This window comes from Heterocephalus glaber, unplaced genomic scaffold, assembly GCF_053883595.1.
Source record: "Heterocephalus glaber isolate CG9 unplaced genomic scaffold, H.glaber_assembly_v1.0 deba00000122, whole genome shotgun sequence".
Lineage (NCBI taxonomy): Eukaryota > Metazoa > Chordata > Mammalia > Rodentia > Bathyergidae > Heterocephalus > Heterocephalus glaber.
The window spans coordinates 88,180,595-88,251,547 of NW_028258138.1; the positions used below are offsets into that span (position 1 = coordinate 88,180,595).

Consider the following 70,953-nt stretch of genomic DNA (forward strand, 5'->3'; position numbering starts at 1 on the left):
CAAACTCGGGTCCTTGCACTTGCGGGGCAGGTGGTGGAACCACTGAGCTAAATCCCTGGCTCCTGGTGAGCCTTGTTCTAAGTCCTAGGGTCTATGTGCTCATTGGGCCTGGCATAAATGACACAAGACATCTCCTCCCCCACTAATAGGACCCACCATTATCGGGTCTTATGGATTGAAAGCCGCAAGTAATATTGCAACACAGGCTGCACCTGCTGGGGAGCCCAGTCCTGCTCCAGGAAGCCTTCCGGTGACTCAGTACATGGGTTGCAGTTCTGCCTGAACTACCCAGAGATGTCTACCAGGTATTGTGCTTCCTTCCCCATGGAAGGCACTAGTTCTTTGGAAGTTAACTTGTCCTTTGTTTCAGAGAGGATGCCCTGGCCACTAGCGCTCAAAAAACTTCACTGATGTTGTGAGACACTAAGTATTCATAGGGTTTGTCTTCCACCCTCTGGAGCTTGGACATTTTTCCAAGGCCACCAGCATACAAGGGACTTCTCGATAACCAGGCTAACAAAGTCATAATTACAATAAACTGCCTGCCATACTCTTTATCTTCAGGTAGTTCAAGTCCCCTGCTACTGAACTATGTGGGGGAGTGAAAAGGTAACACAGCCTTGGGCAGGAACTATGTCCACACTCTCACGTGCGTGTATACTGGTCCTTCCTCTTCCTCTTCATAAGGGTGGAAAAGACTGTTCATCACTGTACCCAAGACCAAGCTAATCTCTGATAGGGGTACATCTAGCCCAGGACATTTCACCCAACTGGCTCTAGATCCGAAAACTGAGTCAAATACAGACACCAGGAGAGGACTTTTTCTTTGGGCAGCTGCCCTCTGACTGTTGATCATTAATGATAATTCCCCTTCTCCTTCTCCTCTTTCTTCTCCTCCCTCCCCCTTCCTCCTCCTCCTCCCTCTTATTTTGATTTTTTTAATTGTGCAATTGTCAAAACCTTCATTAGTTGTCCCTCCGTCTTAAACCTAGACCTATGATGTCTTGACCATCCTGAAGCTCTCTGTGTGTCAGACTCCTCTGGAAGAGAGTCTGTCCTTGCTGCTCATTAAGAAAACGCCACCACTTAGGGCTGCTACCTGAGTTCCCTTACTTCAGGATCCGATCATCTCCAGCAGCATCATGGCATAGCTGAGTTCTGTGACCCTGGCCTACATCAGGTATCACCACTGAGTTTCTCGGTGATTTGGGCACCCTTGCTACCAGCACATTCCTCATCTGGCTTCTCCCACACAGTGTCCTCAGCAGGTGCATTTTGCAGACTTTGTAACATCCACTCCAGAAAGCACACATATCTGAGCCTTCTAACCATTTACTATCTTAGCCATCTGAATTTCCATCCCACTTTTTCAATGCTTCCCCCAAACCATCCCTACAGCGAGTTAACACTGTTTGCCAGAGTGTCGACTCCTGTGTTATAGGAGAACACTCCCTTACTCATAAACTCCTCTTTATTCAACCTTATTATTTCTCTCTCATCAACCCAGCATCTTTAGGCTCCACTATTAAATATATTCTCCAAGCTTCTGCCCATACGTATTGGCCAGATCCTGCAGCTCCTTTAACATGGGGCCCATTTCCTCCCTTCACAGGTAAAGGAAGTGCCAGATTGTACTGCTTCCAGGTTGTATTGATCCTAGCCAGGTGGAGAAGTGAGGGTTGGCTCTGGGGGGTGGTCCATGTGGTCTTAGATCAACATCAAGTGAAGTGGGATCTTTGGCCTCTCACAGGAAGGACTTAGATCCTCCCTCCAGCTCAGGGGGTCCAGGGGAACCTGAGGAGTCAAGACTTCCACATTTATCAATCAGATTTCCCCTTCTAGAGTTTCAGAGTCCCACTTTGCCCCAGTCACGACGCTGATCTCCATGGAACAAGCAGACCTGGGCTGAGAATCCACTATCCTATGGAACTTTTCTGCCATTATAATCTTGAGCCTGATTTTCCACTTTTGTTACCATCTGGCTGAAGGATTTGTTTGTATTTATTTTTTTTATCTGTACATGTTGGCAGTAAATATTGTTTACATGCATCTTAGGGAATGGGTGCATGTATGTCACGTATCTTAACTTTTTTTTGCTTAAATTCTTTTATGAGTACATTTTAGGTGTACAATATGTTTGCATTTATCATTGGGTGCTTGTACCTGTACATGATGTATCATACTAAATGGTCAAAAACTGAAAACTTTCATGCTAAAATCAGGAACAAGACAAGGATGCCCACTATCACCACTCCTGTTCAATATAGTTCTAGAAACATTAGCCACAGCAATTAGAAAAGAGAAAGAAATAAAAGGAATAAAGATAAGAAAGGAAGAAGTTAAACTGTCATTATTTGCTGATGATATGATAATTTACCTAGAAGACCCAAAAAACTCTGTCAAAAGACTTCAAGACTTAATTGACAGATTCAGTAGAGTAGCTGGATACAAGATCAACACTCAAAAATCAGTAGCCTTCTCATACACAAATAACAGACTCACTGAAAGAGAAATTAGAGAAACAATCCCTTTCACAATAGCATCCAAAAAAATGAAATATTTAGGAATCAGTCTAACAAAGGAAGCAAAAGACCTCTACACTGAAAACTACAGCACTCTGAAAAAAGAGATCGAAGAGGATATAAGAAAATGGAAAGACATCCCTTGCTCCTGCGTAGGAAGAACCAATATAGTGAAAATGGCCATACTTCCAAAACTGCTATATAGATTCAATGCAATGCTGATTGAAATTCCAACAATATATTTCACAAAACTAGAGAAAACAATCCAAAAATTCATTTGGGAGCCAGAAGAGACCTAGAATAGCAAAAGCATTTCTAGGCAACAGAGACATGGCAGGGGGTATCACAGTCTCCAACTTGAAACTATACTACAAAGCTACTGTAATAAAAACAGCATGGTACTGGCAAAGAAACAGACGTGAGGATCAGTGGAATAGATTAGAAGATGCAGAAACAACTCCAGACCTACTCAGCCACCTCATCTTTGACAAATGAGCTAACCACCCTCATTGGAGGAAAGACAGCCTATTTAATAAATAGTGTTGGAAAAACTGGATTTCAACCTCCCAAAGATTAAAATTAGACCCATACCTATCACTATGCACTAAACTAAGATTGAAGTGGATTAAAGATCTAAATATTAAAACAGAAACACTAAGGGCCGGGGATTTAGCTCAGTGGTTCTGGTGCCTGCCTTGCAAGCGCAAGGTCCCAAGTTCAATCCCTGGTACCAAAAAAAAAAAACCAGAAACACTAAACTTGCTGGAAGATAAGTTAGGTAGAACTCTTGAAGACACTGGCATAGGAAAAGACTTTATGAACAAAAAACCTCAGTAGCATGGGAACTAGCAGAAAGAATCAACAACTGGGATTTCATCTTATTAAAAAGCTCCTATACTACAAGAGAAACCACCAACAGAGCTAACAGACAGCCTACAATGTGGGAAAAAATTTTAGCAGCTGTACCTCAGACAAAGGACTACTATCTAGAATATATAAAGAACTGAAAAAAATCAGACCCCCCCCCAAATTCAAAGACCCAATTCAAAAATGGGCATCTGAGATGAACATATTTTAGCTTTTTATTCCCCTTCCCTCCCTCTGTCTCTAGATCCCCTTCCTGCATTTTCATTTATTTTTCAGCACGTTTGTGACGCATAATGATTACGTTCATTATGGGGAGTTGTTACGGGTACATAGCACACCTCAATTCTCCCCTCTCCCCCAATCTCCCGGTCTCCTTCTTGTGGCTGCAGGATTTGAGAGTTTACTTATGCATCCCAAAGAGGCACTCTGACTTTCACATTTCATCTTGAGTTGGAGGCTACTAACCTTCTGCCTTTCATTATTTTTTTTTCCAGTGCTTCAACAACATACAGCAACAGCCATGCAACTCCGTAGCCCTAACAGTTACTACTTCCACCAGACATTTTGAGAACACAGGTTATCATACCGCTCCCTTCCCTTGGTGCTCTACCCCCTTTCACTGCCAGAGAGCGTTTCCACACCTGCTCGGCTGCTCCCAGGGAGGGGACCCCATCGCTGCCAGCCACAGCAAGGGACCAACTGCGCTGGATGGGATTCCCCCAGGAGACAGATTCTGAGGCAGAGATTTACCCACAGAAGGATCCTGAAGGGTCATTTCAGGAACAATACCTGTCAGGAAGTGGAGGAAGAAGGACAGGGAGTGAAGAGTTGAGCTGCCTGGGCATTGCTTTGGAGACCCTGGCTGACCCACGGAGAGTCCTGGAGCTGCAGGGACCATGGAGTTATCTCCCATAGAGCAAGGGGCCAGCTGCGTCCCACCTTTGCGTCACCAGAGGGTGGCACCTGCCACGCTGGGTTTCTACCCACACCCTGCAGATTCTAGCTCCTACTCAACCAGACTGGCAAGCCAAGAGGAAAGGAGGCCACTGAAGTGCTCCAAACAAGACTGCATCACTGATGTATTTCAGATACTGCTTCTAAAATGGGAGATGGTAGGCCAGTTTTGAAAGAATCATTTTTACACTCAAGGAAGCAAATGGAGGCCAGTGAGGACTTTTTTACTTTCCTGACCACCACTTTCGCCGAGCCACCTCCTGCCTGGTCACTTCCTGGCTCCCTTGGGACCCCTCTTCTGCTGTCTGCCCCTTCCCTCACCCCGAGGGGTGGCCTCTGCTTCCTCCTCGGCTGTCTCATGATGCACTTTTTTCCTCATGTTTCCCATCTTCCCTGTCCTTCCCTGAAGGACACACAGAGCTATGTCCCCAGCTTCTGAGCTCGGAATGTGACTTCTGGCACCTGCTGATGACCCTTCCCATGAGCACTTGGAGTTGGCTCACCTTAGACCAACTTCCGGACAGGACTGGCAGGGCCGGCCCAGCTGGTCCCTCCTGACCTCACCAGGCTGCTTCTGCTCTGCAGACAGTGGCACACTGCTTCCTCTGCTGCTCTCCCTGACATGCCGTGCACTCCTGTGTCTGTGTCTTGCACGCGTGCTGCTCCTTCTGCCTGCAATCCCTATTTATCTTCTCCTGCTGATGAGAACTCAATTCACTGTCCAAATCCCAGTGAGACAGCACCTGATTTAGGAAGTCTCTCCTAATATCATAATCGCATTTAATGCTTACCAAAAAAAATTCTCTTTCTCCAGGTTTTGTTTGTATCTCAAATACAGCCATTACCACAGTCCATCCTATACTATAGCTACCATATTTCCCCAGAATTAAGACTTAACCAGAAAATAAGCCCTAGCATGACTTTTCAGTATTCTCATCATATAAGCCGTACCCCAAGAGGAGCCCCAGGTGAGATCATCAGCCAGACAGACAAATTCAGTATGTCCTTTGCCACACATGATGGATGTATTGACTTATAAAATAACAGTATTCATCTATAATTAAATGTAAATGAATAATCTTATTGACATTCATACTTAAGGTAATACAAATTATAATTGAATATTTGTAAATACCCAAGCAGATGCCTTTGGAGGAGAGGTGAACCCCTATGTGAACAGATGAACCTGACACTTACTGCCAAATGACCAATCAGAGCGTGGACACGATGCACACTTGATAAGGAACAGACGTGGCTGAGTCTAAGGTGAATCTTCAGAAACCAATATGATGAGTGTTGTAATGGATGTTCTTAATGCACTCTCGTGAAATAAAGAAATGTTTTCGGAATTTTGGTGCCTGCAATTTCTCATCACAGTTGTGTGGCCCATCATTCTTAGCTGTCATCATTTCTGCTGCCACTCTTGTCTCGGAAGTCTTCAGTTAACACTTGATTGAATGGAAACTTTGTGAAACCCAGATTGCAAGAGGTCATGCCCTGGGTGAAGAACTCATGGGATAAAATCACTGACAGCTATGTCACCAATGTGCTACCCGCAGGCTACATGGACAAGAGTCCTCATTTAAGGGGAGCTCTATTGCTGGAACCAACAGATTGGGGGCCAATGGTTCTACAGGAAATGGAGTCCCAAGAAATGCGGGCGGGAATTTGGTGTTTGGAGAGTTATGACGATGTTCCAAAAGAAGATGACATGACTGTATTTGAATAAATGTAGATTTTTGTCCGTGAATAAATGTAGATTTTTGTATATGAATGAATGTAGATCATTGTACATGAAAAAATAAGACATCCCCTGAAAACATTCCCTGAAAATGAGCCCTATTGCATCTTTTGGAGCAAAAATTAATAGAAGACCAGTCTTTTTTTTTTTTTTGTCAGTACCAGGGATCAAACTCGGGACCTTGTGCTTGTGAGGTAGGCACCAGAACCACTGAGCTAAATTCCCCGACCCAAGACCAGTCTTATTTTGGGAGAAATATGGTATTGTATCTGTATCAGTCTCAGGACTTGTACTATCAAGTTGCTTCACTTTTTTTTGAGACAGTACTGGGGGCTGATCGGCCCCTCGATTGCCTGCTGAGGAAAGAAAAGACAACTTTGAAAGGGAGCCAGGAGGTCAGTGCCTCAGACTGGACAGAGATAAGGCCTCTTGGCTGTCCCATGTTTATTGGCAAGTGTGTGCGAGTAGGTGGGGTGGTGACGATGTCATGGAAACAGCCGTGATGGAAGCAGACTAGTCAACAGAGGAGCAGAGCATACCCAAAGAATAGGGCATTTCCTCCAAGCAGGATGTTCAAGTCAACTGCATTGTTTCAAGGACTCTCAGCTCCTCAACAGATGTCATCTCTCCCTGTGGGCGGGCGAGCAACATTGTGGCTCTGTGGGTCTTCCTCCCCGGCCGTGACGGGAAGCAGTCCTCCACGGACCTTAGCTGCGATCACAGGTGAGCGCCACCCTCCCGGGCCTGTTCCGCTCACCCTCGGACCTTTATAGCCTCACTCATATCTTTCCCAGGATAGCACTGCTATTAGGTAGGTGTATTTTTGCTGTTTTGGCAAAAACTAAGGTTTAGTGGATCAAACAAAACAGCCTCTCCACAGAGACACGGGTCTTTGTAGGGTACGGTTCTGTCGCCCTCTGGGTGGTGGCCTTGTGTGTGGGTCCCAGAGGGCCCCAGCAGGTCTCATGGCCCCCAGTGGGATGGTGGGAAGGCTTGGAGAGAAAGGACCCCCTTCGTGCCAGGACCTGGAATTGTGCACACTATTTTCACACTGGAACTGGGTCACACGCCACCCTTAGCAGTGGAGGAGGAGGAGGAGGAGGAGGAGGAGGAGGAGGAGGAGGAGGAGGAGGAGGAGGAGGCTGGGAAAGGCAGGCTTTCTCTGACAGCCATGTGCGTGGTGAACCTGAGGGAGAAGGGAGAGTGGGTGTTAGAAAGCAGCTAGCAGCCTTGCGACAGAACAGTTACAGAAATGAACTTTAAACAGTTGCACTTGAAAACAAGAGCCTTCTCTCCCCTCACAGAAGAATGCCAGCATATTGAGAAAGGGAAACGTAACGAAGAAAACAATAGGCATGGTTGAAAGAAAATACAGCTCCTGGGGCTGGTACCAAAAAAAAAAAAAGCTGCTGCGTGGGGAAGGAGAGAGAGGATGAGAGGTGAAAAGAATGGGGTGCCCTCGCCTGGGCACCATCCCCAGCGGCCCTGGCGGTGTGGGGTCCCATCCCCTCCCTACACAATAACCTTGCCTTTCCTTCCTCAGCCAGGATTCCTACAAAGTCACGTGGGCTGCCAGGCACCCCTGTGATCCCAGCACTCAGGAGGCTGAGGCAAGAGGATCGCCGAAAATTTGAGGCCTGCCTAGACTACATAATGAGTTCAAGGCCATCCTGAACTATATAGAGAGACACGGTCTCAAAAAAAAAAAAAAAAGTCACTTGGGCCTCACAATGGGATTCACACTCCTGACTTGTGTCAGGATGGTTACAGCCTATAATTGTTCCAAGTACCTAGGGTTCTCTCTCACTTGTTCAGAATTCCTTCTCTCCCAAGGCCTTCTAGAACAGCTGTTTCTGCCTCTCTTTAAAGGAGGGAGAAGGCAGGGAAGAAGATGGACCCATGGGAAGAATTGAAGGCGACATCAGCAGTCTCCCAGCTCATACTCTATTATCCGCATTAAGCAAACTTTAAGGCTGGCTCTATGGGCCACACTAGGCGGTCTCCAATGTCTCCTTTATAATTTATTCTCTCTGTCCTCCCTCCATCTCTGCTCCACTACCTAAATGTTGTAAAAGTCAGACATGTTCCCTAAAAGGAACCATACTTCAAATCCACCCAACCCAAATTTCCACGAAGAAGAGAACAAATAGACAAACTACAGTCCATTCACACAGTGGAATACTGCGCCATATAAAAGGACCAGTCACTGGCACGCAGAACGCGGGGAGTTTTCAGATTCATTATGCTTAGCAGAAGACAGGTACGAAAGAGCATGTGCTGCATGATTCCATTTGCAAGAAGCTGATGACCTGGTAAAACTAATCTACAGGGATAGGAACCAAACCAGTACTTGCCAGGGCTAGGTGGAAAGACACTGACTAATCAGAGGCACAAGGAAACTTTTGAGCTTCTATTTATTTTTTATTGTGGTAAAATACACATAGCATGCCATGTGCCATCTTTGCCAAGTGCCATTTTTGTGGCATTGAGTACCACCCTTCTCCAGAACTTTCCATCTTTCCTAACCAGAAACTGGACCCCTAGATGCTAACTTCTCATTGCCTCTCCCCTCAGACCCCGGTAACTACCATTGTTTTCTGCCTCTATGAATTTGACTATGGTGTATGTGGCCCATATACATGGAAGTAGAACCATACAGTAGTTGTGTTTGTTATGAACTTGCTTCACTTAGCATATGTCTCGAGGTTCACTCATGTTGTTGCAGATGTTAGAATTTCCCTTCTTTTTAAGGCTGAATAATATTCCACTGTGTGTACATCCTACCTGTTGTTTATCCTTCTATCCACTGATGAACACTGGGTTGTCTCCTCCTTTGGGCTACTGTGGATAATGCTCTCTGAACAGAGATACATAAATATCTGTTCAAGTCGCCACCTTCACTTTGCTAATCTGAAGCAGTACAGCTGGATCGCATGGTAATTTTATATTTAATCTTTTGAGAAATTGCCAAACCATTTTCCACAACAGTTACACTGTTCTACATTCCCATCAGCAATGCACAAGTGTTCCAACTTCTCCATGTCTTTGCCAATACTTTGTGTGCACGGTTTTTTAGGAAAGGCTTCTTAATGTCAGTGAAGTGATACCTCCTGTTGGTTTTGATCTGCATTTCCCTGATCACAGTTCTGTTGAGCTCTTTTCATGTGCTTATTGGACATTTGTACATCTTCTTTGGAGGAATAGCTATTTGAGTCCTTTGCCCACATTTTAATTGGGTAGTTACTGTTGTTGAATTGTAGTTCTTTATATATCCTGGGTATAAATCCCTTCTCAGAGATGTGATTTGCAAATATTTTTATCCACCCTCCAGCCTGCCTTTTCACTCAGTTGATAGCATCCCTGATACATAAAACTTTGTCATTTTGGTAAAATCTAGTTTATCTATGTTTTTCTTCCTTTGCTCATGTTTTTGTTTTTTTTTTTTGGTACCGGGGATCGAACTCGGGTCCTTGCGCTTGATTTTTTGAGTTGTCTAAGAAATCATTGCTAAATCTAAGGTCGTGACTCCTTTCTCCAGCGTCTTTATCTTTGAGCTTTATAGTTTTAAGTCTTTTTGTTGTTGTTTTTGTTTTGTTTTTGTTTTTATTGTTGTTGTTGTTTTGCAACAAGGTCTCACTGTGTAGTTCAGCCTGCCCTTGACTCACTATATAGCCCGTGTTGGCCTTGAACTTGCCCTGATCCCCCTGCCTCAGCCTCCTGAGTACGGGGATTACAGGCCTGGGCCACCACACCCCGCTGGGTAGTGTTAACACCTTTAGGAAATTTTTAACAATGGATGAGTTCTATATCTTGTGATAATATTTACATGATTGCATGCAATTGTCCAAAATTCATTGTATGTACACATGAAATGAGTATGTGCTATTGCTTATAAATTACACCTCAATAAATTGAATTAAAACTTTAAAAGAAGATACCCTCAACTATGTGCTAGAGAAAGCCAGGGGTCACAAGCCAAAAAGAACCACACACACACACACACACACACACACACACACACACACACACGAAAACCTGCCTGGTGTAATCCCAGCTACTTGGGAGGCTGAAACAGGAGGATCATGAGTTCAGTGCCAGACTGGGCCACTTAGCAATACCCTGTTCCAAGAGAAGTAGAAAGGGCTAGGAATGTAGCTCGGTGGTAGAGCATTTGCCTAGCATGTATGAGCCCCTGGGCTTGGTCCCAGCATCTTCCCTCCGGCCAAAGGACTTGAAAAAGGGTTAGCCAAGCCATGGGGCACACTCTAGTGGGCCTCAAGGAACTAACATCATCCTTCCTTGGCCATTGGGTATTGTTTTCTGACTTTATTTTTCTCAGGGGGTGGTTACCAGGGGTCAAACTCGGGACCTTGCGCTTTCGAGGCAGGCATCGGCACCACTGAGCTAAATCCCCAGCCCAAGACTTTCTTTTTTTATATCATTTTATTAGGAATAATTCCAAATGGGTATGAGGAAAAATTGAGTCTGATAAATTTTCCCAAAACTCTTAATGAAGATACGTTCATCAATAAACAACAAAACATCAGCAGGATCATTATAGACTGGGCAAAGTCAGGCTGATACCAAAAGCAACATGCAGCACAAAGGGAGATGAGCTGCTGAGCAGTGAAAACCACCTCCATATGAGCTCTCTGCAAACAGCACAGAGTCAGCTGTCAAATCCAAACCACACCAAGGTGCATCTGGCTGATGGAAGCCAAGAGCTGACAATGTGGGGAAGAAGCAGTGATAAAGGGGGAAGAGATGCAACTCCCAAACCTGCTAGATATCTGAAGCTCGAGTTCATGTTCTCTAAAATTGAAGAATGAATTCTAGGGACAATGGAGGTTAAACGTAGGAAAACTTTATTGAGAGAAAGGTAGCTTCTGTCTAAGAGAGACAGAAGGGGGACCGGAAAGTGGGTTGGCCGCCCATCCTGCTTTTCAAAGGTGTTTTATGGGACAAAGCCACAAGGTGAGGTGGGTTCAAGGTGGAACAAAACTGTAGTCAACTAGTAAGATTGCAAGTACAGTCGCTTAGGTAATATTAATCCAATGAGGAATCACACGGTGGACAAAACTGTGCTCAGCCAATAAGAAAGACTATGGCAAGAACAGTCACTTAGGTAATTTTGATTAGATGGGGATCCAATGGGGAAGCAAGTCACATAGTGAGTGTACAAGGATTTTCAGTCAGGGAATCTTTACTAGCAGGATGGGTGAGATCGTGGTCCCCCACACAGTTGATTGATACCTATTTAAAATACTAATTCATCCTTCGGGGAAGCATTAGGTGTGGTAGTTTCTCTTCTACAATGCTGGCCTTTAGTGAATGTGTCTCCTCTGACCTCCATGTTAGCTTCTCAAGGGCCAGCCCTGTCTAACTGCCTGCGAGATATCTAATTAACTTACCTATCTATAATAATAGGTTCCTCAGTGCAAGGGAGCTGAACAGTGTTTTGGAGCATGTCCCTGCTGATACAAGCAGTATTAGAAAATCTTTCTGGCAAGGAATAGAAATAAATATAAATGAAATGCTATATATTTTTTTCAGTACTGGGGATTGAACTCAGGACCTTGCACTTGCAAGGCAGGCACAGCACCACTGAGCTAAATCCCTGAAATGCTACATTTTTAAATCTGCAGACTGTCCCAGGAATGATAAAGGAATCAGTAAAATAGCAAGGGAATAACTTTAAAATTTTATTTGTTGTAGGCTCAAAAAACATTCAAAATGATTTAAAGATGATACAGCAGCTATGTCCAGGCATTTAGGCTTAAAAGAAGTAAAATTTTTAAAAGATACTCCCCTGCAAGGAAAATTTCTTTAAAACCAAGCATATCGCTAAACGGCAACACTGTACTTGGTAAAAAAAAAAATTGGCAACAAAGTAAGTTTAAGTGGCTGGGTGTGGTGGCACACACCTGTAGTCCACTGAGGAGGCTGAGGCAGGAGGATCACTGCAAGTTCAAGGCCAGCCTGGGTTATATAGTGAGACCCTGTTTCAAAAACCAAAATAATAATAATTATAAGTTTAAACACGGCAATATTCTGCCCTAATCAATTCGATACTGTTTAATAACCAAAATGCAAACTACGTTGTAACAAGCCTAGGTTCTACCAAATGTGTCTGTGACTAGAAAACCAGTTTCGTTTAACGTTCTGAAAGCTCACTGGACAGCCAGTCCGGTCCTCCACTGGCACTCTTTCCTTGTGTAGCCCACGTGGCTTGAACATGCCGTGTTCTGCTGCCCAGGGACCAAGGGCCTAATTTCTGTGCTGTCCCGGGCCCTCACCATTCACACTCCCGGTAAACAGCGGAAGGGAAGAGCCGAGGGGAACGAGGGTGGCCGGACCGCTCTGTGTCCTACCCTCTCCTCCCTCCACCCCGAGAAGTCACAGTCTTTAGGAATCCAACCTGTTCATTATTTTATGCGCCACCTGCCGATCTGCTAGGTGAATAGTAGATGTACAACGTGAATCATTTGATCTTCTTAAAGAGCTTTACAGAAGGCAGATTAAACAGGGGAGGAAAATGTGGTCTGTAAACAGAGGGCAGGGCTGCAGGGCGTGGGGCTGGGGGGACAGCCCAGAGGGCACTGGTGAAAGGGAGCCCGGCTGGTGGGGTGGAGGTCGGGAATGGTCCATAGCCAGGATTTACAGGACAATGAGGAGCAACCACGCCTGTTCTAGTCCCGGGCTTTCGAATGAGCAGGAGGTTTCGACCCCACCCTGCCCCACTGTGACTCATCTGAGCCTTCACTGTTTATAGTTCATTCCTGTTTCAGGGTTTCATCCATTTTCATGTTTTATAATTAAAATTTACATTCAGTGTGGGGGGTTCCCCCCTTTTTAGACTCAGTGTAAGGTGGATATTTGTGTCGCTTTACATGGTTTGTTACTGAGATACTATCCATACATTATAAAATGCCCCCCCAATAAAAGTGGAAATTACTTCCACTCTTATGGGGCAAGCCTGGAAGTGGTGCTTTATCACATCCCTTGTGTTTTAGTGCCCAGAACTCAGCCGGAAGACCTTACCTGACAGCAGGAAGAGGCCTGGAGGAAGACAAGGTGGAGAGTACCGACCAGGAGGAGCAGCCCTGAGGAAACGCCCAGACTAGGGATCAAGGGTTAAAAATCCAACCAAAGAGGGACACTAACCCTGCTATGAAAGCTAGAATACGACATAGCTGTTAAAAGCAGACTGCAGAACTACTGGTGGAATGAACATACCAAATACAATTAAATTATAAAGGAGGAGAACTGTGGGACTGTATGATTCAAAATTCATTTATTCCCCTAGCCTCTGTTATGTTTAAAATTTAATGGTTAGAATGTGCTTGTTAGTCTTGAAATAGTAGATAAAATCTGTAACAAAGCAAAGTTCCTGAGTAAATCATTCAACCCCTTGTTTGTCCAGAGAACGAAAATTCCCGGACCCACTATCGGTAGAACAATCCATCACTGAGTCTGCTGATCATCAGTACGTGACAGTCGTGACCATATGGTCGTGACCATTACTGTGTGTCTGCTGACCGTTAGTACGTGACAGTCGACCACCAACCTTTGTTCCTTTTTTTCCGTAAATCTACATGTTAACCTCCCCCTCAACCCCCTATAAAAACAGCCTCGGACTCTGAGCCAGTTGCCTCTCTTAGCTACTTTGCTTTGGGAGTGCCGTCTGGCCAGACTAATAAAGGTCTGTTTTACTTTCCAACTTGTCCGGTGTGTTCCTTCCCGGGTGATCGTCGCTGCAGTCAGCTCCTCGGAGCGTTTGGTAAGGCCCTCGGTCTTACAGAACCAGAAACAGAATGAGGTAAAAATGCGCGCGCGCGTGTGTGTGTGTGTGTGTGTGTGTGTGTGTGTCTGTGTGTGTGTGTGTGTGTGTATGCAGCCATAATTAAGAATAAGAATTCTTTCTTAGGTCTAAATTCCAATGCAAAGAATACAAGAAGGTAAACTGATCCTAAAATTATGCTTAATGTCCCAAAACTTGAGCTGAATGGGATCTGTGGTCAGTGACCTGGTTTCCGATTGTTGAGTGACAAATCAGCCCACATTCGGCGGGTCGTGAACTGAAGCAGGGCTGGGCATCCTGTCCATGAGGTGCTGGTGGGGGCCTGGCCTTCATCAGCGGTGGGGATGGGGTCTGGAGGGTCCAAGCTGGCTTCCCTCATGTTCCTGGAGTCATGGCTGGAACCCTGTGCCACGTGGGGATGCCAAGCAGACGTCTCCTCCAGGCAGCTGCAGCAGGGCCGGCCCAGTGGGTCCTCTTGCATGGCAGTGGGGTACCACAAGCAAAGGTCCCAGGAGACAGGGCAGAGGCTTCAGGGTCTTCTACAACTCAGCCTTGAAATCCACACGGCAACACTTCCACCCTGCTGTACCGGTGTTGTAGATAGGTGAGTTATTTAGATATCTTGTAGGCAGTTAGACAGGGCCAGCCCTTGAAGAGCCAACATGGAGGACAGAGGAGACACATTCACTAAAGGCCAGCATTGTAAAAGGAGAAACTACCATACTCATGTGCTTCCCCTAGGGATGAATAGCAGTGATTGAAATTTTACCTAGGTATCCATCACCTGTGTGGGGGACTAAGACCTTCCTGAAAAGATCGCTGACCCATCCCTTACCAAAAATCCTTACTTGTTCCCTGTATGCTGGCTGTGTGACTTGCTTCCCCATTGGATCCCCATCTAATCAATATTACCTAAGCGACTATTCTTGTCATAGTCTTATTGTTGATCATAGTCTTATTGGTTGATCATAGTTTTGTCCCACCTCATGTCCACCTTGTGATTTCTCACTGGATCAGTATTACCTAAGTGACTGACTGTATTTTCGATCTTACTAGTTGACCACAGTTTTGTCCCACCTTGAACCCACCTCACCTCGTGACTTTGCCCCATAAAAAACCTTTGAGAAGCAGAATGGGCAGGCAACCCATTTTCCGCTCTCCCTTCTGTCTCTCTTAGGCAGAAGCTTTCTTTCTCTCAATATATTTTTCCTACTCTTAACCTCCGCTGTTCCTAGAATTCATTCTTCGATTGCAGAGAACACGAACTCGTGCTTCGGATATCTACCAGGTTTGGGAGTTGCATCTCTTCCCCCTATGTCACTGGTAAGAGGATCATAAAGAACAGGAATAGAGACCCCACTGTCGCGGACCAAGTGTCACCAACTGTGAATACCTCTGAAACCCACTACAGTTGGGAAACCCTTTAGTAAACGCTGTACAGGCCGCGGGCCCCAGCTCTCCAAGGAGCCAAATTTAAAAGGAAAAAAGGGTACAAAAGACTTGATCTCGATAGGGACCAATCCGGGCTTGAGGCTGAAGAAGGAAGTGTTTTCCTCCAAGTTCCTGGACTTGCCTGTGAATCCTGGCATGTCTCTCTGAAAACACTAAACAATTGAAGTGGGCCTGCCAAGAAAACCTTTTCTGGGGGAGAGAGGCCATGGTTTGCGAGGGAGGGACAGGGGAATAAGGCAGAGAAGCTGTGTTCCTAAGCCTGTAGTCAGTGGGCGGCAAGTGTCTTGTTCCTGGAAAACAATCTTTCATATTCTTTTGTATGGTGTCTGTAGTTTCCAAAAGCTTTCTTGTGGGCTCTCATTTGATTTTGATAATAACCCTGCAGGATAATTATAAGTGTCCCTGCCACATAGCCAAGGATGCTGAGTTTCAGAGTCAGTAAGTTAATTGCCGAGGTCACACAAGGATTCTAAGGGTCAGGGCTCCTCGGGACCCGAAGCCCTGGACTGCAGCGCGCAGGAGAGACACCGTGGAGAAACACCAGGTCTGCACACCCTTGGTGACAGACACTCAGAGCCAAGCTGAAAAAGGAAATCGACAATGTACAAAGGAACATGAATCAGGCTTTGACACTCGTGGTGACGTTGGGCACAGGAGTGATGACTCAGCTCACGCACTTCCCTTTTACAACAATACGGAGCAGCAGAGAGCCAGGGAAAGACTAGGAGTAAGAGCCCGACTCTCCCTGGAGGCACAGTCACGTGCGATATAATCACACTTGGGCTCTTTCACAGCCCAAAGAAACAAACAGGAAGCCCTCAGACTCACTTAGCTTTGAACCTGCAGGATGTTCCTTATACAATTGCATTTGGTGCATGCCCATTTGAAGATCAAATAATACATGAACAGCTGTAGAGTTTAGTCCAATACTCTTTCTCCAACTAGTGACAGGATCATATGGCTTTCTCCTTTCCTCTGTTAAAATGATGACTTTTGGGGGTGGATCTTCCAATGCTGAACCAACACTGCCATCCCTATAACAAAACCACTTTCTACATACTGCCAGATCTGACTTCCAATAGTTTGTTTTGTTAAACAAATTTCTATCTATGTTCATACTTTTTTCTTCTATTATCTTTATCCAGTTTTAGGATTAGGACAATGTTGATTTCCTAAAATGAGGGGAGACGTGTTCCTTCTTTTTTCTGCTTTAAATGTTTGATATAATTTATCAGTTAAAATGTTTATGAGCCTGCTGTTGTCATATAGGTAGGTTTTCAAGCTAGGAATATACTTTCTTTAATAGGTGCTATTCAAATTTTATATTTCCTCCAGAGTTAGTTTCATTAATTTGTCTTCTAAGTTACTTCTTAGAAGTTGTCAAATTTATTTCAAAGAAGATTTTTGTAATATGCTTTCTATATCCTTTTAAATTCTGTAAAATCTGTGGTAATGTCTCCTAGATCTTAACATTGTAATTTAAAAAATGTATAACTGATATTGTGCAACAGGAAGAAAAGGTCTAAAAGAGCAGGGGAATTGGGAGGGGTAGGGGAAGAGAAAAAAGAGAAAGGAAAAAATATCAGAAAAGGAAAAAAATGGAAACAAGGTCTTTGCAAATAGGGAAGGGTGGAGGGGGTGAAGGGAGGGCAAGGGAAGTGAAAAAAAAAAAAGAACCAAGAGACTCACGTAATGGTACAAGATCCCAATGATGAATGTAACTGTATTGTATACCTAAAATGTAACAATAAAGTTAATGGGGAAAAAAATTAAAAAATGAAAGATTGAAGAAAAAAAAAGATCAAATAATACACAGAGATGTAGAAAATAAAGTCTTTCTCTCCTCTCCGCCTCTCATTGCTACACTGGTGCATGTGTCCTTCTAGTCTGGCCTGCAAGTGCGTGTACACACACACACACGCACACTCACGTGCACACAACATTCTTTGAAATAAATAGTATTAACCTAACCATATCATTCTTTCTTTTCCTTTTTTTTTAGTACCGGGGATTGAACTTGGGACCTTATGTTTGTGAGGCAGGCGCTGGAACCACTGAGCTAAATCCCTGGCCCAATATCATTCTTTTGTTGTTTGTTTCTTTTGTTTTGAGATAAGATATTGCTACGTAGTTTAGGCTGACCTTGAACTCACACAAAGTGACTGCTAAAAATACTTTAATGGCACCAGTGGAGCGTTTTAGTAATAACTCGGGTTTAGATCCAGAAGGGACCGCCCCCCTGCAGGTGGGGCACCTCAGTCCATACCAGGCCCTTCTGCCAAGAGCTCTGTGCCCCTGGGAGCATTACCAGACCTCTCTGTGCTGGGCTTATCATCTCTCTTCTCCAAGCCATCTGCTGCATCCCAGGGGTCAGGGTGGAGGCCGAGCCAAGTCTCCGACTCTTTCACATATCCCAAGAACAAGCATTCCTAAAGTAGGCGTGGTGGCACACACCTGTGATCCCAGCACTCAGGAGGCTGAAGCAGGAGGATCACCCTGAGTTCGAGGACAGCCTGGGCTACATAGTGAATTCAAGATCTGGCTGAAATATGTAGTGAGATTTTGTCTCACCAAAACAAAACAGTAACAACAAGAACTAAAGAAGAAAATGAAGTCACTCTTTTGTACAATAAAATAGGGGGTTTTTTTTTTAATTGTAATTTAGTGTTGTTTTTGTTTGTTTGCTTGCTTTTTGTTTTGTTTTTTGAGACAGGTCTTGCTATGTAGTTCAAGCTGGCATTGATCTCACTGTGTAACCCAGGCTGTCCTTGAATTCATGGTAAACTCATGGTGATCCTCCTGCCTCAGCCTCCCTGGTGCTGGGACGACAGGCATGCACCACCATGCCCAGCACAATTCTGGTGGACTATTGAGCTGAGTGTTTGCTACCTACACAAAGAACGTAAAATTCAAAGGGTAGGGCCGGGGATTTAGCTCAGTGGTTTCGTCGCCTGTTGCGCAAGCGCAAGGACCGGAGTTCGATTCCCGGTACCAAAAAAAAAAAAAAAAAAAAGGGGGACATCTCTGCTTGCTGGGAATTTTCTAAAATTGACTTTGATGTGTAAATGAGAAATCAGAGAACTAGGAAAGCACCAGCTTGTTGTGAAGGCAACTGAAAATCCCAGTGTACCACAAGGAGAGGTGATGTTTCACGCCAGGGCAAAAGTGCACTGGATGCACTTAAATGTCCTATGTTGGCATGGGAGAACTCAGTACGCTCCCACCATGCCCACAGCCATGAGGAGCCTGCTCTATGACTTTTTTCATAGTAGCCTGCCAGCTTTCTCCAGGGTGTATTTTTATTACTTTTCCTCCTTTTATTTGGCCCAAGCTCACGCTGCAGATCCAGTTTCTCCTCCACTCTTCACTTTTACTTTCTTGAAAAGACTTGGACACTGCTTTTTGCTCATTTTGTTCAATTCTTTGTTTCAGATGAGAAGAATCTGGAATCTAACTCCAGAAGGAGAGGCAAGCAATGTAGAGCCCGATAACGTTTTGCTGGCGATCTACTTTTAGAAGGAGCTACCCGATAAGAGTAGGTGGATTACAGGCCCGGCTACATCCCACGTGAGTGAAGACAGTCTCAGCACTGCTGCCTTAATACCTTGTGGAGGGGTGAGGATTGAGGGAACCAAGCAGAGCCTGAATCCCTGATATCTGTCCCGGAAAGGCTCTCACTAACACAGGTGTAAAAGACCCAGAGATGCATCAGCAACTGACAGCCCTGAGGCCAAACCCAGCCTCTCCTTGTGTGTGTCCATCCTATAACCAAAGATAGTTTTCAGAGCTTTTAATGATTGGAAAAAACTGGAAAGGAAACACAGGGTACGGTGGCACATGCCTGTGACCCCAGCACTCAAGAGGCTGAGGCAGGAGGATCACCAAGAGTTTGAGGCCAGCCTGCACTACATACCAAGACCCTATCTCAAAAAAAAAAAAAAAAAAAAAAGGAAAGATATTGAGGTAGGATAGAAGAAATAAGAAGGCAGAAGGAAACAATGAAAATTAGATTTTAAAAATTGCACTTCAAAGATGGCAACTTTAGAACACAAAGTTACCCAAGGTTTTCCATATCTGTTTCCCCTGGGTCTGTTTATAATTCTTCTAGGCCCATCACATCTAATGTCCCTTAAAGATGTTGTTTTGTTTTGTGAAACAGGGTTTCACTACATAGCCAAGGCTGGCCTCGAACTCACAGCAATCTCACTGCCTCAGCCTCTCTAGTGCTGGAATTATAGCCATGCAGCACCACACCTGGCCCCCTTTGTTTAGGCTGACCTTAAGCTCAGTATGTAGCCCAGGCTGGCCTTGAACTCATGGTGATCCTCCTGCCTCAGGCTCCTGAGCACAGGAATTATAGGCCTGCGCCACCATTCCCAACCACTTCAAAGTAACAAGAGTCATTCCAGTTTCCCAAGTACACCCAGCCCTTTCTGCTTAAAGGCCCCAAAAGAACAATAGGTGACATTGTCTCTCACCTGGCAGAGACTCCGCCAATATCAGGGTTCCAGAACCTCTCCCAAGTGAACTCATCCCAGGAAAGGGAAAGCCCTGAGTCCCGGGAAACCTGTCAGGTACCTGCAGACCAGGCCAGCACCTGCCAGACAGGTTGCATCCTAAACACAATGGACCTCTTATCCTCCAGCGCTGCCCAGAGCATTCAGCGCTGGCAGGGTCAGCAGAGAATAGTGGGTAAGGAGAAGGACTTCCCAACTAGGCCCCACTGTGGGATCCCAGTTGTAGGCTCTACGCTTCCCACCTGTTGTGTCCAAGTGTTTCTGTGCCTACAGCAGGGAATCACCAGCACCCGGTCCCAAAACGTCACCATTTCCAGCTGCCATAAACCTTATTTGTAAGAGAGAAGAGTGTAAACCCTTAGCCACAAAGAGGCGAGTAAAACTTTGTCAGTCAGTATAAAATAGCTGTAATAATTACAGTAATTTATGTCTAATTACTACCTGGCATGGTGATTTCAAGGCATGATCGCGTAGTGTAAATCACACACCGAGATCTTTGTTAGTAACAAATTAAATTCTGCCCGGTCGTGTGTGCTCTTGCACCAGGTCTAAAACCATTAAAGGAAACTTCGGTTTGGTTTGTCCTGGGGTAGTTTGCTGGGCTGCTTTCTTGATCCAATTTGTTTTATTTTGCTCTGTTCCAGGGTTAAACAGCAGGTGAACTGGTTACATTGGATTCTGGGAGGACCAACATAGATACTTTACTGAAAAAAAAACTTTAATGCCATCTTTATTTATAAAAGAATTCTGGGAAAAGCTGGAAGCATTTTGCAGATTTTAATCTCATTAATCCTCACAGTAACCTTGAGTGAGTTTATACAATTATACAATAGCCTTCTTTGTTTAGAGGATCAGCTCTTAGAGTCCTCAAAGGAGTCACTTTGTTTGCAGTTGTTTCTTTGTCTTGGCTTAATTCATAAATGTTATAATGTTCTTTGAAATAGATCTAGGATAATCCTAAACTATTAGTAAGTTAATAATCACTGTTCATTTTGGACATACTAACCTCACCACTAAAAATATCTTAGAAATGACCTTACATACCAGCTATACAAAGAAAGAAAGGAACTTTCTCCTCCTTAATTGTAGCCAGGCATGGTTAGAGAAATCTACAGGCATGCTTACTTTAAAATCTAAGGGATAACCAGGCTGGGGATTAACCTCAGCACCACAGTGCCTGCCTGGCAAGTGTGAGGTCCTGAGTTCAAGAAAAAAAAATATATAAGGGATAGCAAAATGGAAGGCAGGAAAGCAATGAACTTGCTTACAGGGACCCCCACTTATGTCTCCTGCCTGTCCTAGGAGGGACCCAGCTCTCTCCTTGGTTCTGGGCCCCCCTTCTGCTCCCTCAGAGGAGGGAGGGCTAAGTTGAAAGCCTGCTGCCTTGTCAAATGGAGCAACCCAGAGAAGAGGGTTCCCTCCACTCACCGCAGCTGGGTGTAGCATTGCTAACCTTGTTTTCAGCACGGCCCACAGCTTCCATCCCTCCCGGGAAGGTGCAGGGCACACATCTCAGACATCCCAGGGGACCCGGGCAGCCACATCACATACTCCATGGCAAAAGTGCTCTTGGCGGGGGGGGGGGGGGGGGGGGGGGGGGTCACGGCTCCTCAATCAGGCAACCAAGTGGCGCCTTCCCCTTATTTCCATTAAAACAAACCAGTGTTTCCACTTTTCCCACTTGTTTCCAGGAGTGATTTCCAGGATGACGCCAAGGTCTCCAGCAGCTTCACCTGGGCGGGCTCGCTCCTCCGTGCTTCCGGGAGTCCTGGGGCTTTTCTGTGGACAGTTCCCCTAGTGTGCAGGAGGGAGGCACGGGAGACCCTGCAGAGGCCACTGTGAGCCAGAGCTCCAGAGTAGAGTTCCTGCTCAGTTTGCTTCGGCAGGACCCTGGCCTGTGAGACACTTAAGACTCCATATCTTCATCTACATAAGAAGTAATAGCTGAGCCCTTACTACGAGCTAGGCACTGGGTGTGCTAAGTTTACATGCTCCACATGTATTGGAGAGGTTTAATCCTTTTTTTTTTTTTTTTTTTTGGTTTTTTGAGACAAGGTCTCACTCTTCTCATGGAGCTGCTCAAGACCCTGGGGAGGTGCTGCCTCCCCAAGTTCAAGTGCTCCCAGAGCAAGAATAAGGAGGGAGCTACAATGCCTTGCATTATTGGGTATTCTAACTCATTTCTTCTTCATGTTTTATATTATGGATCATTTGCTATTAAGTTCTGCACAGAAGTGACAGGAAGGGAATTAAGCTGGCCTTTTTTTTTTTTTGGTACCATAGTAGAGACCCCTGTAGTCAGGTTCCAGTACCCACCTGCCCAGGGATCAACATAGGCCTGAGAAAAAGAGTACACTCAGAGACAGAACTAAGAGAGAGAAAGCAGGGGCCAGGATGACCAATGCTGGTGCAACCAACAAAGTCACTGACTTTTATGGGCAATCAATTGGGGTAAAGGCGACGTGTGATTTCTATGGAAATTAATGTAAACAAGGCTCATACAGGATAAGACAAAGCATTCCCAAATTAGGAACAGAATAGACAAAATATATGGTTGTAATTAGAACATTGTCCTTCTAGTCTGAAAGTTTAGTTGTGGGAACAGAATTTGGGTGCGAGTTACTCTGACCTCGGCACGTAGGCTTCAGCCAGACTCACTTCTCAAAACAAGCCAATTGTGGGATTAGCTCTTTACACCCTGCCTTGGGCATAATCAATATTATGGTCCTCTGCAGTACCAGGATTGAACTCAGGACCTTGAGCTTGCCAGGCAGGCAAGGCTCCACCGAACTAAATCCCTGCCCAAGCTGCCCTTCTTGAGAGGCAGGGCTGGAACAGAACTTGTGGGTCTATCACAAAATCACCCTCTGGAGTTTGACTGTCCACCCCACACTGTTCCAGCCCCCAGAGAGACAAATTGCAAAGGCTGGGACACTGCACGGAGACCCTCATCCTCACCAAGGCTTGCTGTGAATACCTGAGGATAACCCTGCCTTTCCCTCCACGTTGCTTGAAAATGTCCATAAATGAAATGAAATATTGTTTGAAGAAACTACAGTCAGGAGACTATGACGGCAGTCCTGAAATATATGCCTTATTCCTTTGTAGCTATTTAGCAGAATTTCAGGAGAAATAAGTAGAAATTAAAAACTCTCTCTCTCTCTGTCTCTCTGTCTCTCTCTCTCTCTCTCTCTCTCTCTCTCTCTCTCTCTCTCTCACACACACACACACACACACACACACACACACACACACACACACACACACACACCCCTACCAAACTGGGTGAACTGAGACATTTGGGGCTAGGAAAGCAACCCCAGGCAAGTGCTGTCCTTGCCTGAGGATGACCAGGGTGGCCTGGTCAGTCTTCCCTTCCGAGTTTGGGGATCAGGGGTCTGTGATCCGGGTTCTAACTCGCTTCGGTGCCCGCAGCCCCTCAGGGGTACGGTGGGAATCCAAAACGAAGGGACCGCCAGCCCAGAGTCCAAACACAGTCGCGCTTCTGCAGCTGAGGCAGAAGACTCTAAGGTATCACCTGAATTTGCAGAGGAAAACCCTGCTGCATGTGACCTTTCTGTTGCACTTTCTGTGATTTGCAACTTGGTAAGACCAAGATGCAGAGACTGTTGTAAAGAGGCAGCATTCGTGAAGAGTGGATGAACAGGAGTTGTCAATGCACTTCCAAGTGGCAGCTGGCGGAGATGAGCCCGAGCTCTGCGGACGGCGCTGGACTTTCAGTCTTGAGTCTTGGGGCCGTTTGAGAATACGGTGAACGATAAGGAAAACAGACGCAAAAGATGCTGTCCCAAGTTTCAGGTCTGCTGAACCCCCTAAGCCGAACCAGGAAACCTGGATAAAGACTCTTTAAGGCTTTCAGGGAAGGTTACTGTCATCCCATTCTGCCATAAAATTCAGGGTCACACCAGAAACTAACCGGAACGTCATGTTTTTAATTTCACGGTTCGAAAGGCCAGACCGATCCCTCGGCCGGATGTCCTATGCTCGGCTTTAGCTCGTATGGTCCACCTTGGAGCAAAGTGGGCACAGAAGACAGTGCTAGAAACATCCTAGGCGGGCAGCTGGGCCCAGAACGGCAGAGCGGACACCCCACCCACCCCACCCACCCCCGCGCGCCGCCCCACGGCCGACACAGCAGGCAGCAAGCCCCAGAGAAAGCCGCCCGATCCCCACCTGCGAGGAAGGCATCTGCACCCAGGCCCGGCAGAAAACAAGAGTGGCATCAGAATCACAGCAGACTTCTCAACACAAATCCTCAAGGCAAGAAGAGCTTGGAGTGAAGTACTGCAAGCCCTAAAGGAAAACAGCCTCCAACCCAGATCGATGTACCCTGCAAAACTATCTTTCAAAATTGATGGAGAAATAAGATACTTCCATGATAAAGAGCACCTCAGGAACTTCATGAATACCAAACCGGCACTCCAAAAAATTTTAGACAATATCCTAGGAAAAGACAACAAGGATCACAACCCCAGGAAGCCCAGAAGAATGAATCCACTGGGCGCTACAAGAAATTAAATGCAAAGGGGGAGAATCCAACAAAAAGAAAAAGTTATGAGAATGATAAGTCAATATGTATGAGTTATAACCATCAATGTGAATGGTCTCAATTCACCAATCAAAAGAAATAGACTGGCAGAATGGGTCAAGCAGCAAGATCCAACAATATGCTGCATACAAGTAACACATTTAATTCAAAAAGAAACTCATAGGCTGAAAGTTGAGGGGTAGAAAACAATACTCTGTGTGACAGGAACCTGAAAAAAAGCAGGAGTAGCTATCCTCTTTGCAGATCAAGTGGATTTCAAACCAAAATCTGAAACACTTCTGGTCCCAAGAATTCAGATAAGCAATAGTCAACTTGTATGTACAAATCTATTGTGAATATGTGTTTTCATTCCTCTCAAGTAAAAACTTAACAGAACTGTTGGTTCTTAACAGTAATACAAGAAATTTCTGTATTGTTTTCCAAAATGGTTTTATCATTTTACATTCGCATTAGCAGTATTAGAAAGTTCTAACTGGTTCACACCTAAACTGACATTTGTTCTCGTAAAACTTTTAACTTCATCTCCCTAATGAGTGTATAATACGATCTTGTTATTGTACTGATTAGTATTTTTCTGATTCTAGAGTTGCACACCATTCCTTGTGCTATACTGGCTATTTATCATCTTCGTATGTCTACTTTTTAATTGGGTTGTCTATTAATGAGCTGTAAGAGTTCTTTATATATTCTGGTCATAGGTTATATGCATTGGAAATATGGTCTGTTTAAGGACTACTTTTCATTTTAATGATGTCATTTGAAGTTCTAAATATTGATGGAATCTCATTTATCAATTTTTTTCTTTTATACATCATGTCTTTTGGATCCTAGGTAGTTCTTGCCTACCCTGAATTCATAAATATTTTCCCTTATAATTTCTTCTTAAAGTTTCATACATTTAGGCTTTCTTATTTAGGTTCATAGATCCCTTCAAGTTATTTTCATGTATGGAAATAAAGTGTTGAGGTTAATTTTTTATATATGGATACCAGGTGTTCTAGTGCCATTTGCTGAAAACACTATCTCTTCCTCAGCTCTTGAATTGAGTTTATGTTCTATAAAATGTTAATGTTAAATAATCTTTCAAAGCTCAGTGGACCATATATGTGTGGTTCTATTTCTAGATTCTCTGTTTTATTCCAATGATCTATATGTCTTTCCTTATGCCAACACTGCCCTGATTACTGTAGCTTTAGAGAAAGTGTTAAACTTAGGCAATAAATGTCTTCCAACACTGTTTTTATTTCTTTTTACTTTTCTAGGTCCTTTGTACTTCTGCATAACTTTTAAATTCCAATATCCAATTCTTCATTTATAGCAAGTATACATAGACCTGAATTTTTATATATACATGGTGTTTTCTAATCCTGATTAAGTTCAAATACAAGTTCTAGGGGCTCCTAGGGATTTCTTACTATTTTCTCTGTAGATGATCATTTCATCTACATATAAAGATTTTGCTTCTACCTTGCCAATCCTATCCCACTTGTGTCACTTTATTGCCAGACTATTTTGGTTTAGGCCTATGTTTCAAAGTTTAATGGACAGATGAAGAGTAAGCATATCTGCCCTTGTTCCCTCACCTTAGGGAGAAAGCATTGTATTTTCTCCATTCATATAAGCCATTTTTGCTGGAAGTATGGAGTACATGCCTTAAATCTGTTGACAAGGTTCTGTTCTACTTCCAGTCTCCTGATAGCTTTTACCATGAACAGCTGTGGAATTTAGTCCAATACTTTTTCTGTAACTACTGACAGGAACATACAGCTTTTTCCTTTCCTATGTTAAAATGATGACTTTTGGGGATGGATTTTCCAATGCTGAACCAACACTGCCATCCCTATAACAAAACCACTTTCTACATACTGCCAGATCTGACTAATTGTTTTGTTAAACAAATTTCTATCTATGTTCATACTTTTTTCTTCTATTATCTTTATCCAGTGTTAGTATTAGCACAATGTTGATTTCCTAAAATGAGAGGAGAAGTGTTCCTTCTTTTTTCTGCTTTAAATGTTTGATATAATTTATCAGTTAAAATGTATATGAGCCTGTTGTCATATAGGTAGGTTTTCAAGCTAGGAATATACTTTCTTTAATAGGTGCTGTTCAAATTTTATATTTCCTCCAGAGTTAGTTTCATTAATTTGTCTTCCAAGGTACTTCTTAGAAGTTGTCAAATTTATTTCAAAAAAGATTTTGTAATATGCTTTCTATATCCTTTTAAATTCTGTAAAATCTGTGGTAATGTCTCCTAGATCTTGATACTGTAATTTTTAAAATGTATAACTGATATTGTGTAACAGGAAGAAAAGGTCTAAAGGAGCAGGGGAAGCGGGAGGGGTAGGGGAAAGGAAAGAAGGGAAAAGAAAAAGTATCAGAAAAGGAAAAAATTGGAAACAAAGTCTTTGCAAATAGGGAAGGGTGGAGGGGGTGAAGGGAGGGCAGGGGAAGGGGAAAAAATAAGAACCAAGATACTCATGTAAAGGTACAAGATCCCAATGATAATTGTAACTGTATTTTATACCTAAGATGTACCAATAAATTTAATGGAAAAAAAAAAAAAGAAAACGCGGGGCCGGCCTGGGCTGTCACCCCTCCAGAGGGCGGAGCCCCAGACCCCGCAAGGCAACCTACAGGGGCGGGGCCGCCCGATGGGCGGGGACGGGGGCGGGACCCGGGTGAGGAGCCAGGGGCCACGAACCGGGATGAGAGGTGGGGCCCGGGCGAGGGGGTGGGGTCGTACCTTTATCCTTGCCCGCCCCCAGGCCGTCCATCCCGCCCATTGGTCACCCCGCCTCTCCAGGCCCCGCCCTGGTGGCCACGCCCCGCGTCCTCGTACCCACCCCGCCCTTAGCACCGCCCCCTGCGCACGCGCGGCCTGGAGCAGGAGCAGGCTGGGAGGGGCGGCGCGCGGGGAGGGGTGACGCGGCCTGTCAGATGCGGCAGGCTCTGCCGGCCGGCGACTCTGCTCCCGGCTCTTGCCGCTGACTCCCTGCTCGAGGCTCTCGCTCCTCTGCTCCCCGGGCCGAGCGGCAGCCTCCCCCGAGCCTGCGGTCCGGGCGACGCGCACGGGCCAATCCGCTCCTCCGGGCCCCCGCGGCGCCCCACGACCCTACGACCCCGCGCCGCGTCCGCAGCATGGGCGGGGGCGCGCGGCGCGGCCCCGGGGCTCGGGCGCGCGCGTAGCCGTCCGCCATGGCGTGGACGCGCTTGCGGGCGCTGCTGCTGCGGAGGGGCGACGCGGCGCCGCTGTTCCTCAATGACGCCAGCGCCTTCGACTTCGCCGACGACGCGGGCCCCGGCGGGCTGCCGCGCTTCAACAAGCTGCGCGTGGTGGTGGCCGATGGGGACAGCGATGCCGGTGATGGGCCCGCCCTGGGCGCGCGCGCTGCGCCGCAGGCCGACGACGACGCGCTGCTGGAGCCCGAGCTGCCGCTGGCGCGCGGCCGCTTGAGCCTCGGGCCCGACCCCTGCGACGGCTGCAGCCGGCGGCGCGAGCGCGTGCGACAGCGGCGCGTGAGGACCCGGCTGACGCTCGCCGCCGCCCTCTACCTGCTCTTCATGGTGGGCGAACTCGTAGGTGAGCCGTGCCGCCCGCTCCCGCGCGCCTCTGGCCGACGCGGCGTGAGGTCAAACTTTGTTTTCGGGAGTTTGTGGCATAGCGAGATGCCGATCGCCTGATGGGGATGGGCCGCTGGGGTTCCAAAGGGCAGGCCAACCTGAGCGATGCACCGTAAACGTCGCCCCGATAACTGGCTCTAGCTTCCAGCTCTGCGAATAGCCAGTCCTCGGCGGCCACATTATATTTATTATGTCATGTAACTTTCTCTCCTTAAACAATTCTGATAAAACGGCCAGTTCATTTTTGCAACATTTAAAATAGGTGATTCTTATCGCCCGGCGTGGTGGTGCACGCTTGACATCCCAGCACTCAGAGGCTGAGGCTGGAGCACCGCGAAGAGTTAGAGGCCAGCCTGAACTATGTAGCAAGGCCTTGCCTCAAAAAAAATATAATTCTGTGATGCCTTAGAGTCACTCACGTAAGAAACGTTTTTTTCCTGTTTTTGAGACAGGGTTTCTCCATGTAGTTCAGGCTGCCTTTGAACTCACTGTTCCCCGGGCTGGCCTCAAGCACAGAGCGATCCTCCTGCCTCAGCCTCCTGTGCTGGGATCACAGGCGTGCACCACCATGCCCGGCTCAGAGCAGTTTTTAATTCCTAAGATAGGCCAGGCACTGTGCTACATGATGCAAATACATAGTGGAGGACACAGCTATGCATGGTTCCTGCTATCTGAATCATTTAATAGAAGAGGAGACCTTAATGAATAAATACGTGATTAAATTTAAAGTTCAGATTATTTTAAGTGTTATAAAGGAAAAGAATAAGGTACTGTTCTATAATAGAGTAACAAGTTGGACATTGTTCATACATGAGTCAGGTACATTTAAACCATAAAGGAGCTGGGAGTTATTCAAGCAAAGAAAACAGCGTGCACAAAGGCTCCTAAAGCTGTGGATTCTTAAAATCAACTAGAAAAAAGGCCAGTATGGTTGGAATGTAGTAAGCAGGAGGGAACAGATAGGCAGGTCAGGATAGGCCACGTTGTGTGAATGTAGTTTTCATTCAGAATGCAGGAGGAGCCCGGTGTAGTGGTGCAGACCTGTAATCCCAAACATTCAGGAGGCTGAGGCAGGAGAATCGCTGAGTTGAAGGACATCCTGAGCTACAAAGCAAGACCCTGTTTTAAAAAACTAATACAAAGAATGCAAGGGGAAGCCAGTGAAGGGTTTTAAGCAGGAGAGGAACATGACGGAATTTACTCTTTTAGAAGATTACTCTAGCAGTTAAGCCAGAAGCTGGGTGTGGGGTGAAAACATGAAACTCAGCACTCAGCACTCGGGAGGCTGAGGCATGAGGATCGCTGTGAGTTGGAGGCCAGCCTAGACTACATAGCAAGACCCCATAGTATCTCAGAAAAGAAAAAAAGATTACTCTGTCATGTGGGGAATGGATTGAAGGGTGCAAGAATGAAAACAGGATGATCCAGACAAGAAGCGGTATGGCTGACAGTAGGGCAGTGTACGGGGCAGTCGGACTTGGGGACAGAACACAGCTGGCTGCAGGTTTGGCCTGGGGCTGAGGGGTGGCTGTGGAGTCCCGAGGGGCAGGTGGTATTGGGCAGTGGAAAGCGAAGGTGGCACCATCTGGCGTGTGCCGGCTTGTCCCGGGCACACCCGTTTGGGTGCATGTGTGAAGGAGCCGCATGTGAGTTTGAGGTTCAGGGGAATCAAAGCGAAGGCAGAGGTGTGATGCCGAAGGAGGGGCGGGATCGCCCTGGGCAGCAGGTGTCCCACACAGTAGTTCCCCACTTTCCTTCAGCTTCACTTATGTGGTTTTGTTTTTTGTGGTTTCACTTAACCACAGTCCAAGAATACTAAATGAAAGTTCCAGAACTAATTCATAGACCTTCTTTTTTTTTCATAAACTTTCTTTTTGGGGTGGGGTGGGGGAGTGATCAGGTATCAAACTCAGGACCTTGCACTTGCAAGCACAGTGCCACTGAGCTGCATCCCTGGCTGATTCATAAATTTGCAATTGCACACTGCTGAGTGCTGTGACCCAGCCTCACTCTGGCCTGCTCTGGCCCGAACAGGCGCGAGGCATTCCCCCCTCCAGCAGCACACACTGTGCAGCGCTGTGCTTGTTCTGGTCTGTCACTGGTCCTCTTCCTGTGCTTGATGTGTAAGGTGATTGCCTGAGGCGCGGATGCATAGGAAGCAACATTGTATGCTCAGGGTTTCAACAGCTGCCAGGCTCCCAGATGCCTCCCTGGATGATGAGACAGGAAGATTGGCCATCGGAGTGGGGAAACTGTTAAGTGGTCTAATGGGGTGAGAACTGAAAACAGCCTTAGGATTTAGTGGCAGAGTTACTGGTTGTTTTTATAACTGCATTTACCCTCGGAGTGAAAACACTTGAAGGCCAAATACAGTCTTCTAAGAAAGTTGGCAAATTAAACTCATGCATCTAATTTTGCTTTATCCAAAAGCCTCCTTTAAACTCCAATGAAAGGATTTGGAAGAGGAAAACAAAGTATAAACCCACACAGGTGGGGAAACCTAGTAAAGAGAACAGGCTACCTGGCAGGTTCAGGCCAGCCTGCAGAGCACAGGGACAGGAGGCTCCTGACTCCATAGCCCAAGGCCGCCTACTCACAGTGGCTGAAAGCAGTCAGCTTCACACCAGAAAGGTGGTCTCAGGCATCAGGGTCTGTGGAGGATGTGTGGAAACCCCCAGAGGCTCTGACTGCGCCATCTGGTAGGACCTCCAGGCCTCTCCCAGCTCAGGCATCACTGTCAGGGGAATCCCGAGTGGGCTGTGGAGGAGCCCAAAGGAAGCCAAGGCAAGGACAGCTAGTCAGAAAGGTTAGGGACCAGTCACTATAATTATGGAATTCTCACCTCCGGAGATGATGTATTTCTGGGGGTAACCCTAGACCCCAGTGTGTATCCCCATCCTGGTCTGCGTTCTGTTTCTTTGTTTCTTTGTTTGTTTGTTTTTTGAGAAAGGGTCTCACTATTCAGTCCAGGCTGGCCTGGAACCCTGGGAAATCTGCCTGCCTCAGCTTCTCAGGTGCTGGGATTACAGATGTGCCCACCACACATGCACAAGAGGTCTTTCTTTGCAGAGTCCCAGGCCATTCCAGGCATCCTTAGGTCTCCTCCTCTTTTTTTGTTTTGTTTTGTTTTGTTTTGTTTTGTTTTGTTTGAGACAAGATCTCTCTATGTAGTTCTGGCTGGCCTTGCACTCACTATGTAGTCCAGGCTGGCCCTGAACTTGCAGCAATCCTGCCTCAGCCTCCCCACTGATGGGATTACAGATGTGCGGCACCACGCCCGGTTTCTGCTCTTCTAAAGCCATGGTCCCCACCTTTATGGCCTCATTTAGTCTTAACTCCAGAGATCAGCTTCAGTTTTCAGCCTGTTAATGCCTCACAGTGGAGATTAATTTTAACAAGAGTTCTGGCAGGAACATACAATCATTGCAGATTAATAGAGTGTTTTCCTATACGTTGCCAACAATCAGAATGTAATTTCTAAAAACACCTTTTACTCCTATTTGGAGAAACAAAATTGCCATCGCCTACTAAGGAAATGAGTGTTTATCTTTTGCGCTGAACTAATGCATCAGGCCCCTTTTGTGTATTTCTTCAGTTTCCTTTATTGTTCCAACCCTCCTGTACAGTTGAACACACCTGCTCTTCAGGTGTTGTGGAGTTCAGATACTGTGCTTATTAATTCACTAATAGTAGGATTAATAGAACAAGAGAAATAGAACTGGGATGAGCAAAAGCTGCAGTGCCGAGACACCTCTTTACAGTTTGCTGCCACTTTAGCAGTTCTTCAATTGTTTTATTTTGAGACAGTGTCTTGCTGAGCTGCCTGGGCTGGCCTGGAACCCCGGACAGTGCACCTGCCTCAGCCTTCTGAGTAGCTGTGATTATAGGTGTGCCCCACTGCACCCAGGGTGGATCTTAACTTTTGGGAGAATCTGTTAGAGGAAAATGAACATTCTCACTAGAAATTTGTCCAGTGGGCCCTCCACATACAAGGGCTCCCCGTCTGTGGATTGCAAGTATTTGGCATAAAAATAATATATGTACTGAGTAAGTACAGATTTTTTGTTATTCCCTAAGCAATACAATATAATTATTTATAAAGCATTTACACTGTACAAGTAATCTAGAGAGAATTTAGAGTATGGAGGAGAGGTGTGGGCTACACGCCAATACTGCACTGTGCCCATTCATAGAAGCAATTTGAGCATGTAGAGTCGTGATACCCAGGGAGACCCTGGGGCCAGTGCCACATGGCACCATAGGGCACCCATGCACACACCTGCTCTGCATAGCTGCAGAGCACTGTGATGTAACTGTAACGGGATAAAGACTTGGATCAGGGTCAGTGGGCAAGGGTGTGGCATTTCCAGTGTGGCGCTTCCATGTCTTTTGAATGAACCTGTGGTTTGTTCCTTTCCCCTGCTCTAAGGCGGCTACATTGCCAACAGCCTTGCGGTAATGACAGACGCACTGCACATGCTGACCGACCTCAGCGCCATCATCCTCACCCTGCTCGCTCTGTGGCTGTCTTCAAAGTCGCCAACGAGGAGATTCACCTTTGGATTCCATCGTTTAGGTAACTGGAGCTTCTTTGGGCTTACAAGCCATAACCCTGACTGAAATCTTTACAGTGGTATCTTGTTTGAATGAAGCAAATGAAAATAGATAAATGAGATTTATTCAAAAAAAACATATCTTTAAGATTTAAGCAGTTTACACATTAAAGTTCATTATAGGGTGATCATTAACTTTTAAATGTTACTCCTTGGGTCCTGAAGGGATCATCAGATAAAAAGTTTGGTTTTAGTTTATTGAATCAAGCGAAACCACCTGGGTTTAACTCATTAATGAGCATTAATTTCTTCATTTCACTTGAGGCATTTCAACCAAAGCTCTGAAACTTAGAATTAAACCTAGATTTTAACCTCTCATATTGTGTCTGTCCTTCGTGGTATCAACATGGCTCTGCAAATGCATTCATTTTTATTTGCCTGTTTTGAACAGATAAAAGTGTCAAGTGAGTTCAAATCATACATTGTTACCAACATGTCTCTGCTTCTTGCTGTCACTGTGCTTTTGTGTTTTTACCTCTTTTGAAAACCTGTGCGAAACAGTTACCTGAACTATTGCATGACCAGGCGTCACCTGCCTGGAACCAGGAGTTGACATTTGAGCAAAGCCTGTCTCAAAGTCAACACCTGGTGTTTTATTTTATAGGGCTCTCAAATCTTGGCTCAGATCCACCAGATCCCCTTGCTTTGTTATTTTAACTCAGCATCTAGTCTTCTTACTTAATCACTGAGTCTTCAGTGTAAAAGTCATCATACCTCAATAACCATACCCAAAAAACATCTTGATTATCATGTTACAAAGTTGTCTGACCCCCATCCCTCAGAACTTCAACTCTTTTATTTACTTATTGATTTTTGAGGCAGAGTCTCGCTATGTAGTTCAGGCCATCCTTGTACTCACTGTGTAGACCAGGCTGCCTCAAACTCTTGACGATCCTCCTGCCTCAGCCTCCCGAGTGCTGGGATCACAGGCACGCACCACCACACCTGCAAAACTCTCTGATGTCCTAAGTGAGGTTTTCCTGTTGTCTTTAAGCTCCTGCATAATGCATGTGGATGTGGTCCTAAAAGAAACCCACTACTTTCCCATATATTTTACAGTCATTTGTTTAACCAGTAATCATGTGATTTTTGAATAACCTTAAAATTATTTTCACATGTTAATTTTTAATGATTTAAACATCTATAATTTAAGATCTGAAACTTCGCGTCATGGAGTGGGGATTTCCAACTTTGAATACTATTTAAGAGAATGTATTTCATTTACTCTGATAGTTCCTAATCCCCTTGGAACTCTAAGGAAACCAGCAGAACTGTCCCCCAGAAAATGCAGTAATAGAACATGGAAGGTGCTCTGCTTACAAGTTAGAACCCATAATCGTCAGGATTCCTTTACGTGTTAGAGTGTCACCAGACAGGAGCCAAGGAGGTTCCCAAAGCAGAAAGGGGGAACTTGACAGACATCCTCACCCCGGGACAGGCTACTGATTTCCATCACAGAGAAAGAATTTTCAGGACGCATCAGACAGAGGAACAGGAGGATTTGTGAGCCAGAATTTTAAAGTGCCATGCAGAGCAATAGAGTGTGGCTCTCCAGAAAGAGGAAAGGCGCTGATGGCCTCGAGCCAGGCCTTCATAGGGGTCTCGGGAGCACAGCTGTGGACCTTGAGGGAAGTGGGAGGTGGGCTCTTTCTGCAGGGAGGATGGTGGCCTGTTCGTGGTGACAGCCACCTGGGGTCAGAGCTGTATCCCCTGCATGTGGGGAAAGGCACATATGAGTGGGAAAGGTGTGGTCTATGCATAGGTGAAAGCGATCCCTTTATGGGTAAAAGGGAATGGCTCAGAACTTTCGGAGTTTTGGGTGTGTGTACTGAGCCTGCAGTTTTTACTAAAAGTTCATTTAAAAATTATGATTTTCCTCATCTCCTTTCTGCCTATCTTTATTTTTTTATATCATGCCACAGGGTTTAAGGTGGTGAACTACATTTTACCATTTTATTTCTGTCTCTCTGAGAGTTTTATGTTTATAAAAATATAAAAGTAATGGAAACACCAGAGAGAACCAGGTGGCTGGGTCACCAGTGAACAAGAAGTTTCCAGAAATTCCTGGAAATTGGAAAGTGGACAGAAGTGAGTTGACAGGGCCGGGGATTTAGCTCAGCGGTTCTGCCGCCTGCCCTGCAAGCACCCGAGTTCGATCCCCAGTACCAGAAGAAAAAAAAGAAGTGAGTTGACAGAAGCCACAGCCTGGAATACACTGTTAGCTGGGAACTGCGGTGCAAGGCACAGCGTGCAGGAGGGTGGTTAGAAGAATTTAGCCCTAGTCAGGGCGTGGAGGAAAGTGGAGGGTTGGTGGATACACCACAGGAGAATAGCCTCCAGGCCAGGAGCGCTGCGCCTGCACGGTGCAAGACCGAGACTTTGAGGTTTGATTTTGACGTGAAGAGGGGCCTGAAGCATCCTGGGGACACTTTCATCAGCTCACGGTGGCCCTGGTTCCATCCGTCTGGGATCCAAGGACGGCCAGGTGTTTGGAGACGGACGCAGCATTCTTGTTCTACAGGGACCCGTGCCCTTGGCATTGCTAGAAACAGGCCTTCCAGGGAGAATTAATTAAGGATTGTGTAAAGATTGACTGATGTTAATGGTCGAGGGGGTCAGAAGAGACCGTTTGTTTGGACTTGAGAGGGGCCTTTGAGGCAGCAGGGATGGGAAGGAAGTGGTGTTCTTTAAATCACAGCAAGTGGTTAGATCGTGTAGCAATGGCTGCATAGCTCACAAGGTGGAAAGCTCAAGGTCTGCCAGCTCATTGTTCAGCTGCATTGTGGCCTCTAAAGAAACAGGTGTAAAATACCCAGCATTCCCCCAAACTGGACCAACCCACAGAGCTCCAAAGGCGGCTCAGGGACAGAGATGAGGAGAGGAGGGCATTGGGCCGGAACCCAGGAGAACTGAAGGGGACGACTGACAAGGGGAAGCCGCTCCTGGGGTCTCCACTCTGCTCACTTCCCTGCACACCTCACTGAGGCACTTGCATCCTCCCCGAGGTGAAAGCCCAGGTAGTTTCTCTGGAAAGAAATCGATGTTTGGGAGAAGCTGAGTCGTGGATGCACTAAAGTAAGTTATTTCGACCAGAAGTGAAGCTTCTGCAGGCTTAATACCTGGATCCCACCTGGCCACCCTAAGCCAACGCACTTGTCCTCTGCTACCCAGCGGGGCCCCTCTTGTTCGCGACCTCTTCATTTCCTCCCGCCCATCTCCCCAGCATTTCCCTGCTGCTTTAAATGGTGGCTTCCCTGTCCTGCTGTACCAGGAGGAATCTTCAGCACATGAGAAAAACTGGCAGCAGGAAAGAGTGAGCAAAACCGAACCAACAGAATAATGAGCCCTCAGGGAGGGAGAGGTAACGTAACAGAAGACAAGCATTCTCAGAGTAATGCACTAAAATGTAAAAGCTACTCAAAACTAAACTATGGCTAATTTTAAAAAAATACGTATTTTCTTCTTTGACTAGAAAAATATAGAAAATCTCCCAGAATATAGATACTATGGGAACAGGACATAGAAGTGAAAAAGTAAAAGAATAATCTTTAGAGTCCAAAGGCCTACTGTTAGGGACCTTAGAAAATGGAGCCTCTAAAATAAAAGGGGGCACTATTCTGATATGTCTTTGTTGATTTTGTTGTCTACTTGATCTATCTATTTGTGACAGTGGGATATTGAGGTCCCTCATTACAATTGTATTAGTGCTTATTTGATTTTTTCATGTCTGTTAGTATTTTTGTTTTAATAGTTTTATATAGTTGGGGGTGATGTTTGGTGCATATATATTTATGATTTATCTCTTCCTCTTGGATTGTTTCTTTTACAAGGATGAAATGACCTTCTTTGTCTCTCTTAATCAGTCTTGGTTTGAATCCACTTTGTCTGCAAATAGCACAAGTACCCCTGCTTTTCCTGGGTTCCTGTTGCATGGAGTATTGTTTTCCATCTTTGACTTTCAGACTGTGAGTTCTTTTTGAGTTAAATGTGTCCCCCGCTGCTTTGTTTTTTGTTTTTCTTAAGTTTATTGGTACATTTTAGGTATACAATATGATGACATTCACCATTGGGAATTTGTACCTGTACATGATATATATTGTTTTGTTTTGGGGGGCTTTTTTGGTACCGGGGATTGAACTCAGGACCTTGCACTTCCAAGGCAGGTAGTGGAAACACCAAGCTAAATCCCCAGCCCTACATGGTATATCTTGGTTCTTATTTTTCCCCATTCCTCTCCCCTCCCTTTGACCCCTCCACCTGTCCTTATTTACAAAGTCTTTGTTTCTGTTTTTTCCTTTTCTTGTATTTTTTTCTTTTCCTTCTTTCCTTTCTCCTACTAAATGTGTCTCTTGTAATACAGCATATTGCTGAATCTTGCTTCTTGATCCATTCTCCCAGTCTGTTTCTTTTGAATGGTGAATTGAGACCATTTACATTGATGGTTCTAATTGGCATGTATTGACTTATCCTTGTCATGTTATTTTCCTGTTGTTGGTTCACTTCTCCCCACCTCCCGTTTTTGTTTTGTTTTTGTTACCAGGGATGGAACTCCGGTCCTTGAGCTTGCACAGCAGGCGGTGAAAGAGCTAAATCCCCGGCCCTCTCCATCAATTGTGAAAGATAGTTTTGCAGGGTACATCAATCTGGGTTGGAGGTTGTTTTCTTTTAGAGCTTGAAATACTTCACTCCAGGCTCTCCTTGCCTTGAGGGTTTGTGCTGAGAAGTCTGTGTGATCCTGATGGGCTTTCCTTTAGATGTGATTTGTTTCTTTTCTCTAACAGTTTTTTTTTTCTTTTGTATTGGGGATCGAACTCGGGACCTTGCGGTTGGGAGGCAGGCAGCAGAACCACTGAGCTAAATCCCTGGGCCCATCTAAAAGCTTTTAATATTCTGTTCTTGAGTTGAATTTCTGGAATCCTGATTCTGTTAGTTACTTTTCTCTCATTGCAGAGACAAAATACCTGTTGCCCAGAGTTAAAGAGGAAAAGGTTTATTTGGCTTACAGTTCATAGGAGTTTCAGTCCATAATTGTCTGGCTCCAAGGCAAGGGGGCAGAGGGGTAACAGTTCATGGTGGCGGAAGCGGCAAAAACAACACAAGACCTTAACAGCATCTCTCTGCCCCTTTTATCTTATTTAGACTACCTAGGGCAGGTAGCAGTCGTGCCCTCAATCCTAGTGCCTCGGGTCTAGCCCCACTGTGAGCCAGTCAATCACACACTCTAGATTTAGCCACCTCCAAAATAGCCAGTGACCACATGAGGCTTTAGGTGGGGACATCTAGACACAAGCCATAGCACTGATTATTATATGCTTTGGGGTAGATTTTTTTTTTTAATCATCGCTAATTGCAGATCTGTATGCCTTACTTATTTGTATGTCAAATTCTTTTTCCATTCTTGGGAAGTTTTCTGCCATTACTTCTGTGAATAGGTTATTTATGTCATTTGCTTTTTTATTGACTCCACTCTTCTGTTATTCTTATTTACATGGTCTACCAGCTATTGGATTGATTTTTTTGTGTGTGGTCTCTTGCTGTTTTTAAGAAATCTTCATTTTCATGGTCGCTAACTGCAATCCTGTTTTCTAGATCTGATATTCTGTCCTCACATTGGCTCATTCTGCTGCATATACTTTCAGTGGAATTTTTAATCTCCTGGATATCTATTTGAGTCTGTTTCATGGATTCCATTTCTTATGTTGAACATTCCTGGTTTCCATCATTTTCCTAAGTTCCTCTATTTTATCTGTATCTGCTCTAGAGGCACTAAGCATATCTTTCATTATGGTCATCATCTCTGTAGTTATCTGAGAAATTATTTCTGACTTGATTTTTTTCTAGAGCCTCATCATCTTCTTTGTTACTTCCACTGTTACCATTTTAGAGAGTCCAGATGTGTGGCTTTCAAATTGTTCTACCTCATTGACCCCTGGGTTTGCCTTTGGTGAGCTGGAAATCTGGGGTTGCATCTTGCTTAAGTAGTGTCTTCTTTTTTTTTTTTAGTTTTAATTCCTGGGTTGCTTATGGCAGGTAGCTTTATTGCTAGTATTTAGAACCTTTAGGAAATGACTACTTCTCAGAGATGTCTTCCACATGTAGCTGGCTTTTGGGTTTTGAGTCTGTAGCAATATCCTCCCTCTTCAATTTATTGGAGATGAGAAGTTGCTGCCTATTTGGCCTAGCCCCTGTTTTTTTGGCACTGGCCTGTAGTATTGTTTTTGGCCCTTAGACAGTCAGAGTCTTGGCATACCAGGAAGAACAACTGATTAGAACAATTATGTCACCTTGGCTTAAACAGTACAGTCAGTAATAGTATCACCAAACACAGTCTAGAAAATGACAAACTGTAGTAGCTGTTAATTTGCTAGCTTTAACCCTATGAACTGTATTTGTGATTATATAACAAAATCTAAAACCAGAAAATTACATACTACTATATGCACTCAGAATACCAATTTTTACCCTCGGGAGAAAATTTAAAAGGGTTTGGGGGGGGGTGTTGAGAAATAGAAGAGAAAGAGTTTAGAAGCAAGGCTGGAGGACAAAGGGAGACTACAAGAACTTTGGGAAACTGGTAAAGAACACTAGGTAGAGAGAAGGAAGAAATAAAAATGAATGGAACAATAAGAAAATTAGAAACAATGTTCACACTCATATAAAAGCAATAAACAAAAAACAAAAAAGAAAGGAGAAAAAAAGAGGAAAAGAAGAAAAAAAGTCCATTTCAAGGGGTGTCTCGGCGTCACTGGTAGACAGAGTGAGCAGACGGAGTAAAGATCCGTGTTGATCAACCCAGGCAGGCCAGCTGTAGATTTACATCGGGTAGTGGGTAATCCCAGCAAGCCTGTACCTTTAGTTCTGAAGCACAGGCTGGTTTCGGGCCGTGAGGCTGGAACCTGATTTGTTCAGCCTGAAACACTCTGTGCATCCTGCTGACTTGAACTCCTGTCCACTTGAACTCAGTTCTGCCTCACCCTGATGGAGCCAGCCCACAACTGCTCTGAGTTCAAGCCCTGTTGGGCCCTCTCCAAGATGGATACCAGACAGTTGCTCTCTTTGAGGGGGATATCTGAACTTGAATAACTCACCAACCACTGCCCTGGCCATTGGTGTGTTTCTCTGTGGAGGCCTCTGTGGTTGCCAGTAGTCACCAAGTGTCTGCAAGTGTGAGCTGACTTCCCACACAGTGAGTCAGGGCTCAAGGAGAAAGTGCAACTTTGCCACTTCCTTCTCTGTTGAGGTCTCTCTCTTTGCTCTCCCCATGGGCTTTAATCCTCACTTCAGATCCTTGCTGAAGGATCCCCAGGACCCACTTCCCTCCTTGTTCTCTTGCTCATGTTGCTATATTCCAGTGTCTAGACACCAAGTCTCAGGGAGGCTGTTTCTCTGCAGTTTACCACGCCACCTTCTTCCTGGAAGGCTGGCAAAAGCGGGTAATCACTTCTCAGAATTAATGGGTGTGGGATTTCTTTGGAGGTTGTTACCAGATGGTGGTCCCATGGGCTTCTTTCCAGGTTCTTGGTGTCCTGATCAAAGAATTGGACAAGACACACAGAAAAGACAACAAAGGTAGACATTTATTGAAGGCAGAAAAGAGGTATCACAGCAGCCCAAGGGTAAGGGGAAAGGTGTTTATTTTGTTGGGGTTTTTTGTTTGTTTTTGTGGCGTTGGGGGCGGGGGGTGAGACAGGGTCTTGCCATGCAGTCCAGGCTGGCCTTAAACTCACTATGTAGCCCAGGCTGGCCTCCAGCACTTGGTGATTTTCCTGCCTCAGCCTCCAGAGTGCTGGGATGACAGGTGTGTCACCATGCCTGGATGGAAAGGTGTCTTTTGTATCCAGAATTACCAGGTCAGCCTCCCCAGCAAGGAAGTAAAGCAATGCTAGTGTCCTAGCAAAACTTACTTGGCCTGGTGCCAGATGTAGATGAAGGCTCTTCTGATTGGTTGGGCCCACATTCAAATGAAGGATTGAAAATAGCACTTTTCTGATTGGCCCACGGTGCTCAGCCTTAAGGCCTGTGTTCTGTGCACATCCTCTCTTGAGATAGAAAATATGTGGCTCAACCTGACCCTGTCACATTCCGCCCAGTTACTTGTCCAGTTTGCCCTGATCTATCTCTTGTTCTGGAACTAGAGAGCGGTGATGGTTACACAGCTGTACCATGTCCTAAAAACCACTGAAGGGTACACATTAAAATGCTGAGTTTGGTATATGAATTTTATCACAACCTTTAAAGCCATCTAAAAAGAGGATTGTTAAAGGTGTAGCTAGATGAGTGCTTTCTAGACCTAGGGAGGCACTCACACTTCATACTAAAGTAGAACTTCTGGGGTCTTTTCTGTTTTTTATGTCACAAGCTTTATGAGGATCTTTCTAGATAGAGAGCTTGTTCCACTTACTCTGTTCCCCAGAGTAACGGTGGAAATAATGGGAGGAAAATCTCATGTGACATGGGGATCCAGGAGACCCCAGAGAGCCACGGAATCCAGGGTCCTGAGTTCCTCGGGGTCCTGGTGCAGCATGAGTGATCTGAGTCCTGAGGGTGGGGCATGCGTGCGTACGTGCGTACGTGCGTGCGTGCGTGCGTGCTTGCGCGCACCTGTCTCATGGACACAGTTAACAATGCTGCTCTTGTGACCTCGAATTGCAAGGCTGGAGACTCAAGCCTGGAAGAGTCCTGCAGAGAGAAACTGGGTTTGTTACCGCTGTTGCTCAATTTTGTTTTCTTTTGATGGCATAGAGGTTGGAAAGGGAGTTTGGGCTTTTTGTTGTTGTTGTTAATTTATTTTGTGAATAGGTAAAACATGTTGCAAAAGTCACATTTTTTTTCTTTATTTTTGTTTTGGTTTTTTGAGACAGGGTCTCACTATGTAGTTCAGGCTGGCCTCCAACTCATGCCAGTCTTCCTGCCTCAGCCTCCCAAGTGCTAGGATGGCAGGTGTGCACCACTATGCCTAGCCTTCCGATCACTTTAGTACATAGAAATGCTTAGAAGTTCCAACTCAAAGTTCACACCTTAAAGAAAGAAAATCACCACTTATGTAACTATTCTGATAAAAATAGTATCCTCTTCTTTTCCTTGGAATTAAACAAGGATATTACCTTGAGATTCAGACTAAGGAAGCAGAAAATTAGACTAGGTTTCTTGAAACTTTCTTACGAGGAACAAATTCCAACATTAGTAAATATCAAGCTATTATCGTGGCAGTGCCACACTCACTGGGTTTAGGGCAAGAAACAAGGTGGGATTTCCACAGTGCTGTTTTCATCCTCTCAATTCCTACATATCTTTGATGCTTATCCAGGCCTGTGAATAGTCTTTAAGTACCAAAGACAGTGGGTTCTCACACATGTGAGGATGATTAGAATATTTCTGTTTGTTTTTACTTTATTTATTTGGATTTTTTTGAGTCAGTCTTGCTTTTTAGTTCAGGCTGGCCTTGAATTCAGTGTAGCCCAAGGTGGCCTGGAACTCAGCAATCCTACTGCCTCAGCCTCCCAAGTGCTGGGATAGAGCCGTGTGCTATCACACCCAGCTAATAGTGCCTCTCCTCTAGCTGTTTTTATGAAACTATTTCTTTCCAGACCAGGAGTGAAGTAGGGATAGGAACAAGTAATGCTTGTTCTGTATGTCTGGCACTAGCAAGTGCTATAAGAGGTTTTTCATCGACTTGCTGGAGAGTCAGGCCGAGTAACTGAGGATGTGGAAGCTGTGGCAGAGTGTTCAGAACACACACCTCCTGATCCTTGCATTGTTGCCATTGGGATAACTTAAACCAGACTTCAAGCTGAAATAAAAGTTTTAGTTTTTTGAGACAGGGCCTCACTGTGTAGCTCAGACTGGCTTCAAACTTGCAGCAATCCGAGTGCTGGGATTACAGGCCTGCACCACCACACCCCGCCTGTTTTTCTCAGTTTGTGACTGAAATATTTGGAACTTTAAAACATTTATGTGTAATTCTGAAATTATAACCATGATCACAGGCTAAACCATAGAAACTGATTTGATCCTTACCATAGCCGATGGTGGAGGCTGCCATGTAGGTCCTTTTTGGTACATGGAGAAATGGATGAGAAGAGGGTTTCCACTTTATCTCTAAGGAGCTGTGGTCCTGCGTGCCTGCTCTGGTACTTTCCACTTACTGTGGTCAGACATGCCTGCTTCAAATCTGAGGTCCATGTGACTGTGGAGAGTGACTTCATCCAAGCTGCAGTTCCTTCTTCCGTACCTCAGGGATGGACCCAGTGGTGGCACTGTGGGAAGAAAGTGGGGCGTAAGAGCGCCCCAGCAGGGCACTGGCACAGAGCTAGTGGGTGCCCTGTGAGTCCGTCCCAGCCTCCAGCTCCTGTGCCTCTTCCCTGGCAGCAAATCCTCTGCCTGGGCTCCTGGGCTCAGGGTGCTCCCTGCCCCAGCCCGGGCCACTTTCCTCCTTCCTGGCCAGAATTCTTCCTGTCTCAGCCAGGTGATAGGAGGAGAGGAAGATGAGTCACCTGGAGGATTAGATAACACTTGTGAAAAATGCACTTTTGGGCGGGGGGATTTAGCTCAGTGGTGCTGCACCTGCCTTTCAAGCACAAGGTCCCGAGTTTGATCCCTGGGACCAAAAAAGAAAAGAAAGATGCACTTTTAACTCTAAGGTCTTTGTAACTTTTTTGGCAGTATAACAATTCATTTTAGCAAAACTCCTTGACTCAGGTGAGAGAAAGGTGTTTTAGAATGGTGGGTAAGCGCAAGTGGCTGTCCTAGGAGTCGGTTCCCCTTCGGGCGAGCCCACAGGTAGGATAAAACTATCCCTTCTGCTTGCTTTGTTAGCTACCATAGCAGCTTTCTCGTAGGAGGAAGGAGAGCAGGGTAGGAGCTATATGTGCTTTATTTTTTAATTCCAGGGTTAATTTGATTGTGCATATGTCATCTTATTCTGGGACCTTATTAAACCTAGCATTTTTGTGTGTGTTTGTGTGACACTGGGAATTGAACCCAGGGCCTTCACACTTATTTCTGTTGCCATTTGTATTTTATTTTGAGGCAGGGTCTTGCAAAATTGCCCAGATTGGCCTTGAACTTGTGATCCTCCTGCCTCAGCTTCCCAGAGAGCGGGGATGACAGATGTGCGCCACCACACCCAGCTTCCACTTAGAATTTAGTAAGTACATGGGCTGGGTGTGGTGGTGCACATCTGTCATCCCAGCTACAGGAGGTTGAGGCAGGACATCACAGGTTCAAGGCCAGTCTGAGCAATTTAGCAAGAACCCATTCCCCAAAACAAGAAAAGAAAAAAGCCACACTAGAGAAACCCCACAGATCCTCAGGAGCCATAGGATTAGCGCCCAAAGGGGAACCAGCATTCTGAAGAGAACAGTTCTGTTCCCTTGCTTGCTTTCTGCTGCTGCCCTCTGTGGTTATGGAGGGGTTGACTTCCTTCCGGATCTTGCACTGGCTAAGGTGGTGGTCTTGTGGATGGGCTGTGGGGGCAGAGCTGTTCACGTGTGGAACAGGAAGTGTATGGCAGAGCGGCAGGACAGGAATCTTTTACAGCAGTGTGTGCTGGGCAGAGACCTCCATCCTGGGCACCTATGTGGTTACTGTGCCACTTTGGGTGTTTGTTATTTTTATCCCCAATGCTAAAGAGCAGGAGTGTTCAGCTAACATATTCCCTCACACATGTGGAAGAATCATAATTGCTTCTCTAGTTGTGATTCATTTTAACAGCTTCCTCCTCCAGGTGACAAGAGCTGTGCCTCTTATTCACATGCTGTTGGGAAGTTAGTTACCTCACATGAACTTTCACAGGAAGAGAACAGAGTTCTAGAACCTCCTAGAAGTGAGGCAGAAGAGAGAGGCGAGCAAGCGAGGCCAGTGTGTGGCAGCCAGCAGCCTTAGAAAGGCCGCTGCCCCGGGGTGCTGGGGAAGTGGGAAGGACAGGCGGGGGAGCGGACCAGAAGTCCACTGGGGGTCTTGGTGTAGGCAGGCACAGTGGTCCCCCAGAAACCCATGTGCTTCTTTCACCTGGGAACCCTGGGGATCTCCAGCAGAGCTAGTGCGAATCCTAGTTTTCCAGGCCAATCCAGTGCAGCCCACTGTTTTTCCTTCTCTTTTTCCATTGGAAGAAGGTTAAAAAAGAGAAATAGCATAAAAGGCCAAGGAAGCGAAGCTATTTCTAGTTTCCTTCCCTGTTCATTTTTACAGACTTCTGAACGTGCCCTTAGATCTTTGCTGCCCTGCATGTAGGTCTTCGAGATGATGGAAAGGCAAGTGGTATGTGATCGAGGAGACTCCCCATTACTGGCGGCATAGCAGGTGCAAAGCCGGTACTCGGGATGGGTCAATACACTGGGGCAGCAGCCGTGGGCAGTGGGGCTCGCGTCACTGAGTGGGTGCCCTGTAGTTACCACGGAATGAAGGCTGGGGAGACAGTAAGTATTGCGTGTACAAAAATGAACATAATAAATTGTAGTAAATGCTAGTAAAAGAAACAATAAGTACTATGATGGAGAATAACAAAGAAGTACTCTAGTTTTCCTATGAACCTTGAAAACCTCTAGTGTAGGCATTGTTATAAAATGTTCAGTAAACATTTTTCATATGTTATGGTACTGTCAAAACTTGTTAATCATGTCTTTCCTCCCATTTAATTTTTTCTTTAAGCGTTTGTTAGTCATTACAACCCAAACTGTTTAGTCTCTGTGTGTGAAATTCAGGGTGTATTTTAGTCCTTAGATCATGGACCATAAATATTGGTTTCAATTCCAGCTGAGAGAAAAGACCCGAGTGTCCCCCAGCCCTGTCCTGGGTGTGAACCCGGGGTTTCCTCATGGGGCAACTGCTCTAGGCTGAGCTGCATCTCCGCCCAGCCGGGTGGTCTTACAGCAGAGGCTCCAATTTGCTCATCTTGCCCTTCCTCCGGTGTACACTTCAGCCAGATGCTTGTGTGTGTGAAGTAGCACCAAATGCTACAACTGCTGTGATAATAGGTTTTCTAGCATTTCCTCATGGAGCTCAGGAATTTTAAGTTTTGCTAAGTTTCCATTTAGGTTGAACTGTAACTGCCCAGGTTTACCTAAAGCTAAGGGAAAAGGATCTGTCACAGAAACCTGGGGCTCTCATCAAGTGCCTGGGTCTCCTTTAGGAAACTGAGAACCCACCCCTCTGCTAAGAATCCCTTTTGTCTTGGAGAACTGTGAGTGACCAAGGCTAAGCCAGAGCAAGAGCCACAGGATCAGAACGTGGGACCGGGCTGGTGGTGGACAGTTTCCTTCACAGGTGTTGGGAGGGGTACCTGTCTTTATCTGCAACCCATCATGTTAAAAATACTGTGAAAGGGGAGCCAGGGATTTAGCTCAGTGGTTTTGCCGCCTGCTGTGCAAGCACAAGGACCGGGAGTTCGATCCCCAGTACCAAAGACAAAACAAAATACTCTGAAAGACAATTTTTAACACTAATGAGTCCTATTCATGGTATTTCACCAAAGTTTAATTTATTTATAGGGAAAGGGGTTTTTGTTTGTTGCATCAGAGTAAACAATATTACTGCAATTAGCGTTTTTTTAACCAGATAATATCTTATGTGTCTTAATTACAGATCTTGGCTCTCAAAATCTAAATTTTGAGGGGTTTTCCCTTGCACATTGACTGGTACTCTGGATAGAAGTCATTTTGACAGGTAATTAGAACTAACCAGGGAGCCAGACTGAGGCACATTCCTTCTTCATTGCTGGAAAGAGGGTATTGGTAGCAGTGCTCTGATGGGCCAGTGCAGGAATTTCCAGGTGACCACTGCGGGAATGGTGGGGCTGCAGGGCCAGTGGCCTGGGGAGGCCAAGCCTCCCTGCAGTGCTCTGTTCAGGCTCTGGGACTTCCGTTTACTTTAACCAGATGCAGCACACACAAGATGCCCAGTGTGTCAGAGAGCGGCCGGGCTGTGTTTACTCTGAGAGCCACTCATTGTTCATCTGAAATGCAAACCATGCGGGACTCAGGGTAGGTGTCTAACTCATCATCCACATTAAGACACCGGAGAGTGAAGTGGGGCTGCCCAGGACTGACAAGCGCAGTCACTCTGACTGTGTGGCGTTTTGAAGGAATTTATCGGTCTTAGATTTTCATCAACAATCCCATCTCGATTGTGGACGCACATGCCGCTTGCTTGGTTGTGAGCACAGGCGCAATATGCTGGCACTCTGACAGCAAAGGTAGCCACAGTTTTGGTTTCGGCTTTGCTGTGTGACTAAGCACACCCCCCCACCCCAGAAGGAGAGTACCACTACCGCATGAGATCTCACATTTTTAAAAATTATTTCTTCTTTATAGTATTTATGTGTATTTTATCATAAGCAGTCACAGTTAAGGCCAGAAACTCCATGTCTTTTAAAAAATTATTATTATTTACTTTTTTTTTTGGTACCGGGGATCGAACTCAGGTCCTTGCACTTGAGCAGCAGGCATCAAAACCACTGAGCTAAATCCCTGGCCCCTTTGTTTGTTGTTTTGAGACAAGATCTCACTGTGTAGTTCAGGCTAGCCTTGAACTTACAGCAATTCTCCTGGGTGCTGGGATTACAGGTGTGCACCACCACACCCGGTTTTTTCTATTTTATTTAGCTTAAGGCTTCTCTTTCAGGTGTGTTCCCAAAAGAATTAAAAGAATCATACCATGTGATATATGTCCCACCCATGTTTATAGCAGCATGGTTTTTAATAGCTAAAGCTTGGGAACAGCCCAAGTGCCCATCAACTGGAGACTGAATAAAGAAGATGTGTTTTTTTTATAAAATGGAGTACTACTCAGCCATAAAGAATGAGAAACAAGTCATTTACAGCTAAGTAGATGGACATTGAGGCGATACTCTTAAATGAAATAAATAGGACACATGTGTAAATACCAAATAGTTTCTCTAGTGTGAGAAACTAAAAGTGTAAATAAGGATCAAAATGTATAATTGATATTGTGAAATAGGAAGAAGAGAGGCAAAGGGGAAGGTGAAGTGGGTGGGGAAGGGGAAAGGAAAGAAGGGAAAAGAAAAAATCTGAGAAAAGGAAAAAGTGGAAATGAAGTCTTTGCAAATAGGGAAGGGTAGAGGGGGTGAAGGGGTGCAGGGGTAAGGGAAAAATAAGAACCAAGACACATCATGTAAAGGTACAAGATCCCAATGATGAATGTAACTGTATTGTATACCTGAAATATACCAATAAACTTAATGGAAAAAAAAAGACTTCTCTTTCAATCTATTTACTTATTGTTTGGGGGGGATTTAGTCCGTGACCCACTAACTTAGCTTAACCCTATTGGATGGCCTTTCACCACCTGCCCTCGCTCAGCCCCTGACTAACAGGGTCTGCAAACTCACTCATGTGAGTGTGGCGTCCGGGCTGCGTGCACCTCTGCCCAACACTGCCGCTGGGTTCGTGGCCTGGGCCGTGTTCTCAGTGTACAGCCTCGTGTGTTTCAGGGGTCCGTTCTGTCTCTTTGGAAATATGGTTCATATATGAGGAGTGAGTGTGCCGTGATGACCTGGAATAGGAACGGTTATTCCAACACCTGCTCTGCTGATGTGCAGATTTTAGGAGTTTTGGTTACGTGAACTATCACATAACTGCTGTATAATTTTTCTTCATTGTAATTTATACATTGGAATGAAAATGTATCAAAGTCCAATACACTTGAACTCCCTGGAACCTTTGAACAATGAGTCATTGTAGATAACAGTTTTCCAGATTATTTTAACCTTTTACCCAGCCCTCGGGAGGAAAAGGCAGGAGGATCACAGCCAGACTCTGTCTTGAAAAAACAGAAATAAAACAAAACCATTTAACATTTAATAGGAGTAATGTCAGGTTTCTCTAGGAACAATTTTCTTGGTTTTTGGTTTTTGGTTTTTCGATACCGGGGATCGAATCAGGACCTTGCCCTTGTGAGGCAGACACAGTGCCCCTGAGCTGCACCCCCGGCCCAAGGAACAATTTTCTTTAAAGGTGTTTTCCTCCTGTTGTGAGTCTCAGCACTTGTATTATATCATACTGTTTGTTTTCCCAGAAGTAGGGGTTGAACCCTGCACCTTGCGCATGTTAGGCAAGCACTTTTGCATCCCCAGCCCTTTCTTAGATTTTATTCTGAGACTAAGTTTTGCTGAATCACCTAAACTGGCCTCTAGGGGGTCTTTCTGTTTCTGCCTGTGGAGTAACTGGGATTACAGCGGCAGCTGTGAGCCACAAGGCCCAGCTTCATAATGTTTTTTGTTTGGTTTTGGTTTTTTGAGACAAGGTCTTGATGTGTAACCCAGGTTGGCCTCAAACTCACAGAGAGCATGAGTGCTGGGACTACAGGAGTGCACTACCACATCTGGCAGTAATATTTTAAAACACAGTTCACATTGCCCTATTCTGTTGTTGAATTATTTTTATTTTATATTCATATGAGAAAAATTTCTGAAGGGGCCAGTGCATGTATAGTGTGATGTCATCCCTGCCTCCTGGCCAGCAGTTTTCCCACGGGACCGTGTTTTATGAGTGTTCTGTCCAATCCTTCCTTATCAGAATGAGTACCCCTACTTCCCCAGATGCTGTCCCGCTGAGCTGCAAACCAGTCCAACTCCATGGCCCAGGAGCAGGCTGGGTCCCATGGTTTCTGGTCACTTGCTGGCACACAGCAGCCCCCTCCCCTCAGTCGATGCACTGGTGTCACCGCTAGAAGAGAAAGCCTGGGTCAGAGCACACTGAGTCCTGGCTTGCCCTAAAAATAATGCTTTTCTTCAGTCTAGGGCAACATATGTGTTTATGGTAAAATTAAAACATTGCAAAAATTACCAAAAAGAATAAAGTGAAAAATGAGTTCCTCAAGTTCTGGTTCCCCAAGTATCCCCCAGATGGCATACTTTCTTGTCTTTGTTGTTATTTGCCTGATTTTTGTTTTCCTTTATTCCCGAAAACAGAATGGCTGTCTGGCATCCCCACCATAAATTACATCACAGTTTATTCATTACATCTCTATCCTGTGGACATTTAACGTGTCTCTTTGTCAGTGACGCTGTGCTATGGACAGTGCCACAGTGAGAAACCTTGAAGATAGCTATGCTCACAGAGGATCCCTACTAGTAGATTCCCGGACAATTGCCAGATCAAGGGATATGTGCCTGTAATTTTTGATTTGCTTCAAAAAATGTAAAAGCATTTAATACATGCACTGGTATACCCTTGCTAATCCAGTATTATCACACTTCTTAATTTTTGCCAAGTTAGTAGGAAATAAAAAGAAATTAATTTCTTTGTATTATGATTGATTTTGAGAACTTGGACATTTCTTTTTCTGGTAAATCATTGGGTCCCCTACCTGTTTTTCTTATGAATTATTTACTTTATTACTTGTTAATATTGGGAAATTAATCTGGTCACGTATTTGACAGGTGGTTTTCCAGTTTGTCATTCTTTATCTTGCATTGGTTTGTGCACATGGATAATTGGACACTGCAGAGAGAATGAGTGGACGGTGGGGATTGGTGGGTGATTTAGTAAAGGATACAGATCATTCAAGTTGCTAAACACTTTTTATGTAAGAAAAAGGTTATGACAAAAATGGCACAGTGCTTTCTCCTCCTTAGAGGAAGAGAAACAGAAATAGCCAACTACACCACTAGTTGGCGTGCAGCATAATACCTGGTGCTGAAGATGCATTTGTCTGTGCTCTCCCCCAGAGGTGCTGTCGGCGATGATCAGTGTGCTGCTGGTGTACATCCTGATGGCATTCCTCCTGTATGAAGCTGTGCAGAGAACGCTCCACATGAACTATGAAATAAATGGAGATATCATGATCATCACTGCAGCTGTTGGAGTTGCAGTGAACCTCATGTAAGCTGGATGGAGCACATCCATATTTTCAGGTTCTGCGAACTTAGAGCCTGTCACCTGCCTTCATTGTGGAATGATCTTTTCATATTTTTTAAATATGTGTATTAATGTTCTTAAATATTAATTTAAAAACTAGACATTATAAATTCCTCTTTAGTTTGCTCAGGCACAGTGCACCCTTGACTTACGAACTCAATTTTTTCCTGAGGGCTGGTTGTAACTCAAGTTGGTCAGTAAAGGCTCAGGCTCCTCTGCACAGCCTTCAAAGTCTCTCTCCTATACACAGGCAGATCTCAGTGTCCTTAGAGAGACCCTAGCCCAGGATTTCTCACTGAACCCCTCACGGAAAGGATGCTGTGATGCTCCTTCCAGAACTCTGTGAGGGTTAAATCTGATCTGAGACCACCTGGAGCACACGCAGCTGGCATTCGGGTCATAACTCAAGACTTTGTTCCTAAGTTAAAACTAAAATTCCGGTCATAACTCAAGTTGTTTGTATGTCAGGCCAGTCATAACTCGAGGGTCCACTGTCTACGGAGTTTGACTAAGAGTTGAGGATTTAAATAGGATAAAGTATTTGTTGTTAATATTTAGAATGTTTGTTTTTGCTAGGTGTTTTGAACTACTTTTTCCCCAAAAGCTACCAAATCTTTTTTTTTCTCAGTACCGGGGATCGAACTCAGATTTTATGCTTGCCAGGCAGGTGCGGCACCACTGAGTGCATCCCAGCCCCCAAATCTTAATCGTGTACTGAATCATTTCACCTGGAGGTCAGCAGCCTTTTTCTGCAAAGGTGGACAGTAACAGTTTCGGCCCTGCAAGCCGCCCGCTCTGCTCTGAAGCTGTTCTGCCCTGCTGCGGCAGCCAGGCCAGCTACGCCGCTGTAACTGAGCGTCCCCGTTCCCCGTTCCGTGTTCCATGAAACTGGCCTGCGGGGACAGCCCAGCCCCAGCCCTGCTGCGGCTTCCATTCATACTCAGGATAAATGAGAAGCCCCTGCCGAAGCCTTTTAAGCAGAACCCTGCATACTTTCCCAGCTTCTGTCCTCCCTCGCACTCTCGCCCTCTCTCCAGCTGCAGTCACTGCCTTTCCCGAGTACGCAGAGCACATGTTCGTCTTTGTGCCTTTGGCTATCAGTGCTTCCTGCTCAGGTGGAGGCTGAGGCCCTTCTCAGGCCGCTCCCCCTCTTCCCTTCCACACATTGTCTCTTTGGAGTGTTTTGTGTTACCTGGCCGTGCGTCCGGCTTGTTGTTTGCTTCTCTGCCTTTCCTATTAGAATAAGAGCTCAGTGGGCGTCGGGCTGGGTCTGTCTGCTCCCTCGTTTGACCCAGCACCTGAACAGTGCCTGACACATGTAGGTCCTCAGATATTTAAGTGAGTAACTGAGTGGGTCCCACGTCACCGCACTAGTGTCCAACTAGCCACTTGTTTATCACTCATTCTAGGCACGGTATCAGTGTCTTCCTCTGTCCTAACAGAATGGGGCTTCTGCTGAACCAGTCTGGCCATCACTCCCACTTCCACTCCCACTCCCTGGCTTCCAGCTCTCCCGGCCCCAGTCCTGGGGAGCCCCGGGCCGGGCATGACAGCCTGGCGGTTCGGGCCGCCTTCGTGCACGCCCTGGGGGACCTGGTGCAGAGCATCGGAGTGCTCATCGCAGCCTACATCATACGATTCAAGGTACCGGGCTGCACACCAGCCAGCTTTATCTTTCATTGTCTTTTTCTTTTTCTTTTTTTGTTTTTTTTCCAGTCCCAGGGATCAAACTCAGGACCTTGCCCTTGAGAGGCAGAGGAGGTGCCACTGAGCTAAATCCCCAGCCCTTTTGTTTTTCTTTGTGAGACAGGGTCTCTCTTTGTAATCCAGGCTGACCTTGAACTCACTGGGTAGCCCAGGCTGGCCTTGATCTCATGGCACTCCTCCTGCCTCAGCCTTGTGAGAGTGCAGGTATTGCAGCCTTTTGCTACCAGGCCTTGTAACGTACCAGCTTTAAATGTATCTAATTTAAGTGTTGAAACTGCAGCTGGATACCAATACCAGTACTGTTCATTTTCCACTGTAAGCTCACCCAACCAGCAGTACAGTTCTGTAAGCACTAAGCACACAGGGTCTCCTCACCAGCTGACTCACCTGTACCTGGCCTTGAGAGCACTGCTCTGGAGAACTCAGGTGTCAGCTGTGTCGCTGACCTGCTGGGCCATGAGATGTGCCCTGGGTGGAGGTCTGGGTTCTCCTCTTGGCTCTACCAATGATGCTTTGGCCTTGAGCAAGTCCCCCGATTCCAAGCATGAGTCCCCTCATTAACATGAGGGGCTTAGGCCAGATGGCTGCTGAAAGCCCTCCCAGCCCCACATTCTGTGAAAGAGCTGGGTGAACATTTTAAAGAAAGCACAGAGAAGAGTAGACCAAACAAGCTTCAGGGAATAGATTCCATGAGGGAAGTCATTTACGTGTTCTAAAAGGGAGTGAAGATGTTTCTCTGTTCCACCATCCCAGATGTAAAAGTATTCTCCAGTCTACCAGGGAGAATCAAAGAACAGGAGACATATGCCTTGCTTTGCTTTACAGTCTGTTTTATGTCTGTCACTATTTAATCACATAACTTTGATCTGTTACCCTTTAGCCGGAATACAAGATTGCAGACCCCATCTGCACATATATATTCTCACTACTTATGGCTTTCACAACATTCCGCATCATCTGGGACACAGTAGTTATAATATTAGAAGGTAAGATTTCACTGGTACCCCCGCAGGTTACTCCTTCCCTAAGAGACTGAGAGTTAGGGGACACTCTGGGTAAAAGCTGTCACTGCCTCTGTGTGTGTATCACATACGGATCGGCACAGTCTGTCTCTTACCCAGAGGAAGTTGAGATTCAGAGGGGGAGCCCACCTTGGTTCCAGTCGGGTGCTGAGACAAGTGGAGCTGCGATAAGAGTACAGCCTGGGTTGATTTGGGGAGGGGAGAAGAGGGGAGTGTTCCAGGAGTCAAACTCAGGACCTCGAACTTGCCAGGCAGGTGTGGCACCACTGAGCTACATCCCTGCTGTTGAGTTGATTTTTTTCTTTTTTGGTACCAGTGATTGAACTCAGGACCTTGTACTTGCAAGGCAGGTGCCACTGAGCTAAACCCCTGGGCCTGGCTTGATTTTTTGAGACAGGGTCTCACACTGGGTAGTTCAGGTGTAGCCCAGGCTGGCCTAAAACTTGCAGCAGTCCTCCTGCCTCAGCCTCCGGAGTGCTGAAATTACAGGCATGTGATTGACTCTTTTTTTCTTTTGGTACCGGGAATCGAACCTCGGGTCTTCTGCTTGCTAGGAAGACACTGCACCACTGAGCAACATCCCCGGCCCATGTGATTGACTCTTAATACAGTTTAATCTAGTGCTTCATTTCATTCCTTGATTCCTGTTTAACTTATGACTTCATTGCATTTATGACACCCCTGCCTTACTGATACTAGTCTAAGCATGAAAGTAAAAGTTTTCAAAACTGGCATTATCATTATCAGATGTTCCTTTGGGTCTTTTTTTTTTTTTTTTGGTCTATCTAACTTTTTTCTGGTTTGATTGGCATTACATTTTAGGGAATGAATTTTTTAATGAATATTTTAGAGTATATATTAACGTTACATATTTATTGTATGTTTTTTTCAGTGTAGAAAAATTTATTGAGAGAAAGAAAGGGAACCAGAAAGTGGGTTGCCCTTAACAGTATTTTTTGTAAAAATGTGTGCATTAGTTTACCTTAAAGAACTAATTTTTTTTTAAGAACTAATATCTTTAAAAATATTTGTTTAAACTGAATTTGGCAAAGCCATTTGTGTTCTTTGAATGTAATGTAAAATGTTATTTTCTTCCAAAGTAAACTTAGATGTTACATATTGTGAACTTACAGGTGTACCAAGCCATCTGAACGTAGACCGTATCAGAGAAGCTCTGATGAAGATAGAAGATGTATACTCGGTGGAAGATTTGAACATCTGGTCTCTCACGTCAGGAAAATCCACCGCCATAGTTCACATGCAGCTAAGTACGTGGCTGGGAGTGCAGTGGGCCTCCTGGGTGAGCAGGCCGGACCTATGCCTCTGGTGAAGGGGGCAGAGTTTCCTGCCGATAAGGTGTAAGGAGGGTGAGACTGTTCAGAAAGGAGATTGCAGGTCAGTACTGAGATCAGAAAAATGATTTCTTTTTATCTCTTTGTCATGGGACATTGCAAGTTGATCTCTACCTTCAGATTAAAGGCATGAAATCTATTTACCATGATATTTTCTAGACTTCTATGCTTTCTATTGAAGTCATTTCACAAATTAATTCTTTTAATTTTTCATTAAAATAATACACATGTGGTCCATCTTTAAAAGTGCATGAGATCTTTAATGACAGGCTATGTAATTAATGTCTGATACTCTTTCTCTACCTGAAAGTGGACTGAAGAGATTGAAATACTGATAATGAGAACACTTTCTGGGCGTTGAAAGTGACTTCTAATTGAATAGCTCAGCAAGATTAGAAATCAGACTGAGGAAGATAGTTTGGGTGTATCAAGGTTGTTTTCCCTGTACCTTACTCACTACTCACCTGTGTGTGACTGAGTATAGCGAATGGTAACACAGTTTCCTTGACATTGCAGTTCCTGGAAGTTCATCTAAATGGGAGGAAGTGCAGTCAAAAGCAAAGCATCTGCTGTTGAACACCTTTGGCATATATAAGTGCACTATTCAGCTTCAGAGTTACAGGCAGGAAGTGAACAGAACTTGCATGAACTGTCAGAGTTCCAGTCCCTGATTCCATGTGTCTGAGGGCTGCCACCTTACGTGGCCCACAGTCAGACTCAAGAGCAATAAACGCACCTAAGGAGAGTGGGGCCCAGATGGCTGTGTCTGTGTGAAACACCAGTCTCAGAACAGTCGCTCCAGCCTGCCAGTTCGTGTCTGTGTCATTTCCAGATGAAGATGTTTCCAAAATGCTGTTTACAGAGAGACACAACTCTACAGATACCTCACAGAAGATCGTCCATTCATTTGACAGTTCCTGTGTTAAAGGAAGCATCAGAATTCAGTATTTAATTTACATTTTAAAATACTTTTTAAAGGCCATTTTATATCAAGCCAGTGCCAGCAAACTAAGTTGTTGTTTTTTAAGATTATGTAATCCTGACATCCAGCTTCTGAACTGCTGCTCTTTTTACAGAAATTTTCTCGGCCGATTTCAGACACTACTAGTAATTACGCAGAGTAGAGCATGTATTCATTCCTAAGTGTTTCAGAAAAGTTTCATTTCACAAATAAGTCTCAATGTTATTGTCAAAGTCATACTTTATAACAACTTTTTCCAGATATTACTGAGTTTTGAATCTCAGAGTTGACCGTTTTGATTATTTGTAGGCTTATCAGAACCCAATCTTTACATGTGATCATTGTTAAATTTAGGAAATATTTTCAATATAATTCTGAATGGCAGAAATTAATCTGAAATTCAAATTACCACAGTTATTTAAAACAAAATAAAACAGTGAGAGTGGGATGTGGAGTTTCGGATTTACATTTTTCCAAAATCACTTTTACTGTGTGTAAAATGGTATTGCAAACAGCAAGAGACCACAGAATGTAAGCTGTGATCATCCCCTTCAGAGCTGCCGACTTTTATACAGTTTGCTTAGTAGTTTGGTTGCTGTGTACCAGGTCATCCGTGTGCTTCTCAGGTAGCTCTTGAGGGCTGCAATTTATTGTCATCCCCACAGTAAGTCCCCCGGGTAGAACCCACACTGCCCAGAGAGAACCTCTGGTTTATGATACGGGTGAGGGAATCTCCGTGAACTCCACAAACCCCAGAGGATTGGGAAAAGATAACTGCTTTGAGAAAACAAATGGTAAAAAGGTTTTAACCTCCGTGTGTGTGTGTGTGTGTGTGTGTGTGTGTGTGTGTGTGTGTGTGTACGCACGTGTGTGAGTGTGTGCGCGCTCCCCGGGAGGAACGGTCCTTGTGTCTGTGTTACAGGGACACAGCATTAACATTTCCAACGAAGTCACAAAAGTGTAAATAACCATGTTGCATTTCACACCCATTGGTTCCCAGGTTTCCTTGTGCACTTAGCAGTCCCTTTCCAGCAGGGATGCTTTCGGATCGGAAAAACTGAAACGGTTCCCAGCTCCTCGGAGAATCAGTAACCGGAACCCGGGCAAGTTGTGAATTGAAATCCTCCAGAGGCATGCGGATGACTCACCTTCTGAGCTTGTTTCTTGTGCACTTTCCTCTATCTTATACAGATATAAGATAGATGCTTTTCCTGTCGACCTGCTTCTTAGAAAGTTATTTGATAAAGTAGTCCAACATCCTTTTTATTTTTTTTGGTACCAAGGATCAAACTCAGGACCTTGTGCTTGGGAGGCAGGTAGCACCACTGAGCTACATCTGTGGCCCTTCAACATCCTTTTGGGGATTGATTGAAAAGAACCCTTCAGTAACGTACAGAAACACCAGGAACTTCTGTAAATCTGTGTGTGCTCTGCTAAAGGAAAACATGAAGTTTTCTGAGTTTTGCCTTTTAGCTCGAATGACAGCTTTGTGTTTGTACTTTACCAGATCTGCAAGACTTGAGAATGGACAGATGTCATTTTTTATAACATGACAAAACCCAGAGCAGGGGATTACTGCTTACACTGGGGGCTGCGCGGCTTCCGGCCCAGGGCACTGGGTGTCCTGCACTGCTGAGCTGCAGGCCTGGAGGCCACGCTGCCTGCCTAACCTCCACGCTGTCCCGGGAAGCAGGTGAGCAGGTTGAGCAGAGCCGTGGCTAGGAAGACGGACACCACCACGTAAAACCCAGCCATCCCTCGGTGCAGTGCATTCTGATATTGCAAATGATAAGAGTTACCTGTGTTTCTCAACTCTGTAAGAGGGACCTTTTGTTCGGTGATGATCTTGGGGCCTGAAGGGACACCCTGGGAATGCAGTGGAATAAGGTACTCCGGCGGGCTTCTCTCTGCAGAGTTGGAAGCTGTTGGTTCCTAGCCATTCCCGAAGTGCTGCCCCAGCTAATGGAGCTCAGACACCGCAGCTACAGCCCCCATCTGTTCTGTGCCACATTTCTAGATTCCTTATTTTACTGTTTCCTTGACAACTTTGGGTGCTTTGTTTCCATTCCCTGAAACTAAGCTTCCTGCTTTTGTGAGTCTCTGCATTCTAGCTCCTGAGGAGAGGTGTCCTGCTTTCAGTGTTGTCTTTAGTAGTCTCTGGTCAAGACCTGTTCTACAGAAATAGGCCAGCTGCACTGTGCCCAACTTGGGCCCGTCGTCCCCAGTATGGCTGAGGGTCGTGCTGCTCAAGTGAACACTCCAGATTTGACTCGGAAGCAGGCACAATTTAGCTAAAGTTTTCTTCTTAGCATTCATATGAATTGGTTCATCATAATTAGTATAATGTTCATAACAGAATTGGAAACCTTTGAAATAAAATTTTAGGCCGTTCTGCCCTTAGATGTAAGATTAGTTCAGTGGTTGGTCTCATCTTGAAATTAACAATGACACAAGGTGCTGAGTGCGGCAGGGCCCATCTGCTCTCCAGATACCCAGGAAGCTTGCTGGGCCTGGAGCCAAGCACCGAGGGAAACCCGAAGCCTGAGGCCTGCCATCCAGGCTTCAGCTCTGTCTCATGGGTTTCGGGCACGGAGGCTGCCTGTGGTAGTAGCAGGTGAGTGTGAATCCGAATCGCTGTGGCCTCCTTGGTATAAACATCACTCGGTGCACCCGGGCTGGCCATTGAGGTTGTCACATGGGAGACCCGGCAAACTGGACTTTGTTAAAGCATTGTGGAGACTTCTGCAACCTAGGGTGGAGTGGATTTCAGTAGTGCAACTGAAAATACTCTGAAGTGAATGCAACTCAGTAGAAATGCACCGGTGTGTCAGTTTAAGCCTGGAAGATACTGTGCGTTTGGAAAGTGTATGCGTCTCTGAATGAATGTGTTAAGGTTTTGGTTTTTTTGGTTCGGGGGATCGAACTCAGGACCTTGTACTTTCGAGGCAGGCAGCAGAACCACTGAGCTACATCCCCAGCCCTGAATGTGTTATTAAATAAGCCATATCAAGTTTAAGAAACTGTCTATATTCCCGCATCCTCTCCAGAACCAGGTATTTTGCACATGATTGATTGATCTTAGAGAGATTTTGACACTGGGTTTGTTTGTGTAAGATCAAAGTGTATGTATATGTTCTGTATTTGCAATTTTCAGACTGTAATTTCCTATATGTTTATTAAATAAAGTTGTTTTTGCCATGTGGTTTATTAAAAAATAAAAATGTACAGTCTGTTCCATTTTTGTTCTTTTCATTAAGTCATAGGCCTTAAAACATTGTTAAAAACCGTTGGAAAATGCACTGGCCTATCTAGCTTTATAACCTCCAACAGAAGTACTTCTTAAATGTTGACAAAATAAACCTGAAAATGATCTTCCAGACAGGATGTAAGGAAATACTCAAAGAACCTTCCTCTTCTACGTCAGTCACTTGTAACATCCCACCAGTCCTGGCAGCAGCGAAGGAGGAAGGACAAAGCCAGTGCCAAAGGGGTGGGGGCCAATGTGAGCTCCCAGGGACCCTGCTGTCTCCCCAACAGTGTGGGGTGGTGAGGGGGCTCCTCACAGGCCGAGCCTGCTCTCCCCCTGTTTTGTTTGCCCCCAAGGGCAAAGAATGGTAGTGACTTTTTTATTCAATCATTGAAATAAGCATTGAGGATGCTGAGGCAGGAGGATCACCATGAGTTCAAGGCAACCTGCACTACAGGGCAAAACCCATTTGGAAAAAAATAATCAATGAAATAGTCATATTTCATGTTAGATTCCAAAGTCCATAAAGTGTCACCAGAACACAGCACACCAGTCTGGTGCCACGTGGTCCACAACTGCTTCCCCACTGTGGGCAGGGCTGAGGTGACAAACTGCACTGCTCACTGCTGGGATTTTGTAGGCAGATTTACCAGCCCTGGGCACTGGTGGGGCCAACTGGCACAGATGGTGACTGCACCAGAGCCCACAGGGAGGGCACAGTGACACCAGCCTGAGGCCACTGGGTCACCAGAGCTTCCCCTTCCTCAGCTGTTGTCCCTCTTCCGGGTCAGGGCAGAACTAAGAGAAGCATGACTGCAGATAGCTGTGTGTCAGTGCCTCACACTACCATCAGGGAGCCAGGATCACTCATGGATGCTGTTGACATTAAACCCTTTCACTGGATTTTTCGCTTCGGACACAACAATGAGTAAAGGAAATTAAAAATGTACATAGAGTACCTTACATGGTTTATGCCAATTGGGAGCTCACAAATGAAAAATAACATCTTACCTGATAAATGAGATTAAAAACTGGTGCTCAGGCTTTTAATATGTTCTTTAAAGTTTTCAAGTCACCTAGGAAAGACTCAGCTATATTTGCAGCAGGATAATATAGTTGTAGGGAATTACACTAATAAATACAGAAATATCACAAGTTAATTAACTAGCTATATTTCTATTTTGATGTATTGGGTTTGGGGGGGTTGTTTTGGTTTTTTGTTTGATCCATGTCATAAAACGTTTTGGGGCAACATTTTACAAGCTCTTATTTATGCTGGGCTTTTTGCTTTGTTTGTTCTTGGGTTTTTTGAGACAGGGTCTCATTATGTAGTCCAGGCTGGCCTTGAACTCACAGTGATCCTCCTGCCTCAACCTCCTGAGTGCTGGGATCTCAGGGGTGCACCACCAAGCCTGGCCTTATTTCATATATATTTGAATAATATTTTGGCTTGTATCTTAACTTCAGCCATGGTTTCATTAGAATTGCCAGAAGCTTCGAAATGCAACTGAGCAGGACTAAAGAAAGGGTAATAGGAAGTAGGTAGATGGATCTTAAATGGGAAGGGGATGGAGAGGGGAGGGAGGAGAGGGAAAAAGCCTTGAGATGCGTTATGTACACAGACCAACTCCCCAGGATGAATGGAGATGCTGTGTACCCCAAACATGCACCAATGCAAGGAAAAACTAGGAAGGATGAAGCCTTATGATTAAATATAATCTACATGAATCATGCTAGATTAGGGGGTTTGGAAACTCTGAACTATCACCAACAATATCATTTCCAGGCAGCTTTCTGGCTTAACGGACACTCATGTGACTCAGAACATTACAAACTGCATAGTTTGGCCATGGGTTTTACCCAGTGACAAAGACTTTATTTTTGTTTTTTATGGTACTAAAAACCAATGCCTTCGCACTGAGTTACCTCTCCACGCATTTGTATCTTGAGACAGGGTCTCACTAAGTTACCCAGGCTGTGCTGGAGTGTGTGATCCTCCTGCCTCAGCCTCCCAGAGTACTGGGAGCACAAGGGTGAGCCATGACCCCTGGCTGATACTTTGCATTAGCGAGTAGCTTCCATGTCTCTTGTCCTGGACTTTTCAAAAGTTTGTTCTGGTTTGCTTTTCAGATTCCTACTGTTTCGCTTGCTGGTTTCTGCATAATGGTTCTTGGAGTTGGTTTTGTTTTTTATACTTTCGTTGACAAAATGCTGGCGATACAGGAAAAAATTGTTTTTTCCTCTAGTACATGTGTTTCTTCCTTTTTTGTTGTTGTTATTTCATGTTGTGTTTCTTGCTATGAGAGTGGGATTTTTTTTAAATAGGGAATTATTTTCGAGCCCTAGAAAAAGACCAAGGATGTCTACTCCCTAGAGAGCCCCAGGGTTTTAAGATCCGACCCCACCCCACCCTCATCCCACCCAGCTGCCATTCCAGAGGAAACCGCCGACAGGTTTGGTTTGGGGTTTTTTTGAGGCAGGGTCTCCGTCCCTATGTCGTCCAAGCTGGCCTTGAATTAACTATGCACCCAGGCTGGCTTTGAACTCTCGGATCCTTCCACCTCAGCCTCCAGATCTGACAGTTTAAATGACCACCGGCTGCCTGTGTCTGAGCCACAGTGCAGGGAATGTCTGGCTCAGGACAAAGGACCTGGGAGGCTAGGGAGAGGCTCTGGGCTGTTTTCTGGCAGAGAAGCCAGAGGCATGAATCTTGCTTCCAACAGACTGCAACCAGTCCTCAGCTTCCGATTTCAGTTTTCCCAGAACACAAGCACCCTCCACCCTCCCCTCCTTTATGTAAGACTTTTCCAAAGCCCTGGGTATTTTTAAAAACTCCTAAGACAAAGTGTTACATAATTCACAGCACATGAGCCACTGATATATATTTGGTGCTAGAAGCGCTTCTCATCTCTAAGATACCACGAGAGGGAAGCTAGGACATCGCAAAAAGTCAGCTCCCTTGGCTGGAAATGGTGGAAAAATGGAATTTTTCCAAAATGGTGGGGACTACATCCATATGCCATCCTTCTCACAGTCAACTAAAAACTGGCCTGGGAGGGTCACCCCCATACTACAGAAGAAGAAATCGCCCTGGATTTTGTGAAAGTTAAAGAGGAATAAAACAATGCAATGTCTTGAAGCATCCTGAGCTGCACCTGCAGATGCAAGATCCTCGGCTCCCATGACAGAAGGGGTCCGAAGCAGACCTGGGGAGGGAGTCCCCTTACTGAGTGAAGTCCGAAGGGACCCTTTCCATCCTCCTGTCCCTCCTCCCCTGGGTCCACTGTGCCAGACCACGTTCAGCTTTTGGTTAACCCGGGAAATAGATCTCTGCTGGCATGTCAAGTCCTCTGAATCGCAGGCACTGCGGCGAACCTCACGGTTTACTTACTCCGTGGGGGAGTCCTGAGAAGGACGTTACAAGCCTCCCCAGGAGAGGCAACCTGCCCAAGGTAGGTGACTTGGCCGGGCCCAAAACGGTTGCAGCCAACTCTCAAAGGCAGTCACCAAGAGTCACAGGCAAAGCCGGAGGCATTCAGTGGAGACAGATGTAGGTAGGGTCACAACCCAGGCTTAGGTGACACATAGAGCAGTATTGGAGCACGTCACACAATGACATGCACGGTTTGGGGGAAAAAAGCCAAAAGTACTGCTTCTTGAGTCATTTTGAGTTTTGCGGGGAGGGGGACCGGAACAGTAACAAACCGGGTCCCGCACCCTCCTGTTGCTATCCCCCTCGGTCTCTCAGCCCGGAAGCGGAGTCCAGACCACATGGCGGGGCCCACCCCAGCCCCTGTCGCTGGCCACCGCCTGGCTCCCAGACACTGCGGCTGTACTCGGGAGGTGGAGGAGCTCAAGTCACACGGCTGCTTGCGCGGTGGCCTTCCCCAGGGCCCAGAGCCCCAGCCTGCCAGAGCCCCAGCGACTCTCCCTCCTGCTCCATGAAGCTTCCGAAGGTCACAGAACCCTTCTCTGCTTCGTTTCTCCATCTATAAATTGGGGATAGGCCACATGTGGGGCTGCACGCCCGTAATCCCAGCACTCAGGAGGCTGAGGCAGGAGGATTGCCATGAGTTCAAGCCCAGCTTGGACTGCGTAGTGAGGCCCTGTCTCAAGAACAAACAAATAAGAGCCTTAAGAACTCCACCACCACCCCCCCCCCCGCCGCTGCCCTAACCACTCTCCCGGAACTTAACGGAAGTCCTATCATAGAGCTGCTCTCCCACCAAGTCCCAGATTGCCATCTCCCAGGGGCAGAGAATTGGGCCTTATACTTAGGATCCTGCAGGGTGTGACTCTGAAAGTCTTTAGGTTGTTTCTTTATGTCTCTAAGATTAGACACCAAGACTTACTTTTCGGAAACACCCAGACATAACTACTGGCGAGGACATTGGCAACCACGGCCAGCATTCCCAGCACAGAACGTGGTCATCATGCCAAGCTGCGTCCTGGTCACTTCAGCCTGGCTCCCGACAGCACATTTGTTCGTTACAAAAGACTCTTTCTAAGAGATGAACTGATAACTTGATGATTTTTAATGTATAGCTCACACTACTTTCAACGTCTTGGTGGATTTTTAAATCACAAATCTCTATTCTACCGGCCAAAGCATTTAACTGAGTTCCCACAAACACCTTGGGTTAAGAATGTGTGTATGGCGGGGTGGTGCTGGTCCCAGCTTTGCAAGGTCTTTCTAGGGGGACAAGTTACTGTGATTCTGGCTGTCTGCACAATAACAGCAATGACAATAATAAATGTCGAGTACTATGCTGAGTTCTAAGGACTTTTGGATGTTAACTCAGTAAATCCAAACAGCACTGGGAGTGTTCGTTTGTTTCTTGAGACAGGGTCTCCCTGTGCAGCTCAGGCTGGCCTTAAACTCACTATGTACCCCAGGGTGGCCTTCACACTCAGAGATCCTCCTGCCTCAGCCTCCCTCCATGCTGAGCTCCATCCCCAGACCCTTTCTTTATGTTTCAAGCCAGGGGCTAAGTCACTAAGTTGCCCAGGTGGAACTCGAACTTGAGATCCCCCTGTCTCAGCCTCCCAAGGGCTAGGTTCCAGACGTGCACCATCCCATCTAGATTTTCAGCTGTTTATTTTGTAGCAAGGGTCTGAAACTCTTTAAACCCTTTTCTTTAGCCGAACAGGAGAATAGTACCCTGCACACCACGGGGCTGCTTTCGTCATGCACCTGAGTCACATGCATGAAACATCCAGTGTACTTTCACCACTCACTAGACGATCTCTTTCCCCACAGCTCCCCTGGGAGGAAGGACGAGTGTGTGTAGCTAATGCAGTTTAACTCAGGGAGATTCTGTCTTCAGGAGCTAATCTAAGGACAGAAGGAAGCTAATGGTTACCATGGTTTTAGACCAGGCCATTTCCGACACACAGGCTTCCCCAGCTCAGTAAGAACTGGCCCTGAGCTGGAATCCAGGTTAGTCTATGGTATGACCTTGAGTAGCTCCTTGACCTCTCAGGGTGCAAAGTTCTCACTGATGAAGTGAAGGGCAGGGAGGGGTTCATGACAGGGTGGTCATATTTTTGGTGGGGGGAGGGACAGGGTCTTGCTGTGTAATCCACGCTGGCCTTGAGCTCACTATGTGGCCCAGGCTAGCCTCGAACTCTTGGCAATCCTCTTGCCTCAGCCTCCGGAGTGCTAGGATCACAGGCCTGCGCCACCACGCCCAGGTGAGCTATCCACATTGTTGCTACTCAGAAGTGCAGTTGTTTGTTTGTCTGCTATTAGGTATTGTTTTGCAGCACCACCCTGCAATTCGTTTATGCTGCTTGTGCTTTGGGGCTGTTAGAATTCTCCCATTAGTCCGCCCTAAGAACGAATGCCATTCTGAGCAGCCCGGCCACTTCTCAGAGCACGCATGCACGCATGTCTGCCCGGTATAACCCAAGGGTTGCCGGGTCACAGGATGGCCTGTGTGTAACTTTCTTCTAATGTGGAACAATTTTCCAAAGTCGTACAACGTGCACCAGCCCTGGCAGTGCCAGTGAATATCCGCTGCCCCGCATCTGTGCCAACTCGCCTTTGTTAGTCTCGGTTTTAACCGCTCTGGAGGAGGTGTGCGGGTGTCTCTGGGTGATTTTAATTTGCATTTCCCTAAAAATTAAAATTAAAAAGGGAAAGTGGAGGGACGCCCCCTCGTGGGAAAAATCGGAATTACCGGGAGTTTATTTCTTTTCCTCAATGGATGGGGTGGCCACTGTACAGTGCGCAGGGCTCATAGGTTCCTGGGATTTATTTCCTCCACCTCGTTTCAAGAGACTGAGTAAGGAGTTAAGCATCTCTCATATATCCATTGCTCATTTGGACAACCCCTCTAACAAGTTGTTCCTCTAAGTCTTTTCCCAGTTTCTCTGTAGAAGAAACAGCTCATATTTATTTTTCCATATTGACATATTTTCACATATCATTGCATATAAATAAATATATTGATGATTTACATGTACTTTTATGTGTCTCGCGTTCTGCTGATCAAATCCAGAGCTCATGCATGCTAGTGAAGTGCTGGACCCCTAAGCTCTACCCCGGCCCTGAGCGTTTCTAGGAGCTGCTAAGAGCCCGCCACGAAGCCGACACAAATCCTTTATCGCTTGCACCTGCTGCTTCCATACCTTTAACCTCTTTTTGAGACAAGGTCTCCATATGTAGTTCAGGCTGGCCTTGAACTCACTATGTAGCTCGGGCTGGCCTCGAACTCATGGCGATCCTCCTGCCTCAGCCTCCCAAGTGCTGGGATTACAGGCCTGAGCCAACACCGGCCGCATCTTTAATTTTTTGTCACCTGCTCCGAGGCCTCCAAGCAAGTTCAATTCTGTCTTATTCAAAGATGACCAGCAGATGGCGTCCTAGCCCTGTGCTGAATTTCAACTAACGTTGACAAGCGTTTTGCAAATGGCCGGGAAACAGCTAGAACCGGACCTGGGGTGGGACTGACACATTCATCTCTGGAGGAAGTAACTGCTCCAACGAAATAAAGGAACAGAGAGGGTTTGGCCGCAGGCTGAAGGCGAGTCACGTTGTCCCAAGGCGGGCGGGGACCAAGTGGCACTGTGGACCACGCCTGGGCACCGTGCACATCCTTGTCCCCCTGCACAGGTGCAGACGGGACAGCAGAGCAGCGAGTTTCCTGCCTTCCTCCCTTGACTCCTCTTTTCAGTTTTGTTTTCCTTGTATTTTGGTGTTTGGAGAAAAGGTCTCGCTATGTGGTTCAGTCTGGCCTTGAACTCTAGGAAATCTTCCTGCCTCAGCCTCCTGAGTGCTGGGATTACAAACGTGTGCCACCACGCCTGGCTGCATTACTTTGTGATTGCTCAGAGCTGATTTGGTGGCCTTGGAGGGAGGTGCCAGTCACACTTAACAGCGCTGTGTCATGGAAACGTCCAGGTCCCGAGGCCTGGGGCACTGCCTCCCCCCAGCCCCAGCAGTGGCTCTCGGGCTGGGACAACCTTCTGGCCCTCCCTGCCCTCCTCCTGCCCAGGGCCCTGGCCCCACTGGCTGAAGCAGTGAATGCCAAAGTCTGGTCCATCTGGAGCCAGGAGCCAGAGCAGTGCACCCCACAAACAAAGGGGGGCAAGGAGGCCGGGAGACCTCGGGAAGGGAGGCAGCAGCGCAAGGGGACGTAAGGCAGGTGACCCTGCTGTCCCGCCCCAAGACTGAGCAGGAAGCTCTGCGGTGACTTGGTCTCGACACTTCCTGAGGACCGGGACGGGGTTTCCACAGCCCGCAGCGGGTCGCACCCGGTATCCCCGGGCCTGATGCACCGGGAGGCAGAGAATCTGGGGAATGGACTTCCTCGCTGCCCCTCAGCCTCGGCTCGGGACTGCTGGGGCGGAGCTGCACCGGGGTTGGGGCGTCTGTTTGTCCACTGCCCCCCAGGCCAGCGCAGCCCCGGGAGATGAAACCACCGTGGTGACCTTGGGGAATTGAGCAATCTCCAGGCCCCAGGCCCGTGGAAAGTCGATTTCGCCTGAGCGGGGAAGAGGCTGCGGCAGAACTTCCTGGCTCGTGGGCCGATTCCTCGGCTGCTGCCTAGCAGCGGCGCCGGGGCTCGGGGTGCAGCCTCTCCCCCCGCTGGGCCCAGGCCTGGCAGGCATCTGCTGGAGCTGGCACACTGCTTGCAAGAGCTCATTGCTAAACTTAAACCATTTGCCACTCTGACAATGAAACTATCCGAGAAAATAAGTCGCATATAAAAGCCATAAATTCATAAAACATCCCCTCCTGACCCTTGCACCCCGCTGTGCGGAGGAACACAGTGGTGATCTGAAACAAGGGACAGTGCTTTTAAAAAACTTATTATGGTAAAAGGCACATTGCCAAGCCAATGTGAGGAGTGTTTGAAGCAAGGGGGAGTGTTTGGAAGGGGACCCATGGCAACATGTGTGTGTGTGTGTGTGTGTGTGTGTGTGTGTCTTTTACTATAATATATTTAAAAATTTTGTTTTTTGAGATAGAGTCTCGACATATAGCTCAGGCTGGCCTCGGACTCACGGCACCCTCCTGCCTCAGCCTCCCAAGTGCTGGGATAACAGGTGTGCTCCACCACACCCCGCTTACGTGTTTTAATTTAAAGATTCGCCACATTTTCTTTTTACCACACCAGGTGTCAGGTCAGGGGCTCACTGCTCATCTCTCCCCAGCTCTGCCTTCAGGGACACCATAAAGGTCGTCTGGAATTGGCCTCGTGGGAGTCATTACACCCCAGAAGGCAGTGGGCTCTTCCACACCAGGGCGTTTGACCCCAGGGCAATCCAGGGCCAGCTTGGTGGCTGATTGGCTGCTGGGCCCTGGTTCTCTGCCCACTGTCAGGTCTGGGCCTTCTTCTCAGCCCAGAGGTAAGGAAGGGGTGCAGGGCAGAAGTGGGCAGGCGAGATGGAGCCAACCTGGAAAACCCTTGACTCACACAGGGCACAGCCCAGATGAGCCGGCTTCCTTGGTGCCAGGACGGATAGGGGAGCAAGGAGGAGGAAAGTCAGGAACAGGAGAGGGTAGCAGGTGTCTTAGTCACCTTCCTATCACTGGGACAAAGCACTTGACACCTGCAATGTAGAGCAGGAGCGCTTTTTGTGGCTCACAGTTTCCAAGGGTTCAGTCCATGGTCAGCAGGCTCGGAGGCAGCAGTGTCATGGCGGAAGAGCACGAATGTGGAAGAGTGTGAGTGAGGAAGCCTGCTCACCTCAGGGGAGCTGGGAAGCAGAGAGCAAAGGGAAGGGCTGCGGCCAGGAACACACCCTTCCAGGTCACACACCGGGACCACCTCGAACCAGTTCCCACAGCACCTTTGGCCATGAACTCATCCGTGGACTAATCCACCGTGGAGCACAGTGCCCATGACCCAGTCACTTTCCAAAAGCCCCACCTCTAAACACAGGAGGCCTTGGGGAACATTCTAGATCTAAATCAAAACACAAGCTCAGTTTGAAGAAGTGAAACCAGACTCGCGGGAGGCTGGCCCCGAGAGGACGCAGAGGGAAGCCACTGATGTGCAACCCTGTGTGACTGCAAAAGGGACGTACGTGAGGCACAGCACACAGATGCTACGGCCCAGGAGACCCGGGTTCCAAAGAAAGCTGCTCCCTGGCACTGGCCCGCCACACCCTGTCACCAGGAGGGTACTGGGAGACGGCCCGGCCTCAGGGCCTGCAGGGACGTCACTCCTCAGCCCCTCTGAGGGTCCCCTGGACAGCCCGGTCCCCACACATTCAGGAGAGTTTGGTCCTGCTGGCTCTGGGTGATGGGGACCCCTCCAGGCTGGCACAGGGTGGTGTGGCTGCCAGAAGGGGGGCACCCAGCTGCCCGGCCTGGCACTGCCATCTCATCTCAGGCTGCAAGCCCAGGCCCCACCGGGGCCATCTCCTGCCCGGCCTGCCTGTGTTCCCTCTAGATGCTCACTCCGAGAGCCTAGATCCTGTGCCGGCCTTCTGTGAGCCACTCTACAAACCAATCAGCGGGAAGCGGGCATTGCAGAAACCCGATCGGCTGGGCAGGGCCCCGGGCTGCAGCAGGCAGTGCTGGCCCTGAGCCAGCCTGGTGGCACCTGGCAGGTGGACGGTGTCAGCTGGCAGAGGATGAGAAGTCCCTGCACCAGGGTCCCAGAAGCCACCCAAACTGAACTGTGAGCAGATGGGCTTGTTCTCCAGGTCCCTGCCCCAGCAGCGTGTCCACCCCCCACTTCCTCCTCCTTCCTGGGTCCTGGCCCACACCCTGGGTTCAGAGATGAAACTGGGAGGGACTCAGGAGCGAGGTGTCCCCGTCCTGGCACCACTGGCCTCCACACCCACTCTGTCACGGCCTCCAAAGTGGGGACAGGGTGGGCGGCTCACAGCCGGGCTCAGGCGGGGCCACCAGGACCAAGCAGGAACCCAGAGAAGTTGCTGATGACACCGTGCCCGACTGACCTCCAGCCACCTCCCTGCAGCTCAGCTGTGCCCTGGAGGACTCCGCTCTGCAGCTCCTGAGACCGAAGACCACCTGTGAGGCGAATGCTGTGCACTGACCAGGGCGGCCAGTCCCTGCCGCTGACCCCAGGCAGGAGGCACTCAGTTACCATTATCCCCATTTTACAGGCGGGGAAATCGAGGCTTCCAGGCTGGACAGTGGCACAACACAACTGCTGTGTCCCGGAAGCAGACTTGAGCCCAGGCCCTGCCCGTACAGCAGTGCATCTGTCATACCCAATCCAATCCTTGATGGGTGACAGGGCTTAACTCTGCCTCCGGTACTGGGGAGGGTGATGTCCAGGAGGGCTTCGAGGAAGAGGGGCCGTCCGAGATGTGGCCAGAAGGACCAGCAGGATTTCTACAGATGAGCAAGCACATCCCCAAACGCAGGAGAGGCGGCATCGAGGTTTTGTTTATTTATTATTATTATTACTACTGGTGTTCTGAGAAGTCCCACTATGCATTCCGAGGCTATGCTGGCTTTGAACTCACTATGTATCCCAGGCTGGCCTCAAAGTCACGACAATCCTCCTGCCTCAGCCTCCCCAGTGCTGGGATTGCAGGCGTGCGCCTCATGCCTGGAAGGAATTTTGTTTTCTTTGTAAGTGGCCCTCAGCCTAGTCTGCACACTGTGGAGTCCTGGCGAGCTTTACCAGGGGCCAAGTCTGCTAGGAGCATCCCGGGGCGGCCTGGGACCCGGGGTCCCCACGGGCAAGTGGGAGGACAGCTGAGGGCCCTGTGTCCCCTCTGCCCTCTGCGGGGCGGAGCCGCCCCTCCCTCGCCTTTCTCTGCCTGTCGCCAGCTGCCACTTTCTGTGAGCCGGAAATTCTGGGTTTCCCTGCAGGGCCGAGAGGAGCGGCAGGCCAGAGCCAGGCCCAGACCCAGGAGGGGCTTGGGCTGCGAGCTCCGGGCGGGCGGCTGGAAACTGCTGCGCCCCAGAAACCGGGCAGGGAGCCAGGCCGCCCGACCTGGGCTTCCCCTTCTCAGGCCGCGCTGACTCAGGGGCGAGTTGACCTCGGCCCCTCACCCGGGGCAGCGTGACCAGCCCGGCCCCTACAGGGCCAGAGCCCCCCTCCTTCCTTACAGCAAGTGTGGGCGTCTGTTTCCTGACCCTGGGGTGGCTCTGGGGAAGGCGGGGTGCCCAGGACAGGAGCCCTCTCTGCAGCGGGAGGGGACAGAGCAGCCCCTGCCCTGGGCCCCGCCACCCTGTCCCTGAGCTGTGAGCCAGGCCAGGGCGCCATCTCTGCGAAAAACCACATCACTGAGATCGAGTTAGATTTGTAGCAAAACGTAAAACCTGGCCCTTGTTTTTTCTTTTTTTTCAGTTTTTTTTGGGGGGCACCAGGGATTGAACTCAGGACCTTGCACTGGAGAGGCAGGCGCGGTGCCCCTGAGCTCAATCCCGGACCCTTTTTGTCAGTTTTTTGACACAGGGTCTCTCTAGGTAGTTCGGACTGGCCTTTCGGTGATCCTCCTGCCTCAGCCTCCCAAGTGCTGGGCTAATACAGACACGATATCGCTTTCATTTTTAATGACTGTGCTGCTCTTCATATGTCCATCTATTCCACACATATTCATGTGTATCCACCTGTGTAGTCACACATATTCTTGTCTTTTGTATATTGAGGTGGGTTCCTCTTATTGGAGGTCCGCCTGTTCCCCTTTT

At 46.6% G+C, this 70,953-nt stretch overlaps 1 protein-coding gene and 2 long non-coding RNA genes across 5 annotated transcripts in view; all 3 read left to right on the plus strand.

Moving 5' to 3' along the window:
• The first annotated feature begins 6,563 nt into the window (after window positions 1-6,563).
• Window positions 6,564-13,804, plus strand: LOC147830563 (uncharacterized). Its single transcript, XR_015439112.1, has 2 exons — window positions 6,564-6,807; window positions 13,098-13,804. It is a non-coding gene; the product is annotated as an uncharacterized LOC147830563 (long non-coding RNA).
• A 13,509-nt stretch (window positions 13,805-27,313) lies between these two features.
• Slc30a4 (solute carrier family 30 member 4) lies at window positions 27,314-58,804 on the plus strand. 3 transcript variants are annotated; one of them, XM_021261570.2, is made up of 7 exons: window positions 27,314-28,007; window positions 32,478-32,624; window positions 50,348-50,501; window positions 51,947-52,181; window positions 53,125-53,230; window positions 54,400-54,534; window positions 56,580-58,804. In XM_021261570.2, exons 1-7 carry the CDS (start codon window positions 27,623-27,625, stop codon window positions 56,669-56,671), a joined length of 1,254 nt encoding a protein of 417 aa, XP_021117229.1. In that variant the 5' UTR covers window positions 27,314-27,622; the 3' UTR covers window positions 56,672-58,804. The 3 variants fall into 3 exon arrangements, with proteins under 3 accessions (XP_021117229.1, XP_021117228.1, XP_004835859.1); XM_021261569.2 differs by having other exon boundaries at window positions 27,316-28,007; window positions 55,135-58,804; XM_004835802.3 differs by having other exon boundaries at window positions 27,321-28,007; window positions 51,980-52,181; window positions 55,135-58,804.
• A 10,116-nt stretch (window positions 58,805-68,920) lies between these two features.
• The window catches only part of LOC147830564 (uncharacterized), a 5,825-nt gene continuing 3,792 nt past the window's right edge, over window positions 68,921-70,953 (plus strand). The window contains exon 1 of the long non-coding RNA XR_015439127.1: window positions 68,921-69,693. This is a non-coding gene — a long non-coding RNA (uncharacterized LOC147830564). The remainder of the gene's footprint in view (window positions 69,694-70,953) is intronic.

What these genes read in the sequence shown, in the direction of transcription:
- Slc30a4 (XM_021261569.2), top strand. Translation starts at nt 27,623, where the DNA reads ATGGCGTGGACGCGCTTGCGGGCGCTGCTGCTGCGGAGGGGCGACGCG. An exon ending in AGTAGTTATAATATTAGAAG is followed by an intron (nt 53,231 to 54,399) that starts GTAAGATTTCAC and finishes GTGAACTTACAG; the next exon opens with GTGTACCAAGCCATCTGAAC. An exon ending in CATAGTTCACATGCAGCTAA is followed by an intron (nt 54,535 to 55,134) that starts GTACGTGGCTGG and finishes TTGACATTGCAG; the next exon opens with TTCCTGGAAGTTCATCTAAA.